We start from the raw sequence: 65,607 nt of genomic DNA, 5'->3' as shown, positions 1-65,607 counted from the left end.
CGACCAACACCGGGGCAGCAGGATCAACGGAGGGAACCATAGGCGCCACGTATCTCCGCAATAACGACCTATGGAACACATTATGGATGGCAAAAGAAGCTGGAAGGGCCAAACGAAATGACACAGGATTGAGAACTTCAGAAATCTTATACGGACCAATGAAACGAGGCTTAAACTTAGGAGAGGAAACCTTCATAGGAACATAACGAGACGACAACCAAACCAAATCCCCAACACGAAGTCGGGGACCAACACAGCGCCGGCGGTTGGCAAAACGTTGAGCCTTCTCCTGGGACAATGTCAAATTGTCCACCACATGAGTCCAAATCTGCTGCAACCTGTCCACCACAGAATCCACACCAGGACAGTCCGAAGGCTCAACCTGCCCTGAAGAGAAACGAGGATGGAAACCAGAATTACAGAAAAAAGGCGAAACCAAAGTAGCCGAGCTGGCCCGATTATTAAGGGCGAACTCAGCCAAAGGCAAGAAGGACACCCAATCATCCTGATCAGCAGAAACAAAGCATCTCAGATATGTTTCCAAAGTCTGATTAGTTCGTTCGGTTTGGCCATTTGTCTGAGGATGGAAAGCCGAAGAAAAAGACAAATCAATGCCCATCTTAGCACAAAAGGACCGCCAAAACCTCGAAACAAACTGGGAACCTCTGTCCGAGACGATGTTCTCCGGAATGCCATGCAAACGAACCACATGCTGGAAAAACAATGGCACCAAATCAGAGGAGGAAGGCAATTTAGACAAGGGTACCAAATGGACCATCTTAGAGAAGCGATCACAAACCACCCAAATGACCGACATCCTTTGAGAGACAGGGAGATCTGAAATAAAATCCATGGAAATATGCGTCCAGGGCCTCTTCGGGACCGGCAAGGGCAAAAGCAACCCACTGGCACGAGAACAGCAGGGCTTAGCCCGAGCACAAATCCCACAGGACTGCACAAAAGAACGCACATCCCGTGACAAAGAAGGCCACCAAAAGGATCTAGCCACCAAATCTCTGGTACCAAAGATTCCAGGATGACCAGCCAACACCGAACAATGAACCTCAGAGATAACTCTACTAGTCCATCTAGCAGGGACAAACAGTTTCTCCGCTGGACAACGGTCAGGTCTATCAGCCTGAAACTTCTGCAGCACCCGCCGCAAATCAGGGGAGATGGCAGACAAAATTACCTCCTCTTTGAGAATTCCCGCCGGCTCAGGAACACCCGGAGAGTCAGGCACAAAACTCCTTGAAAGGGCATCAGCCTTCACATTCTTAAAGCCCGGAAGGTACGAAACCACAAAATCAAAACGGGAGAAAAATAGCGACCATCAAGCCTGTCTAGGATTCAACCGTTTGGCAGACTCGAGATAAGTCAAATTCTTGTGATCCGTCAAGACCACCACGCGATGCTTGGCTCCTTCAAGCCAATGTCGCCACTCCTCGAACGCCCACTTCATGGCCAACAACTCTCGATTGCCAACATCATAATTGCGCTCAGCAGGCGAGAACTTTCTAGAAAAGAAGGCACATGGTTTCATCACCGAGCCATCAGAACTTCTTTGAGACAAAACAGCCCCTGCTCCAATCTCAGAAGCATCAACCTCGACCTGAAACGGGAGCAAAACATCTGGCTGGCACAACACAGGGGCAGAAGAAAAACGACGCTTCAACTCCTGAAAAGCCTCTATGGCCACAGAGGACCAATTGACCACATCAGCACCTTTCTTGGTCAAATCAGTCAACGGTTTAGCAACACTAGAAAAATTAGGGATGAAGCGACGGTAAAAATTAGCAAAGCCCAGGAACTTCTGCAGGCTCTTCACTGATGTCGGCTGAGTCCAATCATAAATGGCCTGAACTTTAACAGGGTCCATCTCGATAGTAGAAGGGGAAAAAATGAAACCCAAAAATGAAACCTTCTGAACTCCAAAGAGACATTTTGACCCCTTCACGAACAAGGAATTCGCACGAAGGACCTGGAAAACCATTCTGACCTGCTTCACATGAGACTCCCAATCATCCGAAAAGACCAAAATATCATCCAAATATACAATCATGAATCTATCCAGGTACCTTCGGAAGATGTCATGCATAAAGGACTGAAACACAGATGGAGCATTAGAAAGCCCGAATGACATCACCAGGTACTCAAAATGGCCCTCGGGCGTATTAAATGCTGTTTTCCATTCATCGCCCTGTTTAATACGCACAAGATTATACGCCCCTCGAAGATCTATCTTGGTGAACCAACTAGCCCCCTTAATCCGAGCAAACAAATCAGACAGCAGCCGCAAAGGGTACTGAAATTTGACCGTGATCTTATTAAGAAGGCGGTAATTAATACAAGGTCTCAAAGAACCATCCTTCTTGGCCACAAAAAAGAACCCTGCTCCCAACGGTGATGACGACGGGCGAATATGCCCTTTCTCCAAGGATTCCTTTATATAACTCCGTATAGCGGCGTGCTCTGGCACAGATAAATTGAACAGTCGGCCCTTAGAAAACTTACTACCAGGAATCAAATTAATAGCACAATCGCAATCCCTATGAGGAGGTAGGGCACTGGATTTGGGCTCATCAAATACATCCTGGTAATCCGACAAAAACTCAGGGACTTCAGAAGGAGTGGAAGACGAAATTGACAGCAATGGAACATCACCATGTACCCCTTGACAACCCCAGCTGGACACAGACATTGATTTCCAATTTTATGGACCTGTAGCCATGGCAACCCCAAAACGACCACATCATGCAGATTATGCAACACCAAAAAGCGAATATCCTCCTGATGTGCAGGAGCCATGCACATGGTCAATTGAGTCCAGTACTGAGGCTTATTTTTGGCCAAAGGCGTAGCATCAATTCCTCTCAATGGAATAGGATACTGCAAGGGCTCCAAGAAAAAACCACAGCGCCTGGCAAACTCCAAGTCCATCAAATTCAGGGCAGCACCTGAATCCACAAATGCCATAACAGAATAGGACGACAAAGAGCAAATCAGAGTAACGGACAAAAGAAATTTAGACTATACCGTACCAATGGTGGCAGACCTAGCGAACCGCTTAGTGCGCTTAGGACAATCGGAGATAGCATGAGTGGAATCACCACAGTAAAAACACAGCCCATTCCGACGTCTGTGTTCTTGCCGTTCAGCTCTAGTCAAAGTCCTATCACATTGCATAGGCTCAGGCCTATGCTCAGAGAATACCGCCAAATGGTGCACAGCTTTGCGCTCACGCAAGCGCCGATCGATCTGAATGGCCAAGGACATAGACTCATTCAGTCCAGCAGGCGTGGGAAATCCCACCATGACATCCTTAAGGGCTTCAGAAAGACCCTTTCTGAAAATTGCCGCCCGGGCACACTCATTCCACTGAGTAAGCACAGACCACTTTCTAAACTTCTGACAATATACCTCCGCTTCATCCTGACCCTGACACAAAGCCAGCAAGATTTTCTCTGCCTGATCCACTGAATTTGGTTCATCATAAAGCAATCCAAGCGCCAGAAAAAACGCATCTACATCACGCAATGCAGGATCTCCTGGCGCAAGGGAAAATGCCCAGTCTTGAGGGTCACCACGCAACAAAGAAATAATGATCTTTACTTGTTGAACGGGGTCACCAGAGGAGCGGGGCTTCAAAGCAAGAAACAGTCTACAATTATTTCTGAAATTCAGGAACCTAGATCTATCCCCGAAAAACAAATCAGGTATTGGAATTCTAGGCTCTAACATCGGATTCGGAACCACAAAATCTTGAATGTTTTGTACCCTTGCAGTGAGATGATCCACACAAGAGGACAGACCTTGAATGTCCATCTCTACACCTGTGTCCTGAACCACCCAGAGGTTAAGGGGAAAAGAAAGACAAAACACAGTGCAGAGAAAAAAAAATGGTCTCAGAACTTCTCTTATCCCTCTGTTGAGATGCATTAACACTTTGGGCGAGCTGTACTGTTATGGACCTGGTGGTTAGGAGCACCCGGAATGACCTGATGGTTAAACTATCACAGGACAAGCTCTGGGAAGTGGGAGCTCTGCTGACCGCAACCCCTAATCCTATCACACACACTAGAAATAGCCGTGGAGCGTACCTAACTCTGCCTAGACGCCTCTTCACAGCCTAAGAGCTAACTAGCCCTAGAGATAGAAAATAAAGCCTACCTTGCCTCAGAGAAATTCCCCAAAGGAAAAGGCAGCCCCCCACATATATTGACTGTGAGTTAAGATGAAAGTCACAAACACAGAAATGAAACAGGTTTCAGCAAAGGAGGCCAGACTTACTAAACAGACTGAGGATAGGAAAGGTATCTTTGCAGTCAGCACAAAAGCTACAAAAAGACCACGCAGAGTGTGCAAAAAGACCCCCGCACCGACTCACGGTGCGGAGGTGCCACTCTGCATCCCAGAGCTTCCAGCTAGCAAGGCAAAATCATGACAGCAAGCTGGACAAGAAAACAATGAACAAATAATTAACTAGCAGGGACTTAGCTTCTGCTGGAGTAGACAGGTCACCAGAAAGATCCAAGAACGAACTGAACCAGTAGAAGAACATTGACAGCTGGCATGGAGTAACGATCTGAGTGGAGTTAAATAGAGCAGCCAGCCAAAGAATAAACTATGTCACCTGTGGAAGGAACCTCAGAACCAGCAGCTCCACTCACAGCCACCAGAGGGAGTCCATGGACAGAACTCGCCGAAGTACCATTCATGACCACAGGAGGGAGTTTGATAACAGAATTCACAACAGCTCTCCAAACGCGACATGGCGTCCCATCTCAATTCCTGTCAATTTTGCATTGAAAAGTCAACCGGCGCTCCTTCCCTTCTGAGCTCTGCCATGCGCCCAAACAGTGGTTTACCCCCACATATGGGGTATCAGCGTACTCAGGACAAATTGCACAACACATTTGGGGTCCAATTTCTTCTGTTACCCTTGGGAAAATAAAAAATTGGGGGCGAAAAGTTCATTTTTGTGAAAAAATATGATTTTTTATTTTTACAGCTCTGCATTATAAACTTCTGTGAAGCACTTGGTAGGCCAAAGTGCTCATCACACATGTAGATAAGTTCCTTAGGGGGTCTACTTTCCAAAATGGTGTCACTTGTGAGGGGTTTCAATGTTTAGGCACATCAGGGTCTCTCAAAATGCGACATGGCATCCGATCTCAATTCCAGTCAATTTTGCATTGAAAAGTCAAACGGCGCTCCATCCCTTCCGAGCTCTGCCATGCGCCCAAACAGTGGTTAACCCCCACATATGGGGTATCGACATACTCAGGACAAATTGTACAACAACGTTTGAGGTCAAATTTCTCCTGTTACCATTGGTAAAATAAAACAAATTGGAGCTGAATTAAATTTTTTGTGAAATAAGTTAAATGTTCTTTTTTTAAAAAACATTCCAAAAACTCCTGTGAAACACCTGAAGGGTTAATAAACTTCTTGAATTTGGTTTTGAACACCTTGAGGGGTTCAGTTTTTACAATGATGTCACAGTTGGTTATTTTCTATCATTTAGACCCCTCAAAGTGACTTCAAATGTGATGTAGTCCCTCAAAAAATGGTGTTGTTGAGAAATTGCTGGTCAACTTTTAACCCTTATAACTCCCTAACAAAAAAAAATTTTGGTTCCAAAATTGTGCTGATGTAAAGTAGACATGTGGGAAATGTTACTTATTAAGTATTTTGTGTGACATATCTCTGTGATTGAGGAGCATAAAAATTCAAAGTTGGAACATTGCGAAATTTTCAAAATTTTGCCAAATTTCCATTTTTTTCACAAATAAACGTAGGTAGTATCAAAGAAATGTTACCACTGTACAATATGTCATGAGAAAACAGTGTCAGAATCATCAGGATCCATTGAAGCGTTACAGAGTTATAACCTCATAAAGGGACAGTGGTCAGAATTGTAAAAATTGGCCCGGTCATTAACGTCCAAACCACCCTTAGAGGTTAAGGGGTTAAACATTTACCAGTTGTATTTTTTAATAATGTTTTAGATTGGACTGTTACGAACATGGCAAAACCAAATATGTGTATATTTTTATTTCTTAATTTTTAAAGTGGCAAAAAGGGGTGATTTGAACTTTCATATTTTTTTTTTTCAAAACTTTTTTTTTACTTTTCACTGCATTTATTAGTCCCCTTAGGGGACTTGAACCTGCGATTGTCTGACTGCTTCTACTATTTACATCGATAGTCAGGCATATGGCCTATGATATACCCCGTATATCATATGTCTTTCAGGGGTTCATGCTTACCTTACACATTAGAGGATTATCAACTGATTTCAGAAGGATCGGAGCATCTAAAATGTATGGGGATACCCGATTCTTTCTCGGTATGAGGTGAAGGAAGGGACGGACATGTTGGATTTCATACCCTATCCTTTGTACTCACCAGAGTTAAGCTGCCACTAGAGGTTTCTAGCAGACTATTACTCCAATTTCCCTATTAAGAGTATATGGGCTGTCGACTGAGCCATAACTTTTGGATGGACGAACTTTTAGCCAACTGCTATCTAAGCTCTTTGGCCATATTTACACTATATTCATGTTAATTAGGGTAATGTCACAGTGAAAATGTCACATTTCAAGTGTTTGCAGTGCAGAAAATATTGTGAATAGTCTCTCAAGCTGCTATCAGGAAAAATGAGCCAACACCTACATACTTTCACCATTCTTCACATCCAGTCCAGTGACTACCTGCATTGACAGCTAAGCACATAGTATTCACCTTGTTATTTCACAGTAGTCAGGAACAAGAACTTAGATTGTTTTTAAGTAGGAAGGTGGAAAGAATCCAAAACGCAAAGCGTGACGGGTTATTTCGAAACTGTAAAAACACTTCATTCTTGTTCATACTTCACATAAATTTCGATCTTCTCGGTGTCACGTCTTAAACAATGCACCGTTTTCTGGAGGACTCACTGCTGTCAGCGTGCTCCAACCTTGGGAAGAATATAATACAGCAATGTCTTCAGCAAGATGCTTTACCTCTGGATGGTACGAAACATGTTTTACATGGGGCCTGTGAAGCGCTAGCTGAAGATATTTTGAACACTGTGCAACTTAAAATCTGGAAATATGGAAGTGTTTCCCAAAAGGAGGTCCTGTCCGAAGCCTGCAGAGGATTGGCAATGCTCATTAAAACGCAATGCCCTCGAGGAGGAGGCGAGATGGTTGATATGCAAGGGGATCTGGAATATGCACTGTCGGAGGAAGCACTGGCTACCAAGCTGGCGGAGGTCATCAATACCAGGGAGCTGGTGGAGTGTGTGTGCAGTCGGCATGAAGATGGACTAAGGACTGTGCTTCTGGCGGCGTGTCAATGGCTGGTCAATGACATCAAGGCTCTTTTTTTGTTTGAGGAGCTTTGGAGCAACTTTTTTGCTGACGAATGCATGGTACGTACTGAACTCTACGGTCAGTTGAGATCTCTTCTAAGCAACATGGTATTCCAAATTAAAACTGGAGCATATGTAGAAGATAAGCCTTACTCTAGACCAAGTGTCAGAGGAGATCCATTAGCGACTCAACATCAGTTTAAAGGCATGTTGAATGTTCTTAACAAGAAGCAATATGATGCAAAGAACAGAAGCCTGACAGAAACCAAGGCACACAGTAAAGCAAAATATGGCGTCAATCCTAAAAATTCCTGCACCCTCCATCATTTAACCTCAAATCAATTTTGTCAGGAACCAAGCTCTGACCGATATTTTCACCATAGTCTGAATTCTACCATTATCGTCAATAACAGAGAAGCACCAATCAGCTATATCATCGAACTCATGAACACGAGGGTTAAACAAAGGTGCTATGCCACCATCTTGAAGTTATGGAGACTTCTTACGAACAGTAACGTACTTTCTTCTACTGAGCTCTTCTACGAGAAACTGTGCTATCTTATTACGATAAGCAGGTATTCTCTTGACCCAATGCGGTTGTTGCCTTCAAGAGATGTTGGAGATAATTCCTTTATAGCAGATGTAAAATTACAACAGGTAGGGAATACAGTTTGGCCTAAGGACACATCGGTGGTCAGAAGATGGTTTCCCGATTCAGTAGAAGAGACCCAGGACCTTGGAAATCAATGTCTGCAGATATGGCGAATTGGTTCCAAAAAGCTGGAGAGAAGGCGTCCGAAAACAATATACAGCCAAGTCACTGAAAGTGATGGTAGTAGTGTAAGAAGTTATCCTGAGTCGCAAGTTACAAAGCCAAAAAGCACCGTTGGATGCTTTATGTTCTCCAAAAAGAAAAGAAATATGGAGATTAACTTGTAATTTTGCTGCTAGTATTTTATTTAAATCTACAAAAATGGTGAGGCTGTAGCCTGTACTTTATGTGTCTAATTACACAGTGCAAAGAATATATCCACTTCATTATTTGGGCTAACAACCCCAATATCTTATTTGAGAGCAGAATGGGCATAGAGGAAAGGGGGAACCATAACAAAAATGAAAAAGTGTCTCCCATTTGATACTCGTTGATACCACCCCCCTTTGAGATAAGAAGAGTCTGTTTTTGTTTGACTTTTTGAACTTTTACTTATTTTTTTTGTAATGTTTTGGGACCTATAGAAAAGGGCACAGGTTCTTATCAACTTGGGCATAGCAGAATGTAGGGGGAATCCAGCTGTTTTTGGACAATAAATGTGCAAAAACTTTATAGTATTTTCAGGTACCGTGAGTAAGGACTATGGTTTAGTCCGAAAGGCGCAGGAAGAAGCTCTTACATTTTTTGGGGGGTTGTGGGAAACTCCTGTTTTATCTGAAATTGCTGTATAGTTATTAGACATTTTTTACCTTTGAGGGACACCGTAGAAATAAAAACAAATAAATAATTAATTTATAAAATGATGTGTCTTAAAAAAAAATTTGAACACTTCATATAATAATAAAAGTAACACTATATCCTTAAGACTTGAATTCCAATGTTGTAACGATGCCTTAAGTTGTTCCTTTTTGCTTAATAATCACAAACTTTCTTGCCTCTGGAGATAACTAATCCTAACCAGTTGATCAAGTTTCTGTTGTAATGAATGAATTTCCCTTTTCTTCTTCCTTTTGGCTGTTTATGGTGTCTATTATTTTCTTTGCGCTGTTTCCATCATTCATTGCTCGCGTCCTTTTTTTATTGGGAGGATAGTTGTTTCGTTGTAATATTTTTTTAAACGACTTTTCAAATGACCAAAAAAGTGATAATACAGGTATATAAAAGGGGAAAATGGGAAAAAAGCATGACCCAATAAAAAAAACAAACATCAGAACTGGGATTATGAACATTTAGAAAAAATTGATGTTTTCTCTTTTTCCTATTTGAATAGTGTTAAATGTCAACTCTAGACCAACACGAAAAAATACAATACTGGGGTGTTCCGTTAAACTTGCCCCCAAACTTTGTGTAAAACGCTATGGGGGAAATTTATCAATGCTTTTGCTGCAGTTTTCTGGCATCAAGGAGTCAGTCAAACTTTGAGCACACCCCTATCCGCATCCCAAGCTATCCCCATTTTCCATTTCTTTCTACCCTGGCAAGAAATATCAGAGGGGACAGTGATTATTGCTGCATTTTTATGCCTTTACCCCCTTATTTATTGTGTTTTTTGTACAGATGAGAAGCAGCATTTTTAATGTGTTTTTTTTTTTTATTGTAAAAGAAACTTGCTTAGACAGTTACTACACAATAGAATTTCGGTGCAAAAAAAAAAACAAAAACGCAGCATTTATGCTACATGTGAACATGCCCTAAATATCCAAGTGGATGTGCTTTTATGAAAACTCCCCTAAACATGCTGTCGTGCTGTGCGGTTTTGGTGCATTTTTTCTTTGTAAGCTTGTAAAAAAATGCTATTGCATTTATAAGTTCAGAATCAAAGCTCTTCTGTATTATTCTGCACCATCTGCATCAAATAAGGGGAAAAGCACATACAAGAAATGCAGCAAACACGCAAAAATCAGAGAAGATTGTTATTGCATTGTGGGGTGCAAACACCTGCAGGGAAAAAAAACTGCAGCATTTACGCTATATGTGAATACAGCCTCAGCATTACACTTTTATTTTTTATGGGTTTAATGGAGAAAAAAAAATCAATCACGCATTTTTTTTACTCTATTTATCGATCACTATAATTAATCTGATCACTGCATTGTGCGGGTTGTTACAATTGCAGGGACACAAAATATTATTATTATTTATTATTAGTATTATACATTTTGATAGCGCCATTTATTCCATGGTGCTTTACATGTGAACGAGGCAAATATAGACAAGTACAATAAACATGAGTAAAACAAGGCACACACAAGTACAGGAGGAGGGAGGACCCTGCTGCGAGGGCTCACAGTCTACAGGATATGTCTGTTATTTGCTGATTTTGTTATTTTTATTTTTTTTTTTACAAAAAAGCACATTAAAAATGACATTGTTGCAATTGTTTTTCATTATTTTTTAAGAAAAAAATCTTAGTTACTTACCGGTAACGGGATTTTACAGAGCCCATGACAGCACCCCCTAAGCGATGGTATCCGCCCATCAAGGACAGGAAACCTACTGAATAAAAAGGCGGTACCTCTCCTCTGCATCAGTTGGCTTTCAGAGCATGAGAGGACCTCCAGACAATTAGTAAACATAACCATCACCAATAAACATTTTCCTTTTTTTCACCCTTAAAGTAAACACCAACTAGTGATGAAAGGGAGGGAATATAAGTGTGCTGTCATGGGCTCTGTAAAATCTCGTTACCGGTAAGTAACTAAGATTTCTCCCCTTCTCCAATGACAGCACCACCTGAAAGATTTATATGGACTGAACACACCTTAGGGAGGGATCACTGCTTGCAACACCGTTCTCCCAAAGGACAGATCATCTGTGGAAGACAGATTAAGTCGGCAATGTTTACAGAGTGTAGATGGAGAAGACCATGTCGCTGCCTTACATATCTTGTCAATCAACACCTCCGCCTTCTCAGCCCAGGAAATTACCATGGCCTTGGTGGAATGAGCCCTCAAGTTCTCTGGAACTGGTTAATTACCGGCGGAGTAGGCTAAAATAATGGTGGCCCTCATCCCATTGTACCTCTTGCTACTTTCAGGCCCTTTCTAACCCCCTGAAATAACACAAATAAGGACTCACTCTTCTTCCATATTTTGTATACTGCCAAATACTGAACCAGAACCCGTTTACCGTCTAGTTTATGCAGTCTGTGCTCTTCCGCATTTTTTAGGATTGCTACAAAAAAGGAGCGAGAACAATCTCTTGGTTCCTATGACATTTAGATAAAAACTTTGGAAGATATGCAGGGTCTGTTCTCATTTTAACCCTATCTTCAAAGGTAGGTTTTGTTACTGCCTCCAAGAATAAATTTAGAGCCTAAGAGGTATTCTCGGGGCCGGAATCGGTCTTGACCTATCACATGCCTTAATAAATCTAATTATCTACCTATCTGCAGCTAGGTTATAATTATATAAGGCTCCTAAAGCCGACACTTGCACCTTAAGAGTGCTAGTGGCTAGGCCCATTTCCAGTCCTTTCTGAAGAAACTCTAGTATGGATGTAATTGGGACATCTCCCTCCTAGTACTGTCCCAAACTAGTCACAAATGTTGCCCAAGTCCTACCAGAAATTTTAGTCATCACTGGCTTTATGCTCTGAAGCAGATTAGAGACTAAGGCTGGGGAGAAACCTTTCTAGATTAACAATGGCCTCTCAAAATCCATGCTGTTAAAACGAACCTGTCACCAAGTCTGGCCGATACGAGTTATGGCCACCCCCTTTCAATGCTTATCTACAGCATTCTATAATGCTGTAGATAAGCCCCCAATCCGACCTGCAAGAGAAGAAAAATAACTTTTATTATACTCACCTGCTGGGCGGTCCGGTCCGATGGGTGTCGCAGGTCCTGATCCGGCGCCTCCCATTTTCTTGCGATGCCGCCCTCCTGCTTGCTTCATAGCTCCCCGGCATCGCGCTCCTGCGTAGGCGTACTTATCTGCCTTGTTGAGGGCAGAGCAAAGTACTGCAGTGCGCAGGCGCCGGGAAAGGTCAGTGAAATCCAGCGCCTGCGCACTGAGGTTCTTTGTGCTCTCCACAGGGCAGATAAGTACACCTGCACAGGAGCACGATGTCGGGGAGCCATGAAGCAAGCAGGAGGGCGGCATCACAAGAAGATGGGAGGCGCCGGATTAGGACCTGCGACACTTATCGGACCAGACAGCCCTGCAGGTGAGTATAATAAAACTTATTTTTCTTCTCTTGCAGGTCGGATCATGAACTTATCTACAGCATTATAGAGTGTTGTAGATAAGCCCTGAAAGGCGGTGGCTGTAACTCATATTGGCCAAAGCTAGTTACAGGTTCCCTTTAAATGCAGGCCGACCTTTGAGGGTGATAGACTGGGCCCTGCCTGAGGAGATCCGGAATATCTGGAATGACCCAGGGATCTGACACAGACATCTTTCTCATTCATGTGAACCATGGCCTCTTGGGCCAAAAGCTAACAACTCACTCTTCCCGTATTTTCCTCAGCAACGTGGGAATCAACACTAGCGGGGGGAAGGAGTAAGATAGGTTGAAGTTCCAGGGAATGTGTAGTGAGTCTACTGCATAGGGACTGTCAGGACTCAGCTGTTGGGTGACTCGGGACCACGGGCTCCTTCCCTGTCCCTAAAACTAGGAGGCACCATAGCTCACCCTATTCCCTGGGATACTTCTGAATGTGAAGATGCTGGGGCCACCACCCTTGCCTTATCTCCTGAGGTAGCCCTCTGTCTGTTCTCTTCCCTCACCAGGGAAGAGGGGAGCTACTGTGCACCACAGTACACCAATGCAACAAGCAACGCTACACAAACAAGGGTAAACTGAAAACACCAGGCATACAAATATTCACTCACATACAACAGAGGAATGCACCAGGGAGTGGAGGATGGGGGAAAAAAGCCGAAGTAAGAGGAAAGAGGAGAGAAGAGAATTACCAGAATTACAAACCACCCAACAGTCACAGATAACTCCTCCAAAATTCCTTCTCATATGAACACCTCTTCCTCCTGAAGCCATGCAGCAAATGCTAGCTCTGACATGGATTTGAATCAGGACCCAGATTATAAAGGGGATGGGAGTGACTACCTGAGCTCAACTGAGAGCTCAGAGTTTCCAACATGGCATAACCTTTGTTCAGTCAAAAGAAATAAACACCAATAAAACGAAGAAGTCGTTCTCAGCGCAGGAGTAGGATCAATCAGATGCTGCGGTTTTCTGGCTCCTCTCTAACCGCCGTGACATAACCCCTTCTACGAGGGACCTTCGGTACCTCAGGACCGAGTTTATAGGGGTGTGCCACGTGAAAAGACCAGATCAGTCTGGCCGCATAAATGTCAGATGCTGGCACCCACATCCTCTTCTCAGGACCGTACCCCCTCGAATGTACCAGATACGAAGAAGTGCTTCTCAGCGCAGGAGTAGGAGCAATCAGACACTGCGGTCTTATGGCTCCTCTCTGTTGCGGTAACCCTGTGAAAAGGACTTTCCCTTGGATCTAGAGAGAATTTTTCTGTATTTTTTTGTTTCACTTGTTGGTGAACAAATCTATCTCTGACTGTCCCCATCGAACCACTATTTTCTGGAACATTCTTGGATTCAGCTCTCATTCCCCCTGTTCAAGTGTATTTCGAATGAAGAAATCTGCTCTGTCGTTTTCTTTCCCTCTTATGTGCAGTGCTGTTAGTGCTAACTGATGATACTCTGCGAACTGCAGGATCCCAACATCAAGGAGCAGGAACTTCTGCCCCCTTGATACTTGATGTAAGCAACCATTGTCAGATTGTCCAACATAATCTGAACATGACATCACTTCAGCTGGGGAAGGAGCCTTATCACTGCATTCTTTACTGCTATCTTCTTTACTGCTATCAGTTCTTTCATGTTGGAGGAATAATGTCTTTCTGCCATTGACCAGACTCTCTGGACTATGCAATCACGGAGAAATGCTCCCCAACCTTCTGACCTTCCAAGCTTGTGTAGCGCCCCCAGGGGGCAGTGGGGTACTCGGTACAGGGTACTGCGGTTCACAGGGGGATGTCATGGTGGCTGACCCGGTCTGTGGCCCTGGGACGTCCGTATAAAAAGGAAAGGTCTTTAAAGGGATAGAGTTTATGTTCGTGACGCCACCTGTGGTATTTGGTCAGGGTGACCGATGCTACTTTAAGGGGTCCGCTGGGGTGATGTTATGGCGGCTAGATGGTATACCTTCCCACAGGTGAAGTTTATCCCCAGGGCTTCCCGGTGTGTAAATGGTGGTTTGGTGAAAGGCGCAGAGAAGAATGAGGACACAAGGTTGCAGTCTCTTTACCTTTTACTGAAGGCTTCAGCATCCACAGTCCAGAGCACCAGACCACAGGACAGGCAGGATCCGGCTGGTTTGGAGGCAAGTACAGAGGAAATCAGTAGCCTTCCCTTGTGCTGCAGTGGTGTAGTCCCTTACTGCCTATGGCTTCACATAAGGGTCTCACAGATGCGATGTTTCGCTCTCTCTGTCCCCCGTATAGGATAGGACAAAACCCATATGACTGGTGACTTGAGCCTGTTTATAGGGTCTCTTAGATAACCTGGCTCAGTGGGTGTCACCATGCCTCCTGTAGGTGCGGACAGGTAACCTGCAATTAGCTGTCCTGCTGGTCTCTGAAATAAGGCGTAGAGGTCCTTACTCCCTCGGTGTTCCGGCTACCGGGGTTCTGCGCCTCAGAAGGAGGCAGCCTGTTCGGGGCTGGTCCCCTTCTGGTATCCTCTCCTTTGCTTCGACTTCCTTCACGCTCGCTGCAATACAATTCTGCCTTTCAATGTCTCTTTCTGGGAGCTGCAGCTCTGAGGGCATGCACAGCTCATTGGACCCTCTGTCCTCCTCAGACTACTGTCTGGAACTTTCTCCTAACTTTCCCTACAGACTACCAGTTATATATGTGGGGAGTGACCTAATAGTAGCAAAAGCTCCCCCTGGTGGCCTGGAGTGTGAATGTGTTGCATGTTTGTGATACCTGGATGCAGCTATCCTTTCTTGCCTCCAAACGTAGCATCACTCTCCCCTGGAGGAAAGCAATACCACTGCGACGACCAGGACCCTGGGGTGCCGCACTTGCATCTGTTGTACTTATGTCCATGATTTGATAGGACCAAGAAGTGCCCTGTGACAGATTCTCCGAATTCAGCCACCAGGCCATGGAGCAGATAGTCACTCGGGAAAGTGTGATCTTCGCGACTAACTGGCCGTTGAGCTTTTTGTCGCCTTTAAATACATCCTGCTGCAGGTATGTGGAATCTAACTGGGCCCAATGAACTGCCGGAATACAGGATGTCATTGTCCCCAGCAGAGACATTGCCTTCCTTAGGCTACTTTAACACATCAGGTTTTATCACCGGCCCATTACGGCTCTTTTTAGAAAAACCAGAACTGGAAAAAAAGAAACGGATCCGGTTTTCCCCCATTGACTTGTATAAGTACCGGATTGTGCTGCATTGCCCACCGTTCCTTCCGTTTTTTCCGGATCCGGCGAAAATTTCCATTCCGGCGTCTGGAAAAAAGTCTACAGTAACGTTTTTTGTCTGCGGCGAAAAAGCCGGAAAGGCCGGATCTGGTGCTTCCAGCTTTTTGCTACAATGCATGTCTATGGATGCCGGAATGCGCCGGATTGGGAAAAAGCCGGATCCTGTGACCTGATCCGGTTTTTTAATCTGAGCATGCTCAGAACCAATTGGCCTGCCCCCAGGACATATATATAAACAATGCCAGTGAGGCCCTCACTCATACCAGCCATAAAGAGAGCCTGCCTGACAGCAAGAGAGCCTGCCTGCCAGCAAGGAGAGCCTGCCTGCCAGCAAGAGAGCCTGCCTGCCAGCAAGAGAGCCTGCCTTCCTGACAGCAAGGAGAGCCTGCCTGCCATCAAGAGAGCCTGCCTCCTGACAGCAAGGAGAGCCTGCCTGCCTGCCATAAAGAGAGCCTGCCTTCCTGACAGCAAGGAGAGCCTGCCTGCCAGCAAGAGAGCCTCAGCCATGTCTTCTTGTTGGAGCCCTCCTCCGCGTCGGCAGCGCTCTGAGGTAAATGTTTTGTTTTCATTGAATTTTTTTTTTGCCGTATATCAGTCCCATATCTATCCATCTGTCCCATATCTATCTATCTATCTATCTATCTATCTATCTATCTATCTATCTATCTATCTATCTATCTATCTATCAGTTCCATATCTGTCTATTTATATAGATATTTTCTTAATTAATGCATTTATCAATCTATCATTTTTGTATAACAGGAAGCTGCAGCAGGAGAGGTGCTTCCAGAAGAAGACCGAAGGTGTGTAGAGAGACCTGGAGTGGGATCGCAATTGGTAAGTTTCTAGCATGCGTTCCAAAAACACAATCTCACACTACACACAACACATAAAAACAAAAGATCATTACCGAAAGAACACTGCACACAACACATACAAACTGATCATTACAGACATCACACAACATACAACACATACAAAATCACCATTATAGACATCACACTGCACACAACACATAAAAAGGCAACATACAAGTACATAATTTTTTAGTCTTCTGATTCTGGTGCTCAATCCAGAGGTCCTCAGAGCGGCTCCCAGGGTCGTCAGTGTGAGAGTGCGGGCGGCCGTCTTCGTGTAAGCATCTCCTTATTTTTTTTTAATCTGTACTTAATGTTGTTTTGAATGTAATGTTTTTTTTCTTCTTTTTTAACAGGCTTCACAGCGTGCTCCTGAGTCGGACGGTGAGGAGGCCGGGCTAAATATCGACCTCCTCATCGATCTGATCCGAGAGAGGGAGCCACTGTGGAATATGGGTGACCGCCGCCACGCTGATGTCATTGTGACCCGTTGGCTCTGGGAGCAAGTCTGCGAACAGCTTGTAGACAACTGGGAGGACCTCGATGTTCGGGCCCAGAATCAAGAACGTAAGTATACACAGTTAAGTTATGTTGCTGGATTTAAAGTGTTGTATCCTAACCAATTTGTGCTTTCACTTTTTTTCAGGTGAGAGGATTGTCAAGCGGTGGCGGTCGATCAGGCATCGCTTCAAGAAGGAGTTCAACAAAGATGCGGGCCCCGAGTGGATCTGGAGGACGCAGGAGTAGATATAAATATGCCCAAGCCCTGTCGTTTCTCAGGACAACGATGGTGACTCGAAGGTAAATATTACCCACCACATTTAATAACCAATGTTTTATATGTCAATATATTAATTATATATTTTTATCGCTTTTTTCCGCCGCACTGTCGGCAGCACTCGGGAGCCTGCAACAGAGTTGAACCCTTCTGGCGCGATCCTTCAGGAGTCCGCCACCGAGGGACACTTTGACAGTCCCGGCCCCTCTGCACCTTCCCAGCCTTCCCTCACATCTGATCCCTTGGTCCCATCCACCAGCGCTGGAGCATCCTGGCCGGCTGCATTGCATGAATCTGCTGGTGAGGATATAGCTTTTCCTTTACCCCACCCCTCTGATGCTGCCACCTCTAGTACACCTGTGGCTTCCGGGTGGCCGCAGCAGAGGGGTCAGGTACAGAGCCATGTGCCCGAGTTCTTGAACCTGCATGCATCCTTCCACAACTGACTGAAACTTTTGTTGGAGCAAATGTCCGCAGGTTTCAATTTGATAAATAAAAGCCTTCTGGAGTTGCATACACTTCTGCTACCGATGCATTCAGATTCAAGTCAATCACCGAACCTCACTTTTTTCCGATAGGTACTCGAGCACATGGATAAGCTATCTCCTGATCAGCAGATGCAAGTAATGCAATTGTGCCAGTCTACTCTAGCGCTTGTTACCTCCCAAACCACAACATTTGCTCCCCTCCAGCCACTGTCCCTCCCTCCAGCCCCATACCAGCATCCTGCCCGTGCCCCGTACCAGCATCCTGCCCGTGCCCCGTCCCAGCATCCTGACCTGTACCAGCATCCTGCTCATGCCCCGTCCCAGCATGCTGAGCCATACCAGCATCCTGCCCGTGCCCCGTCCCAGCATCCTGACCTGTACCAGCATCCTGCTCATGCCCCGTCCCAGCATGCTGAGCCATACCAACATCCTGCCCGTGCCCCGTCCCAGCATCCTGACCCGTACCAGCATCCTGTTCATGCCCCATCCCAGCATGCTGAGCCATACCAACATCCCACCCCATACCAGTTCCCACCATCTTCTGCACCTCCTCTCCCTGCCCACTACCACCAGTCTCCTTCACCCATCATGTCTCTATCCCAACCCTCTTCTCCACCCATCACCTTTTCTGCCTCCCAATCCATCAACTACACCCCTTCAACCTTACAAATTCCAAATACAATGCCCAGTTTCATGTCCACCCGTTCTCTTTCTTTCTCCCCCCCTTCACCGCTACCTACTGATCCTTCACCACCACATTCCTCTCTCCACACTCCCACTGTCGAAGTGTCCCAATCTGTCAGCCCCTCCAGCAATATCTCCACCCCGAACTTTTTTAACTTATAAAGTTATATTTGTTACCAAATGTAGTTTAATAAAACTGTTTGTTACAAAATTTGTCTTTTATTTATAAGGTATAAGGTTAAATACGTTGGGTAAAACAAGGTTTAATAATATGGTTATAGATTAAATACTTTGGGTACAACCCAAACAGGTACATATCTTGGGTAAAAGAAGGTTAAATACTTTGGGTACAACCCAAACAGGTACATAACTTGGGTAAAAGAAGGTTTAATACTTTGGGTACAACCCAAACAGGTACATATCTTGGGTAAAAGAAGGTTAAATACTTAGGGTACAACCCAAACAGGTACATAAGTTGGGTAAAATAAGATTAAAGGTTAAATACTTTTGGGGCAACACAAACAGGTACATAACTTGGGTACAATAAGGTAAAATACTAAGGGTTACAAGGTCCAAGACAAATTGTTCAAACTCTCTCATCCTGCCAGTCTACTCTTCCTTCAGGTGAAATAAAGTATTCTGCGAATACTTCGGGAAACTGACACAGAACTTCTATTCGTAATGTTGTGCTAATCAGCCAAGGTGGTTTCTTCAGAGTGGTCTTCAATGGAAATCTGTTCCTTGCATATCACATAATTGTGCAGGACAACACACGCTTTCACCACCTCGTCAACAGTGTCAACCTTCAAGTTTATAGCTGTCAATAGAACTCGTCATTTGGCGGTCAAAATCCCAAAAGCGCACTCCACCATTCTCCGTGCTCGTGTGAGGCGGTAGTTAAAAGTTATTTTAGTTTGCGTTAATCCACTATTGGAGTAAGGTTTCAGTAGGTGTTCCGATATATCAGAAAAAAGCACTAGGCCTAGGTATATGGCACTTCCAATATCAATATAACCAAAGAAGAACATATAAGGAAGTTACACGCCCAATATAAAAATCCAAATTTTATTAATATATTATAACATTAACATACATGTAAATAAAATTATAAAAAGGAACACAAAGACACTGCCAACACGGGCATGTACCAAGAATAAGCACCATACAATATAAACAGATGTTCAGTATACGCAGAAAAAAGCCACTATCATAAATAAATTCACCATTGATATATCCAATAGAGGTGACATAGATCAACGTGCATAAATAAATGCTACTAGATTATACCAACATATTTAAATAAAAATATACGAGCAACGAATGCTTCATAGAATTTTGTTAAAGCGCGTATACACAATACAAGATTTATCCTAGCTACGTCTACAAAAAGTGCTAGGTGTTCAAAGTGCTTAGTGCCTCTATCAACATTATCTGCTAACCGCTGCACGACCAGCTCTGCCCTCACCTACTGTATCCTCACCCATCCCTTGTAGATTGTGAGCCCTCGCGGGCAGGGTCCTCTCTCCTCCTGTACCAGTGGTGACGACTTGTATTGTTTAAGATTATTGTACTTGTTTTATTATGTATACCCCTCCTCACATGTAAAGCGCCATGGAATAAATGGCGCTATAATAATAAATAATAATAATAATAATAACCTCAAAAAATATCTAATGCATGTGTGTCAGTAGCTCCATAGCGGTAATAAAGTGCTTCAGTGCATTACATAGAAGGGAGCCCGTATAAACGTAATGACAAGCACTGACCTACAAAGTGTCTAGTGCATATGTGCTAATAGCCTCATAACGGTATACCAGTGCTACAATGCAACACATACTAGGAAGCAGATGTAAGCATAAGTGGCACAGAGATGTGGGTTGAATAAACGTCACATTTTTTTCACCTTCAAAAGGACTTGGAGTGCTGCCTCCTCTTGCTTACTTTTGTATATATAAATATATATATATATATCTATAACGCTGGGAGCGTCACTCTGTCCGAAGCCTTAATGGACTGCGCAGGCGCGACGCTCCTAGCGTTACATTATAGAAAAAATGCTGCCGAGAGCAGGGGGTCGGGAGCACGGAGACGCCGTCTACATATTTGCGCCCTGATTATGCAAATAATCCGCCACCATAGTAAGTTTTTACTTACGCTATTCCTTTCGGGCGCCATTGTCTTGCTCCTCCTGGTGCCGGAATCGGCGCCTGCGCAGTCCGCGCTTTCCGGCGCCATTTTCTTGAAGACACACAGCAGTGTGTCTTCAAGAAAATGGCGCCGTAAAGCACGGACTGCGCAGGCGCCGATTCCGGTACCAGGAGGAGCAAGACAATGGCGCCGGAAAAGAATCAGGTAGCGTAAGTAACAAATTGCTGTGCTATGAGGCTGTGGCACTTCATGCCACAGCTATTTGTTGCTTACGCCACCTGATGGGGGCCATAAACCTTTATGAAGCAGCGTATGGGGCATATGGATGGGAGCAGCACAGGACAGAACGGGGGCGCAGGATGGGAGCAGCACATGACAAAATAGGGTAGCACATGACAGAACGGGGGTGCAGGATGGCAGCAGCACATGACAGAACGGGGGCGCAGGATGGGAGCAGCACATGACAGAACGGGGGCGCAGGATGGGAGCAGCACATGACAGAATAGGGCAGCACATGACAGAACGGGGGTGCAGGATGGCAGCAGCACATGACAGAACGGGGGCGCAGGATGGGAGCAGCACATGACAGAATAGGGCAGCACATGACAGAACGGGGGTGCAGGATGGAAGCAGCACATGACAGAACGGGGGCGCAGGATGGGAGCAGCACATGACAGAACGGGGGCGCAGGTTGGCAGCAGCACATGACAGAACGGGGGCGCAGGATGGGAGCAGCACATGACAGAACGGGGGCGCAGGATGGGAGCAGCACATGACAGAACGGGGGTGCAGGATGGAAGCAGCATATGATAGAACGGGGGTGCAGGATGGAAGCAGCACATGACAGAACGGGGGCGCAGGATGGGAGCAGCACATGACAGAACGGGGGCGCAGAATGGCAGTAGCACATGACAGAACGGGGGTGCAGGATAGAAGCAGCACATGACAGAATGGGGGCGCAGGATGGGAGCAGCACATGACAGAACGGGGGTGCAGGATGGAAGCAGCACATGACAGAACGGGGGCGCAGGATGGGAGCAGCACATGACAGAACGGGGGTGCAGGATGGAAGCAGCATATGATAGAACGGGGATGCAGGATGGAGGCAGCACATGACAGAACGGGGGCGCAGGATGGAAGCAGCACATGACAGAACGGGGGCGCAGGATGGGAGCAGCACATGACAGAACGGGGGCGCAGAATGGCAGTAGCACATGACAGAACGGGGGCGCAGGATGGGAGCAGCACATGACAGAACGGGGGTGCAGGATGGAAGCAGCACATGACAGAACGTGGGTGCAGGATGGAAGCAGCACATGACAGAACGGGCGCAGGATGGGAGCAGCACATGACAGAACGGGGGCGCAGAATGGCAGTAGCACATGACAGAACGGAGGCGCAGGATGGGAGCAGCACATGACAGAACGGGGATGCAGGATGGAAGCAGCACATGACAGAACGTGGGTGCAGGATGGAAGCAGCACATGACAGAACGGGGGTGCAGGATGGGTGCAGCAAATGTCAGAATGGGGGCACAGGATGGGAGCAGCACATGTCAGAATGGGGGCGCAGGATGGGAGCAGCACATGACAGAATGGGGGCGCAGGATGGGTGCAGCTCATGACAGGATGGGGACGCAGGATGGAGCAGCACATGACAGAATGGGGGCGCAGGATGGAGCAGCACATGACAGGATGGGGACGCAGGATGGAGCAACACATGACAGGATGGGGACGCAGGATGGGTGCAGCACATGACAGGATGGGGACGCAGGATGAAGCAGCACATGACAGGATGGGGATGCAGGATGGAGCAGCTCATGACAGTATGGGGACGCAGGATGGAGCAGCACATGACAGGATGGGGACGCAGGATGGGAGCAGCACATGACAGGACGGGGACGCAGGATGGGAGCAGCACATGACAGGATGGGGGCGCAGGATGGAGCAGCACATGACAGGACGGGGACGCAGGATGGAGCAGCACATGACAGGACGGGGACGCAGGATGGAGCAGCACATGACAGGATGGGGGCGCAGGATGGAGCAGCACATGACAGGATGGGGACGCAGGATGGAGCAGCGCATGACAGGATGGGGACGCAGGTTGGAGCAGCACATGACAGGATGGGGACGCAGGATGGAGCAGCACATGACAGGATGGGGACGCAGGATGGAGCAGCACATGACAGGATGGGGACGCAGGATGGAGCAGCACATGACAGGATGGGGACGCAGGATGGAGCAGCACATGACAGGATGGGGACGCAGGATGGAGCAGCACATGACAGGATCGGGATGCAGGATGGAGCAGCACATGACAGGATGGGGGCGCAGGATGGAGCAGCACATGACAGTATGGGGACGCAGGATGGAGCAGTACATGACAGGATCGGGATGCAGGATGGAGCAGCACATGACAGGATGGGGACGCAGGATGGAGCAGCACATGACAGGACGGGGACGCAGGATGGAGCAGCACATACCAGGATGGAGACCATATACCAATATAAATGCTCGCCACCCGGGCGTAGAACGGGTTCAATAGCTAGTATATATATATACACATTTCTGATTTTTTTAAAGCCGCTAAAATAGTAAGCCCATATAGATTTGTTCTCGCCATGGAGAATTGTGCTGTCAGCTCATCTGTACCGTACAATGGACGCAGTAAAAACAAAATCCGCAGAATAATGGTGGAATTGAAAGCTACAACTCGACCCTCAAAAACAAGTCCTGAAAAAGTCACAGCTCATGGAAGAATGGAAGGGAAGGGAAAAAACGGGATAATTGCAGGACTGTTGCGCGACGTCCTCTGTCAGCAAAAACTAAATATGGGTGGAGTCATGTTTTAATTAACAGCTCCGCCCCCACAGGCCGCACCATATTACTCTCCCCGCCCATTCAATTGTCAATCATTATATGTATACGCCCATAAACACGCCTTCCCATTGTGACGTCGTCGTATCCGGCGTCGCTAATTGGTTGATAACAAATCTCCCCTCGGCTAGCAATTTTCTCTTATGACAAGACTTGGCGGCACTCACATTGATCGCAGTCTTGATTTTGATTGGCTGCTTTATCTGTCAATCACATGGCTTCTTTATTGTGATTGGACACTTTTTTAATTCTTGCTTCCGTTTCCGATCGCTAGTCTTTTTTGCAATAACAATACAGTGTAGCCGCGGCGGGGGCCGTGCTCCTCCTCCTCCTCAGTCCTGGAGACGGGAGCAACAATGGAGGCTGCGTCCCGGCATGTCCCTGCAGGGGGCGAGCTGTGACGGCGCGCTGTCTGCTGGGAAGTGCGGAGCCTGTAGGGGAGACACGTATGGAGCGTGAGCAGTGATGGCAGCAGGGTGCAGCCCCCGCAGGGAGACGTAGAGGGTGGTCTATAGAGGAGTGTCTGCAGCCCCCAGGTGAGACCAAGGGGCAGGGGCAACTGTTCGGAAAATGGATCTGTCAAATACTTGTAGGGCATGCTGTAACTTGTAGTCCCACAGGGGTCATCAATCTGTTGCTTTTCAGCTGAACTACAAGAACCAGCATGCCTTTCTAGTAGGGGATTTATTTTAAACCTTTGGCTTGTTAGCTGTTGTAGAACTACAACTCCCAGCATGCTTTTGTTTTTTTTAGTGGGGATTTAATTAAAAAAAAATGCTGTTTTTAATTTGCGTTGTATGCTGGGAGTTGTAGTTTTGCAATGCCTGGATCGCTTACATGTTGGAGCCCAGTCTCCAGGGCAAGTGGATCGCGCCCGCATTTAAAGGGATGAGGATTTGATGCATTTATATTGGGGGATTGCTATTTTTGCAGTTGCTGACTCCCATCATCCCTTTTTTTGTAGATTTTGGGCTGCTCCGCAACACACTCTGCGCAGTCACAGATCATAATGGAAATGAATGGGACGACATTTCGACCTGCGAAGTACAAGTACTAAAAAATGGAGCGAAAAAAAATTCCACCCGGTTCTGACTTCTTACAACATATTGCGTTACCGTGCGGGTCATAATGTCGCCCCGTTCACTTACATTATGCTGCGAGACATACGAGGGAATCGGGGCCGATCATACAAATCCTCTCCCAGTGTCAGTGCGCTGTGCTCCGATCCTCCGGTGTGATAACATGGGAGCACGTGCGCGGAGGAGACGGAGAAAGTAACTTCTCCACTTTCTTCATTCGCTTTCTGTAGTAACTGCACTCGGATGGCATCAGAGTGCAATCTGGTGTTTTAGTCACACTCGTAGACCTTGGATGGGTGCGCGTCATTGAATATCAGAGCCACTCGCCGCCACTGTCATTACGAATCGGCATGAGAAAATAATTGCAGATCTGCACTGGGCCGAGTGCTATGCGATAAAACATCACACAGCACTCCGCCATGTTATACGCTTCTGAAGGCGCGACTTCGTTTTTAATCAAATTGAAGCTATCCTGCCGGCAAAATTAGCTTCAAGGGGTCTTTCATGTTTGGTGACTTTTTTTTTAATGTTAATGCATATACTGTAATTTGGGCGAAAAATATCTTTTGTAACCATGTTTCATTCTAAATGTTGCACTGTTTGCCTTCTATAGCATCTCTGCTGCGTTAACTATTGCTGGCTGCAGAATGAGTAAACTGAGAATCCATCAGGGAGCTCATTCAGATTGAGTCATGGGTGCGATTGTAACTGTTTTTTCTTTTTCTCCGAGTTCCTCTCAACATATGACGACATCAAGGTTGAATGTGCATGGAAACAAAAACCTGTAAAAGGCAGGTAAATGCACGTCTGCCATTTTCAGACACTCGGCCACATTCCAACTAGACTTGCTTAACTCCTAGTGAGCAAAGCTTCGCACGTCTAGTCTGAATGTTGCCGGGAGTGTGCATGTTGTTTGTGCAGCGGAGAATCCTGACAGCGCGCGGATCTAATGCTTTGAGCATTCAGAGGTCTGCAGTCGCATAGACTTTTGTCACAAATCTGGACAACCCCTTTAAGGTTCCAGTCTTTTTGCTATATGTGTAAATGGGCGATCATCACAAGCTGGATTTATCTGACCCCTACAATAGCTTGTAGGCTTTTCCTAGCAGCAAGGAGGTGACTAAATAATCTGCCAAGACTCCGATTAAAGGGGAAGGCCCAGGGATTAGTCCGCAGGTTGCGGCAGGCATTCCTTTATCCTCGGGCAATCTGTCATGGGTCTTTGTGCAGAATATCTGAAGGTTCGTCAGGACAGATTACCGGCATTAATTGTCAGTGTATGAGTCACTATAGGAATCCAGTAAGCGTAGGAGACATGGACGGGGGGCTCGCCGTGCTGGCAGATGGAGCGAGGTGCGGCCGTGGTGGGGTGGCTCTGATCTCCGCAGGAGATTATCACAGTAGGTGGCGTACAATGGGGGTCTGCAGCTGTCATAATACACGGGGAGCGCTTCATTGTTCGCCTCTCGTGAAATAGTCGCCATTTTCAGCTTAGCATCGGGGTCCGTTTCGTGGGTCTGGATCGGGGGGTGTGCCCGCAGACCTTTCATATTTTAGTACTTGATCACATGTATCCAAGCAGTGGTGGGAAGATCAACTTCTGGAATCCCGGTTGCCCTCATGGATCTCGAAAATGGGGCTCTTCATTGTCTATGGCACTGCTGTAAAAGCTGTACTCTGCAGTCCAATAGACAGTGGATGGACGGGCACTGTGCGTGCTCAACCATTAGTCTAGAGTTGGTTGGATCCCGGCTGTCAGCAGGTTAGCACCTGCTCTGAGGAAGGGTAATAGCTTGCATTTTTAGTACAATTCTTTTAAAGGAATCTGTCAGCACAGGATGACTGTTCAAACTAAGCACGTGCGCTCGGGGCACCCTTGGTGTGGCTGAGCAGTCCAGTGCACATTCCTATCTTTTCCTCCTCTTTAATAATAACTCGCTCCGGCGTTACAGGAGCCAAATTGGGGGGGGGGGGGGAGAAAGATTTGTGCCAAGGTGCACTGAACTGCTGCACTGAACTGCTCGGCCACACCAAGGGTGCACCTGACGCTTGTGCTTGGTTTGAACGGTCATTTTTCTGCTGACAGATTCCATTTAAAGAGTCATTTCCAAAACTGAAATTTATGCTCTGTCTATAGGATTCCGTTACCAGTCACATGGTTCTGCGGAGCCCCATCTTGTATGGAGCGGATACTTGACCTATTCAACTCTCATTGTGTATGAGACTGCTGGATAAAATGGAGTGCTGTGATCCGCTGGTTCCTGCAGTCCAAAAGCCAAGCATGTGCACTTCCATTCTGCTCAAGATGGGGATTTGCGGTGTCCCATTTTCAAAGTCCAAAGGTCCACTTTCCTGATTTGGGGGTCCTTTTTTTAATGGATAGTGTCTGTCTAATTTTTTTTGAAACGCCCCTTTAAAATTTGCAGTATTGGTTGACGAGGTTACTGGTTCTGTAATATGAACAGTACAACCTTCCTACTAAATGAAATAAAGCAGCAGAGCTCTGTGCATCGAAGCTGAAGATGGGGAGGGATGCTGCTGTCCGCAGAGCAAGTGACAGGAAGAGCAGATTCCTGCAAAATGTAGTTTTGAGACGGAATGGGAATCTGTCAGCAGGTTTTTGCTATGTAATCTAAGATTATTATTATTATTATTATTTATTATTATAGCGCCATTTATTCCATGGCGCTTTACATGTGAGGAGGGGTATACATAATAAAACAAGTACAATAATCTAAATAATCTAAAGATCAGCATGATGTAGGGACTGAGACCCTGATTCCAGCGATGTGCCAGGTACAGGGCTGTATTTTGTGGTTTTAATAAAATCAGTGTTTTATTAGCAGGACGTTATTACTAGAAGGCTAGGTGTCTTGTCACAGAAAGCTGCCCAATCAGTGGTGTGGGTGAGGTTATACACAGCTCAGCATATTCAGAGCTCTGCTAGATCTGCAGCAGAGAAAACCGTGATTGTTTCTGCTGCACACAGAAAACTGTGACACATCACTGGAATCAGGGTCTCTGCCTCTACCTCTTTCTGCAGTCAGATTACATAGCAAAAACCTGCAGACGCATTTTCTTTAAGAGCAGGACAAAAGTATCGGGGCAGGTAAAAAAAAAATAAAAGCCGGGAGATCGGAATATTCACAGTAGTCAGTAATGAAGGGTCTGTGGTGTATTATTGCACCGTGTGTGATGTGGAAATAGGATCTCGGATCGCCCCTTTAGGCTGTGTGCACACATTGCGGATTAGGCTTAGGAATTTCTGGTCCGGATTCTGCCTCTCCTGGCAGAAAACGCACCTATGGATTTGTCTCATTTGTCGCTACTTCTTTTAAACCGCAGCGGGTTTTCCGCAAAGTGTGCACAGCTCTTTTTTTTTTTTTTTCTCATTGATTTACATTGCACTGTAAATCAATTGCTGATCTGCAGCGTTTCTGCACTTCAAAAAACGCTCCGAATCCGCAACGTCTGCACATAGCCTTAGGGTATGTGCACACATTGCGGATTCTCTGCGGATCCGCAGCGTTTTTTTGAGGTGCAGAAACGCTGCAGATCAGCAATTGATTTACAGTACAATGTAAATCAATGAGAAAAAAAAAATCTTCAGCGTTTTTGTACCCATTCCATTATAGAAAACCGCAGGGGTAAAAGACGCAGCAAATCCGCAAGAAAACCGCAGCAAAAACGCACAAAAAACGCTGCGGAACTGCACAAAATACGCGACAAATCCGCAGGTGTGTTTTCTGCCAGGAGAGGCAGAGTCCGCACCAGAAATTCCTAAACCTAATCCGCAACGTGTGCACATAGCCTAAGGCCATGTTCACACAGTGCGTTTTTTACCGCGGAACCGCGGCGGTTTTGCGGCTGCGGTTCCGCAGCTGTTTTCCATGCAGGGTACAGTACACTGTACCCTATGGAAAACAGGACACACTGTGCACATGGTCCGGAAATTGTAAAAAAAAAGACGCGCTGAATAGCTCCCGGAAAAAAGGAGCATGTCAATTCTTCTTCCTGAACCGCAGCGGTTCTGCACCCATAGACCTCCATTGTGAGGTCAAAATCGCAGTAAAACCCGCAGATCAAAAATATATCTGCGGGTTTTACTGCGATTTGATGTGCAGAACCGCTGCAGCAGGAAGTGCGGGGGAGCGGGCGGAAGTGCGTGGGCGGAGTGTGGCTGCCCCCCCGTGCTCCGATGCCCCCCCCCCCCGTGCTCCGATGCCCCCCCCCCAGTGCTCCGATGCCCCCCCCCGTGCCCTAATCTCCCCCCCTTATACTTACCCGGCGTCCCGGTGTCCGTCCGGCCGTCTTCTCCCTGGGCGCCGCCATCTTGCAAAATGGCGGGCGCATGCGCAGTGCGCCCGCCGAATCTGCCGGCCGGCAGATTCGCTCCAAAGTGCATTTTGATCACTGAGATAGGTTATATCTCAGTGATCAAAATAAAAAAATAGTAAATGACACCCCCCCACTTTGTCACCCCCATTGGTAGGGACAATAAAAAAAAATTAAGAATTTTTTTTTTTTTTTTTCACTAAGGTTAGAATAGGGTTAGGGTTAGGGGTAGGGGTAGGGGTAGGGTTAGGGGTAGGGTTAGGTATTTTCAGCCATTTTAGCCCTAAAAAGCTTCCTAGGAAACACACAGTAAAAAAAGGATAAAAAAAACGCATCAAAAAACGCATCAAAAAACGCATCAAAAACGCATCAAAAAAGGACAAAAAAAGGACCTGCGTTTTCTGCCAAGAGCTGCAGTTTTTTAAAAAAAACTGTCCTGAAAAAAAAAGGATGGAAATCCTGAACGTGTGAACATACCCTAAATCTTCCAGTCGCATTCAGTGAGTATCTCGGCGCTTCCTGTGTGAAATGATGGCCGGTCATGAGATCTCCCTCCACGTCTGACTCCTCTTTCCCTGGAGTCCTGTGATGTGTCCAGTGTCTGTCTGCAGCATGAGACCCGGTGTCAGGAGGTCGGCACCAAACATGCAGATACATTGCCTCTGGACACGTCACCGCTAATTCTCCGAGCTGCTTATTCCTGGACCCATAACGGGGGAGAAGGATCCGGACACCTAATGCGTCTGGAATGTGGGACCTGGCGCACACAGCTGGCGGAGGCCGCTGCTCCAATTACAAGGCCATTTTGTTATATTTGGCATCTTCTGTGGACCAGATCAGTTTATTTATTTTTCTGTTTATTCCCCTTTTTTATTTTAGCTCATTTGTCGAGATAAACAGAGATTATCGCTTGCTCGCCCTCTAGCTCACTCTGTCGCTTGTCCTCTAGCTCGTTCTGTGGCTCGCGCTCTCTCTCGCTCGTTCTGTGGCTCGCGCTCTCTCTCGCTCGTTCTGTGGCTCGCGCTCTCTCGCTCGTTCTGTGGCTCGCGCTCTCTCTCGCTCGTTCTGTGGCTCGCGCTCTCTCTCGCTCGTTCTGTGGCTCGCGCTCTCTCTCGCTCGTTCTGTGGCTCGCGCTCTCTCTCGCTCGTTCTGTGGCTCGCGCTCTCTCTCGCTCGTTCTGTGGCTCGCGCTCTCTCTCGCTCGTTCTGTGGCTCGCGCTCTCTCTCGCTCGTTCTGTGGCTCGCGCTCTCTCTCGCTCGTTCTGTGGCTCGCGCTCTCTCTCGCTCGTTCTGTGGCTCGCGCTCTCTCTCGCTCGTTCTGTGGCTCGCGCTCTCTCTCGCTCGTTCTGTGGCTCGCGCTCTCTCTCGCTCGTTCTGTGGCTCGCGCTCTCTCTCGCTCGTTCTGTGGCTCGCGCTCTCTCTCGCTCGTTCTGTGGCTCGCGCTCTCTCTCGCTCGTTCTGTGGCTCGCGCTCTCTCTCGCTCGTTCTGTGGCTCGCGCTCTCTCTCGCTCGTTCTGTGGCTCGCGCTCTCTCTCGCTCGTTCTGTGGCTCGCGCTCTCTCTCGCTCGTTCTGTGGCTCGCGCTCTCTCTCGCTCGTTCTGTGGCTCGCGCTCTCTCTCGCTCGTTCTGTGGCTCGCGCGCTCTCTCGCTCGTTCTGTGGCTCGCGCGCTCTCTCTCGCTCGTTCTGTGGCTCGCGCGCTCTCTCTCTCTCGCTCGTTCTGTGGCTCGCGCGCTCTCTCTCTCTCGCTCGTTCTGTGGCTCGCGCGCTCTCTCTCTCTCGCTCGTTCTGTGGCTCGCGCGCTCTCTCTCTCTCGCTCGTTCTGTGGCTCGCGCGCTCTCTCTCTCTCGCTTGTTCTGTGGCTCGCGCGCTCTCTCTCTCTCGCTTGTTCTGTGGCTCGCGCGCTCTCTCTCTCTCGCTTGTTCTGTGGCTCGCGCGCTCTCTCTCTCTCGCTTGTTCTGTGGCTCGCGCGCTCTCTCTCTCTCGCTTGTTCTGTGGCTCGCGCGCTCTCTCTCTCTCGCTTGTTCTGTGGCTCGCGCGCTCTCTCTCTCTCTCGCTTGTTCTGTGGCTCGCGCGCTCTCTCTCTCTCGCTTGTTCTGTGGCTCGCGCGCTCTCTCTCTCTCGCTTGTTCTGTGGCTCGCGTGCTCTCTCTCTCTCGCTTGTTCTGTGGCTCGCGCGCTCTCTCTCTCTCGCTCGTTCTGTGGCTCGCGCGCTCTCTCTCTCTCGCTTGTTCTGTGGCTCGCGCGCTCTCTCTCTCTCGCTTGTTCTGTGGCTCGCGTGCTCTCTCTCTCTCGCTTGTTCTGTGGCTCGCGCGCTCTCTCTCTCTCGCTTGTTCTGTGGCTCGCGCGCTGACTCACAGGGTTCCCAAAGACAAACAAACCCTGTGTAGTTGCATCATAAAGGGTTGACATTTAGTAATAATAATAATAATTTTATTTATATAGCGCCAACATATTCCGCAGCGCTTTACAAATTATAGAGGGGACTTGTACAGACAATAGACATTACAGCATAACAGAAATACAGTTCAAAACAGATACCAGGAGGAATGAGGGCCCTGCTCGCAAGCTACAAACTATGAGGAAAAGGGGAGACACGAGAGGTGGATGGTAACAATTGCTTTAGTTATTCGGACCAGCTATAGTGTAAGGCTCAGGTGTTCATGTAAAGCTGCATGCACCAGTTAACTACCTAAGTATGTAGCAGTACAGACACAGAGGGCTAATACTGCATAAAGTGTATGAGAACATGATGCGAGGAACCTGATTATGTTTTTTTTTTTTTTTTTTTTGTGATAGGCCACACAGGGATCGTTAGGTTAATGCGTTGAGGCGGTAGGCCAGTCTGAACAAATGAGTTTTTAGGGCACGCTTAAAACTGTGGGGATTGGGGATTAATCGTATTAACCTAGGTAGTGCATTCCAAAGAATCGGCGCAGCACGTGTAAAGTCTTGGAGACGGGAGTGGGCGGTTCTGATTATTGAGGATGCTAACCTGAGGTCATTAGCGGAGCGGAGGGCACGGGTAGGGTGGTAGACTGATACCAGGGAGGAGATGTAGGGTGGTGCTGAGCCATGGAGTGCTTTGTGGATGAGGGTAGTAGTTTTGTACTGGATTCTGGAGTGGATGGGTAACCAGTGTAATGACTGGCACAGGGTAGAGGCATCGGTGTAACGGTTGGTGAGGAATATGATCCTGGCAGCAGCATTCAGGACAGATTGGAGCGGGGAGAGTTTGGTAAGAGGGAGGCCGATTAGTAGAGAGTTGCAATAGTCCAGACGAGAATGAATAAGTGAAACAGTAAGAGTTTTTGCAGAGTCGAAAGTAAGAGAAGGGCGAATTCTAGAAATGTTTTTGAGATGCAGGTAAGAAGAGCGAGCCAGTGATCGGATGTGGGGGGTGAATGAAAGCTCGGAATCAAGTATGGCCCCAAGGCAGCGGACATGTTGCTTTGGAGTAATGGTGGAACCGCACACGGAGATGGCAATGTCAGGCAAAGGTAGGTTAATAGAGGGAGAAAACACTAGGAGTTCAGTTTTCGACAGGTTCTGTTTCAGATAGAGGGAGGACATGATGTTAGAGACAGCGGTAAGACAATCACTGGTGTTTTCTAAAAAGGTCGGTGTGATATCAGGAGAAGAAGTGTATAATTGGGTGTCGTCAGCATAGAGATGGTACTGGAAACCAAATCTACTGATTGTTTGTCCAATAGGGGCAGTATACAACGAGAAGAGGAGGGGGCCTAGGACTGATCCTTGAGGAACCCCAACAGTAAGGGGAAGGTGAGAGGAGGAGGAACCAGCAAAACATACAGTGAAGGATCGGTCAGAGAGATAGGAGGAGAACCAGGAGAGAACGGTGTCCTTGAGGCCGAAGGAGCGGAGCATAGTGAGGAGGAGCTGATGATCCACAGTGTCAAATGCTGCAGAGAGATCCAAGAGAATTAGCATGGAGTAGTGACCATTAGATTTAGCTGTTAGTAGGTCATTAGAGACTTTAATGAGGGCAGTTTCAGTAGAGTGTAAAGAGCGGAAACCAGATTGAAGAGGGTCGAGAAGAGAGTTATCTGAGAGATAGCGGGTAAGACGGGAGTGGACCAGACGTTCGAGGAGTTTAGAGATGAAGGGAAGATTAGAGACAGGTCTATAATTAGCGGCACAGTTTTGATCGAGGGATGGTTTTTTAAGTAATGGATGTATGATGGCATGCTTAAATGAGGAGGGAAAAATACCGGAAGTGAGGGAAAGGTTGAATATTTTTGTTAGGTGAGAGGTGACAGCCGGGGAAAGGGACTGGAGGAGATGTGACGGAATGGGGTCACTGGTGCAAGTGGTCGGGCGAGAAGATGCAAGGAGCCTGCTTACTTCTTCTTCTGTAACTGCTTCAAAGTCAGAGAGTGAACTAGATGCAGTGGGGGAGGGAGGACAGTGCATGGTATGAAGAGATTGGGAGATGATTTCCTGTCGAATGTGGTCAATTTTTTCTTTGAAGTAATTGGCCAGATCGTCAGCACGGAGATCCGTGGTTGGGGCCTGCTCTCTTGGGTTGAGTAGGGACTGGAACGTGTCAGAGACGTTTAGGGTTATTGGACAGGGAGGTGATGAGGGTGTTGAAATAGGTTTGTTTGGAGAGGTGAAGGGCAGAATTGTATGTCTTTAGCATGAACTTATAATGGATGAAATCTTTGGGTAGATTAGATTTTCTCCACAGACGTTCGGCGCACCTGGAGCACCGCTGCAGTATAAAACACAGTTGTTGTTAGATATCTTACCACTCTCTATATCGGCGATCATGGCGATGTTTTACCTGACTGCGGGATCAGAATACACTCATTTGTAGTCTGTAGCTATGATGATGAATAAGTCTGTGTTTGAGCTGTACACTCCTATTGATACTTCAAGACTGGAGAGTTGCTGCATTTTGTTATAGAAAATATATTGGGTCAATGAAAAAAAGACTTATAAAGGGAATCTCAGCAGTTTTTTTTTTTTTTATGAAATCCAAGATCAGCCTCGTGTAGGGACGGAGACCCTGATTCCAGCGATGTCACTTACTAGGCTGTGTGTTGCTGTATCAATACAATCAGTGTATCGGTGGGAAATTATCACTAGAAGACTAGGTGCATCGTGCCTCCTGGTCCAACCACGCCCCACCGCTGACTGACACATTTCTGTGTACACTGTATATTGACAGTGGTGTGGGCAGGGTTATACACCGCTCAGAATTTAGTGCTCTGCTAGATCTGCAGCAGAGCTCTGAATTTGTATCACAACTCCTGCACCCAGTAACCTAAGTGACACATCACTGCAATCAGGATCTATTTCACTACATCATTGTCAGATTACATAGCTGCTGAGAGATTCCCTTTTAAAGAGGTATTCCCATCCCACGCTTGTCATCCTGCCTGGAATAACCAAAGTGCTCATTCGTTAACTGATCGCATAGTTTATGCCAGCATGCAAATCATTATTAGCAGCATAACTGGGTGTGCTGCCGCGACATAATCCATGTACGGGACCAAATTGATCCAAATTTGTCTTTTTACCTTCATCGCTGTGTTGTCTTCCTAGGTGGAAATGCCGCACTGTTTTGCCTACGGCTGCACCAACCATAGTGGGAAGCTGCCCTCGGCGGTCTCCATGCACTCTTTTCCCAAGGAGCTGCCTCTTGCAGAAACCTGGATACATCACAGCCGCACCGATGTAGGCAACGTGCAGGAGTTTGTACGGGACACATTGCTGAAGAACCCGGGACACTTTGTTCTTTGCTCCGAGCATTTTGAGGAAGACATGTTTGAGATGGCCGGCGATTCGCCTCTGATTCCATCTGAACCGAACCACAAACGAACGAGACGGAAATTAAAAGCGAGTGCGGTTCCAACTCTCTTCCTGACCGGAGCTTCGAAGCTACGTAGACAGGCGGCTCAACACCTGAAGATTCATGAACGGAAGCAGGTAATGATTGTGTCTTGTGTGTAGATCACCTTGGTCAACATCCAGATTTGAGTCCCAACATCTCTACTTACGGTAAGCGTTGGTCTCTGCACAGGAGAAAAACATTTTCCCGATCTCTGTGACGGAGGAGGTTGGCTGACTGGCTCATTTCAGTAGCACACTTGTCATGTGTTTATTTTACCGTTACATTTTTTTTCAGCTTTTGGACAATCTTCTTGAGCAGCAGAAGCGACCTAGACTAATAGAAGAGACAACCAGTCCGTCCACATCCCAGGATTCTGCGGCACTAACGGTACTTGAGAACAATTGATATGACTTCTTCTAGCCCAAAATATAACGCCTAAGGCCGAATTCAGACTTCGGTCTATGAGCCATGATGTAGCGACCGCCTGCGGTTCTCCTGACCCAAACTCAACAGCCTTATTTATGCCTATGAGGTTGTCACGTTCCTGTCAAGAGACCCACAGCCAGTTGTACTCGGAACATGATGTATAGACGTCTGGATGACTCCAAAACTGGGACATCTCCTCCAGGCAATACACCAATAAGGCGTATGAGTCGCGTTAATCACTTAGGTCACATTGATGCCCGTGTTCATCAGCGCCGTGGTCACAGTGCGTGGAGAGGTCTCAGAAGCTCTTACGTAGCTGGCATCTGTCCCTACCGGCAGCCACAGCTGAACTCCGGTCGCTGCTATTAACTATTTAGATGCTGATGGATCTCTGATAGCAGCATATAAATAGTAGATAGCAGTACAGGCATGCACTGGATTCCCATGACATAATTGCGGTGCTCCAGTTGGTTACCATGGCTGAAAAATCCTCTGTCTTATAATACAGGAGGAGGACCCAGGACACGAACGTCCACGAAAACTCCAGCTCTGGAGAAGAAAACTCCTTCCTCTGAAGTCCCAGTTTCTGAAGGACAGATTCAGCCCTGTTCCCAGAGCATTGCAGAGAAAGGTAAGTCCGCCTGATGTGCTTCTAATAGTAAGAATGCGCTGTCTCCTGTATTCTCCGACCGTAAGTAGTCATGGCCCATCATACAGTCCTAAAGTGGGTGAGCAAGTGTGTTGTTCTCTCATGAAAGTGAATCTGTCACTAGATTTCACTATACAAACTGCATACATTATCAAAATATCTTACACCTGATGAGGCAGTTGTAATTACTTTGAGAAACCATGGTACGTTTGCTGTATAATCCTAATATTAGAATGATTTTGAGTCCATCTGTAGAGTGAAAGCGCTCATGAGTCCGATTTATTTAGTCTCCTCCCACCTAGTCTGACAGCTGCAGCTTGTACTGAGCAGTGTGACGTCTCAGCAGGGAGGAGGGGCACTGAGGATCTGTTATGACCTGGTGGTTTAGGAGCAACATGGGACGAGCTCTGAAGGAGGTGGTACCTGTACTGACCGCAGTCCCTAAGCTCAACACAACACTAGAAGTAGCCGTGGGATGCTCCTGTCACTCCCTAGGCATCCCGTCACAGCCTGAGAACTAACTACCCCTAAAGATAGAAACAGGAAAACTATCTTGCCTCAGAGAAAATCCCCAAAGGATAGATAGCCCCCCACAAGTAATGACTGTGAGTGGAGAGGGAATAGACATACACAGAATGAAACCAGGATGTAGCACGGGAGGCCAGTCTAGCTAGATAGGACAGGATAAAATACTGTGCGGTCAGTATTAAAAACTACAAAAATCCACACAGAGTTTACAAAAATCTCCACACCTGACTAAAGGTGTGGAGGGTAAATCTGCTTCCCAGAGCTTCCAGCTTAACTGAATTAATTCATACTGACAAGCTGGACAAAACATAGAATGCACAGAACGAATAAGTCCACAACATGTGGACAGAAAAGAGCAAAGCAAGGACTTATCTTTGCTGAACTGGTCAGGATATCAGGGAAATCCAAGAGAGATGTGAATCCAACCAGGAACCATTGACAAGTGGCACTGGCTGAAGGGAAGAGCTAGGCATAAATAGCCGAGCAGAAAGACAATCAGTGGAAGCAGCTGTAGACTGCTAAATCCAAGGAGCAGCCATTCCACTTAAAACCACCGGAGGGAGCCCAAGAGCAGAACTCACAAAAGTGCCACTTACAACCACCGGAGGGAGCCCAAGAGCGGAATTCACAACAGAGCTGTCAGTTAGGCAATGTGGGTGGAGATAGTCTAAAGGATTACACTGCTGTCCTAATATAGATTTTAACAGCAAGTACACCAGTCTCATGAGGTCTAAGATCGATTTCATTGCCTGCGTACTTTGTATTATAAAATTTGGTGATGGACCCGCTAATGGATTTTCCCTGAGGCCAAGCATGCACGTGTTCTCAATGAGCAAGGGGAATAAGGTGCTGTCAGACCCCTGTGAAGGAAACTTTTCCCCTGTGAAAACAAAGTATTGGGCATCCTGAAATCCAACATGCCTGATCCTTTTTTCCCTGATCTCTCCTGTCGAGGGGTTGAGAGTGTTATCAGTGGAGAAATCCCATTATATTGCGGTATATAGAGCAAGGGCTTTGGCAAAGAATGCCGGATTGCATTCGAAACTCGTTAACTTTGTACTTCCGGTCTCCCTACGTCATATTTTCTAGGAATAGGTTTTTAAAGATCAAATTTGTAATATTATTTAATATTTATATATTTTATTAATATTATTATATTTTATATTTTTTAACAGAAGCTGGAACGTTTTCCTTTTCTATAGCACTAGACCGCAGGTTTAAGTTCCCTTAGGGGAAAAAAAAAAATCAAATCCTCCCTATTTTACCCTTTCTTACTCAACCATTGCTCCAGTCTTTGTTTTTTGACTGCATTGGTGACCTAATTTAGACAGAGAACATCAACACTGCAGCCAATCACTGAGCTCAGCGACCTGTGCCGTTTAGCTCAGTGTTTGGCTGCAGTGGTTATGCTTACTGTAGTTGTAGCGTCACCGCTGCAGCTAAACACATTGACCGATGCTGGAGCAGGGGAGCATGAGTACTGTCTGTCTCTGTTATTTTACGTTACAGGAAGCGTCTGGGTTCCACTTTTCTAAAACCCCTTTAAACTGAAGATTGTCAGCGTGAAATGCACCAGTTATGCCTTTAAAATTGGTAAATCTCCGCCTACTGTGATCAGATTTTCGCTCCTCTTTAATTTCTGTACCGTCGTTGACCGCACACCCTCCTGCTTTCCCACCTGGTTTTCTCCCTATTTTTAGGGGTTCTTATAGGGGCTCACCAGTCTTGTCGTTGGGTGCGCACTTTAATTCTGGCTGTATTGTATGACTGGTGCACCAATGGCGCCCGCTGTGGTAGGGACCCATAGGGGTGGTATAACCATGGGATGGACGTATCGCAGTGCGGACCTTCATAAATGTCTGTTTCAGACCCCGGCCACTCTGAATCGGATCGCGGTTTATTTCTCGGACGAGGAGTGGGAAATGCTGGAGGAATGGCAAAGAGATCTCTACAAGAACATGATGAAGGAGAACTACGAAGCTTTAATATCACTTGGTAAGAACAACAGTGTAATAGCCGCAATAAAAGTAAAGGGGCATTCCAGCATCAAATGTTTTTGTTTTTTTGCATGTCTAAAGCTTGGTCCCATCAATATTCTGGCTGTGGAATTTTATATCATATTTTCACCATAATTGTATAAGCAAAACCCAAAAATAATTACGGAATTGTGCTTTTTTTTTTTTTTCAATTTTTTTTTTTCCTTCTCCCTCATTTTATTTTTTTATTTTTTTTTAAACCTTAAATGGTAAAATTCATTTCCATTTAAAACTACAATAGAACAAGCCCTCAAGTCATGGCTTACTCTTGGAAGAAGTGTAGGAGAAAAGCAAAATTTAAAAAATGGAGGAGCGCCAACATGATGGGGGTTAAGTCACTAGACCTAGAGGGAGGTTATCTGGATTCATTGCGATATCACTTGTCTTTATTTCCTAGTATTAGGGCTCACTCCCATCACCGTATTATTGTGATCCATCCACCAACACAACATCGGATCACACTCGGACCAATGTTATTCTATGGGGCCGTGCATGTCCAAGTTGTTAATATTCGGACCGCACTGGGCCATGCAAGTCAATGAGTCATTGGAAACCATCGCGCACTGATAGAGTGAAGACGATGGATCATTTTTTGTTTTTCCATCTTCTCCTCATCCAAGAGAATTGGATCACACTTTGCAGAGTGTCATTTGAGCAATCGGCCCGATTCTCTCACACGAAAGAATTTACGGTCATCTGCACCCACCCTAAGGGTGGACATTTGCCTTAGATAGTTGTCAGCCGATGGGAATAAAGGATGGGGTAGAGTGAAACCCAACGTGCCCGCTCCTCCTTTCCCCTTATAGTTGAGAGCCGTAACACCTACGTACATATTAGACAGTTGTCCGGTCGTGCCACAATAGTCAAATTTGCTGACTATATCTAATTTGTATGAGGGCCTCTTGATGGCCTTTTCTTATCTTTTTGGAGAAAGGCTCTAAAATGTAGATGTTGATGGTGACGGGGTTACAGCGAAACATAAAAACCACATATGGGGCGAGACGGCTGCCGGAGATTCATTGTCTTCTCAAGATATCACCGAGGTCTCCAACAATGAAGCATTTCTCTCTCGTCACGTTCAGCTGATGTATATGTGCTTTTCGTTAGGTTATCCCACCGTCAATCCCAACATATTAATGAAGATCAAACAGGAGGAAATCATGCGCTACACGGATCAGTGTTCCTCTGATGACTTGGAGGAGTTGGGTGGCACCAAAACAGGTGACTTTATCCTAATTTTCCTCGACCACTTGTGTTTTTTTTTTTTTTTAAATATTGATGCTTAGGAAACCAAAATCCCCAATGTAATTATTAATCCCTGCCTTGCTTTAGCGACAACGATGCATCTACATCGACCATATCTAAGGATCATCCAGAGCTAAACGTCTTACCAATGTTTTTTTCTAAAGAGAAAATTAGTTTTGTCTGACTGTTCACACGAGTTTGACACCAGTTCTGGAAAATGTTCTGAAATTTAGATTCTGGTTCCAGGGGTCAATTAGATGATTACATGATTATAGATAATGACTACTGGATTTTAATAAATAGGTGTGAAGAAATTTCCTTTATTTTTTTTTCTTTGGACTATAAAACGCACTTTTTAGCAAGAAAAACCTCTTGCTTAAAAGTGTGCCTGTTTTATACTTTGGAGGCAGCTTCCTGTGATGGAGGAGAACGATAACACAGCGTCCATTTTGACCACTGAGAGAATTGTTCTCTCCTCCTGCTGCACGCTGATGTATGTGATCAGTGTAGAGCAGAGGAGAGGAAGTCAGCGGGTCCTGCATGGAGGCTCCACGACGTTCTGAGCAGCTGAAGAACCTTCCACCTGACTGGGTCCAGGACTTTTCATGTCATGTGATCAGTTAGATGCCTGGAAGGAACTGCAAGATGTGGTAATTTATAGCGTGTACTTGTGTATGTATCAGAGCTATGTGTGTGTAAATGTTCATGTAGCAGAGCTGTGTGTGTGTAAATGTACATGTAGCAGTGCTGTGTGTGTGTAAATGTACATGTAGCAGAGCTGTGTGTCTGTGTAAATGTACATGTAGCAGAGCTGTGTGTCTGTGTAAATGTACATGTAGCAGAGCTATGTGTGTGTAAATGTACATGTAGCAGAGCTATGTGTGTGTAAATGTACATGTAGCAGAGCTATGTGTGTGTAAATGTACATGTAGCAGAGCTGTGTGTGTGTAAATGTACATGTAGCAGAGCTGTGTGTGTGTAAATGTACATGTAGCAGAGCTGTGTGTCTGTGTAAATGTACATGTAGCAGAGCTGTGTGTGTGTAAATGTACATGTAGCAGAACTGTGTGTGTGTGTAATGCACATGTAGCAGAGCTGTGTGTGTAATGCACATGTAGCAGAGCTGTGTGTGTCTGTGTAAATGCACATGTAGCAGAACTGTGTGTGTGTGTGTAATGCACATGTAGCAGAGCTGTGTGTGTAATGCACATGTAGCAGAGCTGTGTGTGTCTGTGTAAATGCACATGTAGCAGAGCTGTGTGTGTCTGTGTAAATGCACATGTAGCAGAGCTGTGTGTGTCTGTGTAAATGTACATGTAGCAGAGCTGTGTGTCTGTGTAAATGTACATGTAGCAGAGCTGTGTGTGTGAATGTACATGTAGCAGAGCTGTGTGTCTGTGTAAATGTACATGTAGCAGAGCTGTGTGTGTCTGTGTAAATGTACATGTAGCAGAGCTGTGTGTGTGTAATTGTGCAGTTAGCAGACTTTCTGCTGTCTAATCCTGGAATGCATCTTATAGTGAGGTGCATCCTAGAATATTGAGAAATACGGTGATTTACTGTCCAAAAAGGATATTGGAAAGCCAGAGTCCGTTCAAAGCCAATCACCCGATTACATGCAACTGGCTGTGTGGCTTACACATAATTTAGCGATGGAGAAGTTAGAATTTATTGAGAAAAGGTTGACTGAACTTGTTGGATCGCTGCCTTTTTTCCCCACAACCCTAAGGCTAGGTTACACATTGCGTTAGGCAATCCGTTAAGCGCATAGCGCTAGTGGATTGCGCTAACGCAATGTTTATTTTGGGGCCGCGTTCGCCGTCCCCGCTAGCGCAGATCCCCGATCTGCGCTAGTGAGGGTCGGACCTCGGACGCTCCTAGGACGCTGCAAGCAGCGTCCGAGGTCCGTCACAAAGCACGGCACATCGCTAGCGCGTGCCGAAAATGGCATGCGCTAGCGATGCGCTACAGGCAAACATCACATTGCTGTCAATGGGTGCGCTAACGGACCCGTTGCACGGCGTTAATTGCGACATTTTCGCCGTGCAACGCCGTCCGTTAGCGTTATCCCATTAACGCAATGTGAACCTAGCTTTATAAGTAAAGTGATGACTAAATTCCAAGTATTTTTTGAGTGACCCAGAACCAGCAATTACTCTGAAAAAAATTATCTCTGTGCTTTTTTTTTTTTTCTTTCAAGTCTCTGCCAACGAGGAGGATGGGCTCCGATCAAAATGTAAATTTGATGCCGATCACTATTTAAAGGCTGATCTGCAATCGCATGGAGACATGAAGGGTTTCAGAGACTCATGTGAGTAAGAAATAACCTGGTCAGAGGTACCAATTAAATTTGCATTGGGGTCTTTTAAATTAAGAATTTCCCTCCCCACCCCCTTTTATTAAAGGCTTAGACTGGTTTAAAAAAATAAACACATGACCGCTGCAGCCAATCACTGTCCCCACCCCTGGCCTTGTGTTGTGTACTATTCGTGACTGTATTATTACCATGCGTACATGTAAGACTTGCTCCTTTCTACCTCCCTATAGCGTCCATGTTTTATGTTTCAGCAGATAACCATCCTATAGTAACGAGCCTTGAAGACGACAGTATGGACCTACTGGATGGACAGCAGGAACCTCTCTCCATGACGTACGCTCTTTCACAGTGTTTCAGCGATGGATTAAATGGTGAATTTTATCCGACGTCCAAATGGAAAGCAAGAAATATGGCATCTAATGGTTTTGCTACTTTCAGTCCTGATGAAAGAACTTTAGGTCCCATCACGGCGGTCCAGCAGATGGAGAGTCCATATGGCTGGTTCTTTTGTGAAAAGAATCTTTCCCGTACCGGCTTGGTATCAAAACATGGCAAATGTATGGAGCCAAGACCGTATAAGTGTTCAGAGTGCGATAAAAGCTTTACGGTTAAATCCAACTTGATTAAGCATCACCGTATTCACACCGGGGAGAGACCCTACAAGTGCACGCTCTGCTCCAAGAGCTTCAGCCGCAATTCACACCTGATCACCCACCAGCGAACACACACGGGGGAGAGGCCTTACAAGTGCAACGAGTGCGACAAGAGCTTCATCCAAAACTCTGTGCTGATCCAACACCAAAGGATCCACACGGGGGAGAGACCCTTCAAATGTGACGAATGCAGCAAAAGCTTCAGCCAGAAGTCGTGTCTCATACGTCACCAAAGAACTCACACTAGATAATGGTTGTCCAAGAACGGCCGACCACATGCAGGGTCTTTTTTTGGAATTTTAGAACCTAGCAAAGACCTAAACCAAACTGGAAATAATGGGGGGTGAAATGCGCAATAAAAAGGTCTGACGGGTGTAAGGAGATCTAGTATACGGTACCGCCATTGACCAGCGAGCGTACCGCCACTGTATCTTTGAACACTAATAGACTTTTGTATGAGTTTCGGGAAAGAGGTCTATTTTTTTTTTTTTTTGTACAAGGGCTCTTTCAGACATCCGTTTTTCTTCCACGTATGAGAAAAACTGATCGACTGTTCTGATCAGAGTTTACTCGGCGCATGGTCCGAGTCTCGTCCGATTTTCTCGCACGTGGAGACGTGAAAAAAGAAACACAAATTTCTCTACCTTCTCCATTTTGTCAGTCCGTGAAGATCGAACCACACTCAGATGTCATCTAATTGCGGTCTGATATACTTTTTATTTTCTATGGATCCATTGACTTGCATTGCCGATTTTAATCAGACCCTCGGATCAAAATAAGACCTGTCTTTGCGATTTTGCGCAGAGAAGAAAAAAATAAGACATATGCCCACAACTCCAATAGACTATCACTTGGCAGTATGAATGCTATCCTTTAAAAATGGCAGATAGAACTCATACGCAAAAATCAGACATCTGAACGAGCCTAAGTGCCACCCTTCTCCATTTTCTGTGTCTGGTATCACAGCATAGACACCTTCATTTATATAGAGCAGAAGTGCAATACTGCACATGGCCAGTGGGAATTCGTGAGGATCTCAGGCTCGGCCGGTCGGTTCACGTTGCGGGAATTTTTATAGGATACATATTTGGTATCGCTGGGTTCAGAATCGCCCAATCTGTCTTTCGCGCTGTTATAAAATGGCCCATATACTTGCATTGCCGATTTTAATCAGACCCTCAGATCAAAATAAGACATGTCTTTGCGATTTTGTGCAGAGAAGAAAAAAACGGTAATTAGTTCTTACCTGTAATTGTATTTCCAGGAATCCACCTGACAGCACCATTGGAGGACGTCCTTCTTACCCTCGGTGGAACAGGAACCACAAGCAGTTAAAAGGACCCTCCCCACTCCACCCACCAGTGATTTTCTAAGTACCACATCTGGATGGATGCAAAAGGAGAGTTTATTTACAATTGCACACCAATGTTACATCACATTAGTCAGTAGTATAAGCTTGCAGTGGGAGGGAACTAGTAGTGCTGTCAGGTGGATTCCTGGAAATACAATTACCGGTAAGAACTAATTACCGTTTTCCAGTCCACCACCTGACAGCACCATTGGAGAATACCAAAGGATTTTTAACTAGGGTGGGACTACTGCATGTAACACTTTTCTACCAAAAGCTAACTGGTCTGATACGACATCTAATTTATAGTGTCTAGCAAAGGTAGAAAGACTAGTCCAAGTCGCCGCCCTACAGATTTGCTCAGCTGAGGCACCCCCCTTCTCTGCCCATGATGTAGAAATAGCTCGTGTTGAGTGGGCCCTAAGAGTATCCAGGGGATCTTTCCCTTGGTCTGTATATGCTAGGCTAATTATGTTTTTAATCCACCTAGCAATGGTTGATTTTGCTGCTTTACAACCCCTATTTGGACCACCGTATTGTATAAATAGGTTGGTGTCCTGTCTCCAGCTTTGTCGTCCCCAAGTATTTTAGAACAGTCTCCCTAACGTCAAGGTTATGGTAGACCCCCTCTTTTGCGTTTTTAGGGTGTTGGCAGAAAGAAGGAAGGATTATCTCCTGATTTATATTGGTAGAGGATACTACTTTGGGGAGGAAAGCTGGGTTAGGTTTGAAGACTATTCTGTCGTCAAAGATTTGAAGATATGGATTCTGGAAAGAAAGAGCCTGCATCTCCCCCAGCCTTTTAGCCGATGTTATGGCAATTAGTAAAGCAGTCTTAAAGGAGAGATTGGCTATGTCCATATCTTCCGACAGTAAGTAACGGGTTTTACACAAAGTGTTAAGGACCAGGTTTAGGTCCCAAGGAGGAGTTGATTTCCTCACAAGTGGTCTCATTCTCTGCGTGGCCCTGGAAAATCTCGCTATCCAGGGATGGGAGGCTAGTGATGTATCAAAAAAGACACTAAGTGCTGCAATCTGTACTTTTAGAGTACTAAGCCGAAGGCCCTTGTCAAATCCGAGTTGCAGGAAATCGAGGATTCTGGGGATATCCGGTTTCGAAGTATCCACAGGACCTTCTCCCAGAAAGGAACAATACCGCTTCCAGATCTTGTTGTAAATCGCCGAAGTCACCGGCTTTCTGCTTGCCTGGAGTGTGGTAATGATATCTTCTGACAGGCCTCTGGATCTTAAGGTTTCCCGTTCAGGATCCAAGCAGATAGGTGAAGAGAATCTGGATTCTTGTGGAACACCGGACCTTGAAGTAGAAGGTCCTGCCTGTTCGGTAGTAAGACTGGTTCCTCTGTTGACATCCTGGATAGTGGAGAAAACCAGCTTCTTTTCGGCCAAAAAGGAACCACCAGGATTACGGTTGCTTTCTCGTCTCGTATCTTCCTGAGTGTCTTCGGTATCAGAGGAAGAGGCAGAAATGCGTACAGGAGACCTTCTCCCCAATACTGAGACAAGGCGTCTACTCCTGTGGCTCCATCTAGAGGATTCAGAGAGAAAAATGCTCTCATCTTTGTGTTCGACCTGGTGGCAAAGAGGTCCACCTGAGGTGTTCCCCATTTCTGGCATAGACTGCTGAATACTTCCGGGTTCAGTTCCCATTCTCCGGGATGTACCGACTTTCGGCTCAAGAAATCTGCTACCTGATTCTTGGCACCTTCCAGGTGAACTGCCGAGATGGATTTGACAGATCTTTCTGCCCACCTGAAAATCTGGTCTGCTAAGTGTTGCAGTGGTGGATGTCTCGGACCTCCCTGGTGTCTCAGAAATGCCACTGCTGTGACATTGTCGGACAGTATTCTCACGTGTCTGCCTCGGACCAATGACTGGGCCTGGCGCAACACTTTCCAGATCGCATATAGCTCCCTGAAATTTGACGATTTTGCAGCAATCTGAGGAGTCCATTCCCCCTGGTAGTATGTTCTTCCTATATGACCGCCCCATCCGTATTGACTGTCCTCTGTGGTCACCGTAACACAGGGATCGAGTATCCATGGAACTCCCTCTTTCAGGTTTCCCGGTGTGGTCCACCAGGTTAGGGATCTCTTTACCGACGGAGACACAACCATCTTCCTGTCTAGGGAACGGTTTCCTGTTCCAGGATCCTAGAACTTCTCTTTGCAACTCCCGCGAGTGGAATTGGCTCCATTTCACACAGGGTATGCATGCTGTCATGAAGCCGAGTATCCTCATTGCCTCTCTTATGGAGGGGGTACTTTTTCTGAACTGATGAATGTGCCTGATCAAGGCCTCTTGCCTGTCTTCTGGTAAAAAAGATGTTCTTAGATTGGAATCCAACATCACTCCCAAAAATTTTATTCTGGAATTTGGGACCAGGCAGGACTTCTTCCAGTTCACAATCCACCCCAGCTCCTGTAGGATGTAAAGAGTGAAAGTGCAGTCTATTTTGAGGAGTTTCTGTGATTTTGCCATTATCCGGAAGTCGTCCAGGTATGGGACAATGGTCACATTCTGGTTCCTTAGATAGGCCACAACTTCCGACATCAGCTTGGTAAAAATCCTGGGCGCTGAAGCATGCCCGAAGGGGAGACATCTGAACTGGAAGCGATGTACTATCCCCTTGTTCATTATGGCAAATCTCAGGAATCTTTGGTAGGAGATGTGTATCGGGACATGATAGTATGCGTTGCTTAGGTCTAGGGTACACATTACCATGTCTTTGTCTATTAGAGGCGTCGTGGACTTTATAGATTCCATCCGGAATCTTTTGTACCGGACCCATTTGTTTAGTAGTTTTAAATTTTTATAATCGTCCGGGAGTCCCTGGATGGTTTCTTTATTGAAAACAAATGGGAATAATGGCCTTTGCCTCTTTCTGAGATGGGAACTGGCACAATCGCCTCTAAATCCAACAGCTCCTGGATGTTTGTCCACATGGAGGAGTCGGAGAGCGGGCAGGGTCGGGTTACTACAAATCTTTCTGGGGGACTGCTGGAGAACTCTAATTTGTATCCCTGCGCAATCACCTGTAGAATCCAAGGATTCTGGGACACCTTCTGCCAACCCCCTAGAAATTTTTGTAATCGACCTCCCACCTTTGTCATTTATTTGACTTTGGTGTACCTGCACTTGGGAAGATGGAGTCTCTACCTTTTCCACCCTTGGGATAAGACCACCTCCCAGTCTTCCCTTTCCCCCTGTAGTCTGTCCTCTGACTAGGTCGGGACCTACGAAAGGGCTGATACCTTTTGGTATTCTCCTCAGGGAATCCCTTCTTTTTGTCTGAGGCTTTTTCTAGGATATCGTCTAGAATAGGCCCAAATACTTTATTCCCTGAGAATGGGATTCCACACAATTTATTTTTTGACTGGAGATCCCCCGACCAGGTTTTTAGCCATATGGCTCTTCTGGCCGCGTTAGACAAAGATTCGCTTCTAGCCGCAAAACGTACAGATTCGGCCGAAGCGTCCGCCATAAAGCCTATTGCGAGTTTGAGCAACGGCAGGGATTTAAGGATAACCTCTCTGGAAGTTTTGGCTTTGAGATGATCCTCTAAATTGTCAATCCATAAATGCATTGACCGGGCTTCGGATGTTGCCGCTATATTGGCCCGTATTATTGCCGCGGAGGACTCCCAAGTTCTCCTTAGCAAACCGTCCACTTTACGATCCATAGGATCTTTTAATGCGGAAGAGTCCTCAAATGGGATTGAGGTTTTCTTCGCCACTTTTGCTAGTGGCACATCGATCTTGGGAACTTCATCCCACACTTTAATGTCCTCTGGATTGTAGGGCAGTCGAAGTCTAAAATCCCTGGGAATCACCAGTTTTTTCTCCGCTTCCTGCCACTCTTCCAGGATCATGGAACGGATGTGGTTGTTGACGGGGAAGACTTTTGTCACCTGGGCATGTAATCCGCCAAACATCTCGTCCTGGATCGAGGTCTCCTCTGGCGTATCCTGTAGCTGCATGGTGTTGCGCACAGCATAAAGAAGCTCGTCTGTGTCTGCTGCAGAGAAGAGATATCTCTTCCCTTTGCCTAAAGATCCGTCTCTTTCTTCCTGGTCAGAATCCTCTGAAACCTCACCCTCGGAAGAGGGGCTAGACTCCCTTGGCCTCTTCCGTGAAGTCTGCGGTTCTGACTGAGTTGCCTGGGAAAGATTCAAGCTTGAGATAGAAGCCTGAACCTCCTGTCGAATCATGGTCCTCATACTGGATAGTAGCGTCGTCTGCTCATCACCCACAATCTTGGATGTGCACGATTTGCACAATGGATTCCACCAATTTTCCGGAAACTTAGTGGCACATATCGGACATTTATTTTTCCCCGATTTTTTTTTTTTTTTTTTTTTTTTTTTTTCCTTTCGGCTGTGGGGATGTGAGGGTCATTGCTGGAATTGCAGATTCTTTATAGGATCTGGAGGAGTCGTCAGGATCTCAGGCTCGGCCGGTCGGTTCAGGTTGCGGGAATTTTTATAGGATCTGTCTTTCACGCTGTTATAAAATGGCCCAAATACTTTAGATTTTTCCATAATCTGGTCATTGCTGGAATTGCAGATTTTTATAGGATCTGGAGGAGTCGTCAGGATCTCAGGCTCGGCCGGTCGGTTCAGGTTGCGGGAATTTTTATAGGATCTGTCTTTCGCACTGTTATAAAATGGCCCAAATACTTTCGATTTTTCCATAATCTGCTCATTGCTGGAATTGCGGATTTTTATAGGATCTGGAGGAGTCGTCAGGATCTCAGGCTCGGCCGGTCTGTTCAGGTTGCGGGAATTTTTATAGGATCTGTCTTTCGCACTGTTATAAAATGGCCCAAATACTTTCGATTTTTCCATAATCTGGTCATTGCTGGAATTGCAGATTCTTTATAGGATCTGGAGGAGTCGTCAGGATCTCAGGCTCGGCCGGTCGGTTCAGGTTGGGTCAGCCTAGGATAAATAGAGATATGTGTGGGGTACGTAAGTAGGGAAGCAGGGGGAGGGGTGAACTTTGTGGTATGGCTTTAACATATCCCACTCACGTGCCCCTGAAGCTTGTCAGTCCCCTCAGGTCTGGCAGTCTCCTCCATAGCAGATAACAATCTGGACGTATAGCCGAGTGCTCCTTTTGTCAGGATGGCCGGCGGCATACAGACCCCCTAGTGAGTTTATATAGGTTTTACCTGGTTGATCCTGCCCTCCTTACCGCCGCTGCGGTGACTGCGCTGTGCCCCTCACCGAGGCCGGCGCTGCTGCCGGCACCATCCTCCACGCTGGTCGCGACCGGAAGTGACGCGTCCGTCGCGACCGGAAGTGACGCGGCTGCTGGACCCGGAAGCTGCGGTCGGATGCTGGAGCCGGCCGCTGCTGTAAGCGGCCGCCGCACTCACCCCCCGGCAGACAGGCACCCGGACCGAGAGACCCCACGAGGAGGAAGCGGACCCGACCCCCAGGAGCAGCGCTACACTGGGGAGGCTGAGGGACCCCCCATAGCAGGTATCAGCCGCAGATATCTTGCGGTGGGGAAGGGAAAGGCTGGGCCCCCCGATCCCCACCATCTGCACAGCACCGTCGGAGGACATGCTTGCCGTTCCTATCCACAGTGGGACAGGAAAAACACTGGTGGGTGGAGTGGGGAGGGTCCTTTTAACTGCTTGTGGTTCCTTTCCCACTGAGGGTAAGAAGGACGTCCTCCAATGGTGCTGTCAGGTGGTGGACTGGAAATAAGACATATGACCACAACTCCAATAGACTATCACTTGGTAGTATGAATGCTATCCTTTAAAAATGGCAGATAGAACTCATACGCAAAAATCAGACATCTGAACGAGCCTAAGTGCCACCCTTCTCCATTTTCTGTGTCTGGTATCACAGCATAGACACCTTCATTTATATAGAGCAGAAGTGCAATACTGCACATGGCCAGTGGACAAAAGTGGCGCTATTTACCATGCGGGAGGAAATGCTGACCCTTTTTTTTTCAAAATCTGAAAAAACCCTTCAAGCACGTTTTTTATTTTTCTCAAAGGGTAATACTTGAAAATTACTAAATGTTCTCAAAACGAAGAAGAAAGACTTTTCCATCTCAAACTTGTCAGTCGTGACAAAAGTATTCAGCATATTCATTTTTTATTATTATTATTTATTGGATTTATATAACGCAACAATTTTGAGGAAACACTAACCACTATGCAATTACCTTCCTGTGATTGCATATGGAAATATGTAATGGACCACTAAAGTAGAGGAGAAAACCTTCTATGGGTCAAGACCAAATGTTGGACAACCAGCGTCTGTGTTTTTATTTTATTTTTTGCGTCCTCTGATGGATATGCAATGGATATTCCTTGACAGACCATCCTTTTGGTGTCCTTTTTCATGATAAGATGCTGAAACTTTTGAGTTCCAGGATAAAAAAAAAAAAAAAGTTGGGAATCATCACTTTCAACCAAAAAAAAAAAACAAACTTATTTAAAAGTTGATTTTTTTATTATTTTTTTTTTTTTTTTTTAACGAAGCTCTTTTATGTAATTTAAGGAGTCAAAATTTTTGGAAAAAAAAAATGCTGCCGTCTCTTTTGAAAGTGTTTTTTGATTCTTTAATTACTTCCAGTGTTCTCGCTTTTTATAAAGGTGACGTTTTTCAGTGTTTCTTTTTTTTTTTTTTTTTAAATATATGGCAGCTCCTTAAAGGTGGCACTTTTATAAGTATTCTTCGACAAATGCAAAAGTAGTTCTACTTGCAGGATTGCCCTACCGTATTATGCCAGCCGCTATAGGCTTATGAAAAAAAAAACAGAAGTTATGTAATGTTAGGGATTCATGGCCCTCCATCATGGAAACCGTTGCTTTAAGTTTTACATTCAAGGTATAATGTATAAACTTTTTTTTTTTTTTTTTTTCTTTTATAAACTTTTTTTTATAAATTATTCTTTTACTGTTTTTATCAAAACGGTACTCTGCCGGATGGTTGTAGAGTACGTCTGAAGCCACGGTGTCCTCTCATGCATCAAGGTGAAGGAGACAGTTGTTGGTTTATCCAGCGTCCATTGGAGCATATTGTAGGGTCTACAGATATACAGTATAGGTGCACATAATAATTTTTTGTCGGGCAGTTCAAGGGTTAAGGGCACTATTTTATTTATTTTTTTTCCTTTACCCAATTGTATTTCTTGAATATAAGACCCAACTTCCACCTACTTCCAACGTAGCCCAGTGCTCCCATAATGGAGGAGTAGATCGTTGAGGAGGAGATGGTGGAGCATACTCCTGCCGAGTTTTTTTTCCGGGGAGAGCAGCCACGCCATAAACATTTGTCTTCCCCAGAGGACCAAGTATCAGGTACTATAGGATCATGTTTTCCCCCCCGGACCACCACTTGGACATCACTAGCATATACTGTTTGCTTTTCCTTGGCTGACTTTTGTTTCTGGCTTCTTTTCCTTGTCTTGTCTTTGTGTAGGTGAAGCGTCCACATTCCTATCTGTATTTTTATTTTTAGGTTTTGACCCCTAATATTTCTGTATGGTTTTTCCAGTTCTTGTAAGAAGTCTTTAAATCACGCACTCGAATTTAACACAGTTGTTCCGCACTTTCATGACATCGTCGTCGCGGTTTAATTTGCTTAACGCCGCAGCAATCCCTTTTTTTTTTTTTTTTTTTATGTTTTCTTGAATTAAGACTGGAACGTCAAATTGTATTGCAAGAAACTTCCTTTGCATTGTGTGATATTTTATTTGCTTGTCTGTAACTTAGAGAAGCCTATGGTACTTTATCATCAGTAGTGTAAGAGAAAATAAGAAAGTTGGTAATATTTCATATGTCTTTCTCCCAGTCTCTCTTCTGCCAGCAATAGTCATTTACAATCAAAAATTGCGGAAATCTGTCTCTGGGAAGGGATCAAATGACAACTGCTGCCTATAGAAGTCTATGGAGAGAGGAGGAGTGGGAAAGAGGAGCCGCTGAGGCTTCTATTCGAGTGGGGAAAGTGTAGGGTGCAAGTTACAAACTAGCCACAAATAGTGTTATTCCTCATGTACTCGCACAGGACTGCTTATTCTGAAATAAAGGGGTAGTCTATAATACCAACTTCAAATCCCCTACAGGGATATTTTGGGTTCATAGTGAAATCTCCTTATCCACAAGTAGGACAGTCTATGCTTTCTATTGAGATAATAAGAAAATGTTTGCACTTAAAGGAAATGCCGTTACTTTGGGGCATAGTATTAGGACATTTGGTAAAGGGTATATTTAGGCCCAAGCCTAATCTAAATCCTTTAGTGACTTTAGACTGGAATTGGGCTGACTTTGACTTGAGGTATTGCACTTAAATTTTTTTTTTAAGAAATTTGTTTTCCATTCCAATTTTGCAAGTTAATTTTGCAAATTTAAATTTTCTGCGCATCTAAATTTTTGATAAAGCGATCTTCCATGTTGGAAGCAAAACTGTTTTGGAGAAACGTGCAGACGAGGTACTAACCAGGAATGCAATTAAAAATTGTGAATTATGAGTTACAAATTTGCGTGGAGAACTGTATCACCTTTCATCATGTTGTGTTATCCAGCCTTGTAGTATCAGGATGAGCCAACATAGACAATTGTGTTTTTGTTTGTTCTTAAGGCTTTAATTTTACATAGTTTACATGGAATGATTTTGATCTCCTTTAAAGAAGCACTCGTCCTCCCTTTCTCCCTCTCTCCCTCTTCACAATTGCTCGTTTTTCCTTTTATACCCAGCTAATTCTTCTCTTTTCCATTAGGACTATGATATCACATGATTGAAAACTGATTAGCTGGATGCTTTTACGTTCTAAGGCCGGTGTCACAGTAGCATTGCGTAGGGCTGCGGACTTCTTCCGTGAAGCCCCGCCCTCGGCCGCACCTCCGCCGCTAGCTCCGCCTACTTCTGCATGCGGCTGGCATGCGGCCAGCGTACCCATCTTTAACATTAGGTACGCAGGTCATGCCGCTGTATGCGGATGCTTCCGCATGCGTCGTTTTGACAATGCGGCGACCAGCGTAGAACGCAGCTTGTAGCAATTTTTTTTCTCCCGCATCGTCAAAACGACGCATGCGGAAGCATCCGCATTCAGCGGCACGACCTGCGTACCTAATGTTAAAGATCATGCAGAAATAGGCGGAGCTAGCGGCCGAGGGCGGGGCTTTACGGAGGAAGTCCACAGCTCCTCCAAACGCTAGTGTGAAACTGGCCTAAGTAGAAACAAGAAGTCCCTTATTCCCTGCATGAGTCATCCTCTTTTTCAGCTCCTCTCCTTTGCCAGGGACTTTTGCCGTGACTGATGACTCATGCTAGGAACATTGACCTCCTGTCTCTACATAGCTTAGAAGGATTCAGCTAGTCGGTTTCTAATCACGTGATGTCATAGACCTAATGGAGAAAAATTATCTGGGTAGAAAGGCAAAATGAGCAATTGTAAATACACAGTTCTATATACTATGACTGCAATATCTTAAGAGCATAAAAACTTTGCTAGGAGGAGGAATGCTTCTTTATTTACAATCATAGGAGCGGAAATCATGGCGTATGTGAACCGTTTATCTTTAAAAAAAAAAAAAATTGCATTCTGTGCAGTACAATCTTGACTGAAAACTACAGTAACCTGGCCAATTTGTATCGTCCTGTTGGCTTTTTTAGGGTTACTGCATATTTGCACCTTGCTAGTAAATACTTTGGGTATCCTGAAAATGCATCCATATGAAAATTGAGAAATATGGAAAAGTAATGCCCTGCAGTACTGTATGGGTGCCATATTATGGCGCGGCACAGCTCGGAGGTTGTACACCGCCATAATATGCTCGTGTCCATGAGCACTCGGACTCAGCGGCTTGTCCCGTTCACCAAGGATCATTACAAGTCAGTAATGAGAATGATGTATGTAATTTATTTTGCGGTTATGTAATCTACTTTGTGGCAATACTACCATTTTTTTTTGTAGGGTATGTTTACAGATGTATGTAGCCCCATAGGCTGATCGAATACTAGGTGCTTTTTGTTTGTATGCATTTTTTTTATATATATATACATATATATATTTTACCAAATGCAATGTTCTGGTATATCGGTAAAAATAAAATGTAAGAGGATGACAAATTGTTATTGCGAGATATTTCCATCTTGTACTCTTTTATACTCCTTTTTATGTTTTATATGTATCCGCTATAGACAATGCAAACGGAAAGAACTTAATACTTGTAACAAATATAAAGAGAATTACACCATTTCTTGGAATTGGCATTGTTGAATTTTAATTTATTCATGTTGGTTCTTTTGGAGCGACATCGACAAAATGTAATTGTGTTCTTTCATTTAAAATGCTGCATAAATATGAAAAATACGAATGATGAAACAAAATAACCCCCTTTAAAAATATCATCCTAAAAGAGTGAAATTGCAAAGTGCTTGGAATAGGAAGCAACTTTGCGATTCACCCTTTATGAAAAATCCTCTTCATTTTTGAACACCCACTGGACCAATATTCCCAGAAACAGCAGAGGATTAAATGACGAAAACTCGGGTTATACTGAATCTTTCTCACATAACTATATATCAATCTGCTCGGCTCTCCCTGCTCTATAACGTGAGGCCTGCAGATTGGACGGCATTTTTGTGATGACATGTTCCCTTTAATTTAGGGGATAGTATAAAGACCAGCAAATTTGCATTAAAAGCCGGAATTGGAAATGTCTCCACTGCCTCCATGTTGGATCTCCAATAATATGGGATGAAGAGGTTCCACACAGCGCAAAAGAAGGAACATGCTCAATGTGATTTATTTGGTGTCTTCAAAGGTAACAGGCAACGATTGAGCTAAAAACGCCACAATACATCTTATAGTGGTTAAAATAAATGGGTATCCTAAAACTGAAGAAAAAAAAGATGGTGGACTCTTCGTGGCATTGAAGTCCTTTTTAATAAACTATGAAAGGGGGGTATACCAACACATCTGATGTTTTCTCCTACCCATGGTACATTAAAGGTGTACACTATTTCTTGTCATACCCCTCATAAAATAATAAAGCCTATACTCTCCTCCCGTGCTGGCGCCGTTCCCGCGGTGTTAGCGCTCTGTCTTCTGGGCTTTATGTGCTGTTGTGATGCCGGCGCCCAATTAGCTCTGGCGTCACTATGCCCGCCACCTGTTGAATTGAGCAGGAAGAGGAAGTGAGAGATCAGCTGCAGCCCGGACATCCTCTTCATGTTCTTTGTCCAAAGGCGGGGACAGTGACGCCATCCCTGATTAGGCGCCGGGGTCACGTGTCTCCACAACCCAGATGTAGTAGACTGTGTACACCATTTTGCATATTGGGGGTATTCGAGTTCGAATTTTGTCAGATTTGATCATCTTTACTGCATGTAACACAAACCCCAAAACACCTTGTGGATTACATGAGATCACTTGATGAGTTCTAAGCCGTATAATCTCATGGCCACACGGAAACGCAGTAAAGGGGTTGTCCACTACTTTTTGGAAGTGCATTTGAACAGCAAGGTGGATTGCTGTTAAGGGGAACTAGGGAAAAAAAAAATCTATAAATCTTCAGCATAGCGAGTGTGAGCGAGCTGAGTGTGTCCTGAGTGTAAGTGTGAATGGCGGTAAGTGTGACTTGTGATTCAGTGACTTTGGATTCAGGGAGTTTCCAAGGGAGGAATTACTGAATTGCTGTCTGTTTTTTATTAATACTTTGTATTTATTTTTTTATTATTTAACTTTTCTGTCTGGTGCAATCCCCATTAGGAAATGTGCTCCACTCTTGTTAATGCCATCCAGTGCCCATCTTGCCACATGTATGCAGTCCTTGAGCAGCCGATCGAGGGTGCATACTGCTGTGCGAGATGTGAGCACGTTGTGCATTTGGAAACCCAGATTCTGAATCTAAATGTGCAGCTGGCAACACTGAGATCCATAGACAATATGGAGAGGAGTCTTCTGCTCACGGAGCAGACGCTCAATGGGATAGATGAGGGGGGGGGATGGTAGGATGGAGCTGCAGGATGGTGAAGTAGCAAGCTGGGTGACAGTAAGGAAGCGGGGTAGAGGGAAGAGTGCCAGGGAGGCTAGTCCTGATCTGGAACACCCCAATAAGTTTGCTAAGTTGGCCGATGAGGGGGATGCCAGTACAGGGCTAGCACTGCTGCAGCCAGGCATGTCCTCTGCAAGCCGGGGGAGTGACTGCTCCAGTAAGGAGGGAAATAGGGGAGCAGGGCAGGCCAGACAGGTGCTGGTAGTGGGGGACTCAATTATTAGGGGAACAGATAGGGCAATCTGTCACAAAGACAGGGATCGTCGAACGGTGTGCTGCCTACCTGGCGCTCGAGTCTGATACATCGCTGATCGGGTGGACAGATTACTGGGAGGGGCTGGTGAGGACCCGGCGGTCATGGTGCACATTGGCACAAATGACAAAGTTAGAGGTAGGTGGAAGGTCCTTAAAAATGATTTCAGGGAATTAGGCTGCAAGCTGAAAGCAAGGACCTCCAACGTGGTATTTTCCGAAATACTGCCTGTACCATGTGCCACGCCAGAGAGGCAACGGGAGATTAGGGAGGTTAATAAGTGGCTCAAGAATTGGTGCAGGAAGGAGGGGTTTGGGTTCCTGCAGAACTGGGCCGACTTCTCAGTTGGCTACAGGCTCTACGCTAGGGACAGGCTGCACCTCAATGGGGAAGGTGCAGCTGTGCTGGGGGAGAAAATGGCTAGAAGGTTGGAGGAGTGTTTAAACTAGGAATTGGTGGGGAGGGTATTCAATTTATAGGAGGAGAAGATAGTGCAGATAGAGACCTGGGCACAAATAAGGAAGTTGGGGGTGGTGGTGGCATGGGGGGTGGGGTTAGAACAGTTAATAATTTAAGAAATAGAGGTACAGAAAGGAACATCAAGTGCATGTATACTAATGCCAGAAGCCTCGCCAACAAAATGGACGAATTAGAACTAATGTTGTTGGAGCATAATTATGACAGGGTGGGGATATCTGAAATGTGGCTGGATGAGAGCCATGACTGGGCTGTTAACTTGCAGGGCTATAGTCTGTTCAGAAATGACCGTACAGATAAGCGAGGGGGAGGGGTGTGTCTGTATGTAAAATCGTCCTTAAAACCAGTCCTGCGTGATAATATAGGTGAATTTAATGAAAATGTAGAATCCCTGTGGGTGGAGATAAGGGGAGGGGGAAAAAATAATAAATTACTGATAGGGGTTTGTTATAAATCTCCAAAAATAATGGAAGCAATGGAGAATATTCTCGTACAGCAAGTAGATGAAGCTGCGACTCAAAGAGAAGTCATTATTATGGGGGACTTCAACTACCCTGAAATAGATTGCTGGAACTGCAGGTTTCTGTTTCCCAAAGGTAATCGGTTTTTGATAACTATGAGAGACAATTACCTTTCACAACTGGTTCAGGACCCAACAAGAAGGGGGGCACTGCTAGGCCTAATATTAACCAACAGGCCAGACCGCATGGCAAATATAAGGGTTGGGGGTCACTTGGGAAATAGCAATCACAAAATAATAAGTTTTCATGTATCCTTTAAAAAGATGTGTAATAGAGGGGTTACAAGGACACTAAACTTCAGGAGGGCAAATTTCCAATGGATGAGAGAGGATCTTGGTGCAATTAACTGGGACGATATCCTGAGACACAAAAATACACAAAGAAAATGGGAGACATTTATTAGCATCCTGGATAGGACCTGTGCACAATATATACCGTATGGGAATAAACATACTAGAAATGGGAGGAAACCAATATGGCTAAATAGAGCTGTAAGGGGCGCAATAAGTGACAAAAAGAAAGCATTTAGAGAATTAAAGGAAGTAGGTAGTGAGGATGCATTAAATAAAGTCTGTAAAAAGCAAATCAAGGCAGCAAAGATTGAGACAGAGACTCATTGCTAGAGAGAGTAAAAATACACCCAAAATATTCTTTAACTACATAAACAGTAAGAAACTAAAAAATGATATTGTTGGCCCCCTTAAAAATAGTCTGGGTGAAATGGTGGATGAGGAAAAAGCCAATATGCTAAATGACTTTTTTTCATCAGTATTTACACAAGAAAATCTCATGGCAGACAAAATGACTAGTGATAAAAATTCCCCATTAAGTGTCACCTGCTTATCACTAAAATTGACAAATCTCCGGGCCCGGATGGGATACACCCTCGAGTACTGCAGGAATTAAGTACAGTCATTGATAGACCATTATTTTTAATCTTTAAAGACTCCATAATAACAGGGTCTGTGCCACAGGACTGGCGTATAGCAAATGTGGTGCCAATATTCAAAAAGGGGACAAAAACTGAACTCGGAAACTATAGGCCAGTAAGCTTAACCTCTACTGTGGGTAAAATCCTGGAGGGCATTCTAAGGGACGCTATACTGGAGTATCTGAAGAGGAATAACCTCATGACCCAGTATCAGCATGGGTTTACTAGGGACCGTTCATGTCAGACTAATCTGATCAGCTTCTATGAAGAGGTAAGTTCCGGACTGGACCAAGGGAACCCAGTGGATGTAGTGTATATGGACTTTTCAAAAGCTTTTGATACGGTGCCATACAAAAGGTTGATACATAAAATGAGAATAATGGGGATAGGGGAAAATATGTGTAAGTGGGTTGAGAGCTGGCTCAGGGATAGGAAACAAAGGGTGGTTATTAATGAAGCACACTCGGACTGGGTCGCGGTTAACAGTGGGGTACCACAGGGGTCAGTATTGGGCCCTCTTTTTAACATATTTATTAATGACCTTGTAGGGGGCATTCAGAGCAGAATTTCAATATTTGCAGATGACACTAAACTCTGCAGGGTAATCAATACAGAGGAGGACAATTTTATATTACAGGATGATTTATGTAAACTATAAGCTTGGGCTGATAAATGGCAAATGAGCTTTAATGGGGATAAATGTAAGGTCATGCACTTGGGTAGAAGTAATAAGATGTATAATTATGTGCTTAATTCTAAAACTCTGGGCAAAACCGTCAATGAAAAAGACCTGGGTGTATGGGTGGATGACAAACTCATATTCAGTGGCCAGTGTCAGGCAGCTGCTACAAAGGCAAATAAAATAATGGGATGCATTAAAAGAGGCATAGATGCTCATGAGGAGAACATAATTTTACCTCTATACAAGTCACTAGTTCGACCACACTTAGAATACTGTGCACAGTTCTGGTCTCCGGTGTATAAGAAAGACATAGCTGAACTGGAGCGGGTGCAGAGAAGAGTGACCAAGGTTATTAGAGGACTGGGGGGTCTGCAATACCATGATAGGTTATTACACTTGGGGCTATTTAGTTTGGAGAAACGAAGACTAAGGGGTGATCTTATGTTAATGTATAAATATATGAGGGGACAGTACAAAGACCTTTCTGATGATCTTTTTAATCATAGACCTGAGACAGGGACAAGGGGGCATCCTCTACGTCTGGAGGAAAAAAGGTTTAGGCATAATAACAGACGCGGATTCTTTACTGTAAGAGCAGTGAGACTATGGAACTCTCTGCCGTATGATGTTGTAATGAGTGATTCATTACTTAACTTTAAGAGGGGACTGGATACATTTCTGGAAAAGTATAATGTTACAAGGTAGATACACTAGATTCCTTGAGAGGGCGTTGATCCAGGGAACTAGTCTGATTGCCGTATGTGGAGTCGGGAAGGAATTTTTTTTTCCCCAAGGTGGAGCTTACTCTTTGCCACATGGTTTTTTTTTTGCCTTCCTCTGGATCAACATGTTAGGGCATGTTAGGTTAGGCTATGGGTTGAACTAGATGAACTTATGGTCTTCCTTCAACTTTAATAACTATGTAACAACCTTGTACCAATCCGCATGTGTCCACCAGTAAAATAACCCCTATATTCACCTCCAGTGCCGTTCCAGTCGTGTCGGACCTCGCTCTCTCAGAGCTCGCATCACAATGCTATGTTAGGTGAGCCCAGTGCCCAATCAGCGCGGGATCCACTCTCCTCTCCTATGGATGAATCTGACATCAAGAGGAAGCCAGAACTGCACCGGCACATCCAAGAGTGACGTCAGTAATTATTGGGCATTGGGTTCGCGTGACATAACGATGTGTTATGAGAAATCAAACGTAGAAGCCATATGCAACTAGGCCTCGAAGTGCACTGGGGCGTTGGTGCAGTTGGAATGAGCAGTTGACACACCCCAAATGCACTTCCTGCTTGATTTGCATGTGACTTCTACACTAACCTCCAGGTTCAAAGCTTTATCAATGATCTGCACCATACTGGCAGGTGGCAATGGTTTGCAATTACTGACATTGCAAAGTATCTATATGCAATATACAGTATTTACCTGTATAATGTTAAAAATAATGATTTTAAAGCAAAAGATTAATAATCTTCCCTAAAACCGTGATCTATATTTATGAGCAACAGGTTATGTCCTGTGGGATGTCAGCCACCATGGAAATGTAATGATAGTGATTATCCAGGCTCTTCTGTTCCTGACCAAACATAATAATTATCTTCCTGATTTTCATCCACATTGTAAAAATACACATTCACTCCAGTCTTACATATTCCTCTCCGGAGGGAATGGAATTCAATTAATGCTTGTTAATTCAGAAGTGATTAAAATATTAGTAATGAGTACTCGTGTAAACAGCTCACCTTAACCGTATTGTGCCACATGGAATACAAACATGGCAGACCACATATTGTTTTTCGATGTTTCCAACGAAAAAGTGTGCTATGGTGCAAGGGTTTAATTAATATGGCGATCAGCCTCCAGGACGCTGTTGTGTGTATATCAATATTATTTTCATCTTGATGTACCGTATGGAGGAAAAATTTCTGTATGCCAAATATGATAATTAGAGTAAATCTTTGATCAATTAGAAGTGATGAGTAGAGATAAGTGAACTTGTTTGGAAAATGTTCGCCAATCTCAAATTCGGCACAAACGTAGCTCATTCGGATTCTCGAGCATTTTCCCCCAAAGTCTGCAAATTTCGGGCACGGTTTGGTAAATAATCATTATTTTCACTAATACTTTTGTTAGGACTTCAGCTAGGATAGTGGTGATACATCCTACAACAGAACTCGGAGCATAGAATTCCAAGACCATAATAAAATGTAGACAAGGTACATACAGAGCAGTTATACGGGGGACAGAAACCACTAAAATCGCAACATTGGTTCAGTTTGACAAAGCATTAAGGACATGCCATGCTGAATACATATATAATAAGTTGTTTCAAAAAAGTGCATAGTGCCTAATAAAATGCAGCAGTACATGTGCCTAGTTTGGCCGCAACGTTAACTTGTTATATATCCTATAGTAGAATCTTAGATAGGAAAAAAAAAAGTAATAAGGCCATGTTAATCTCACCCATAAGGTCTGTGCCAGTGTCTGTCCAGCAGCCCCGACGCGCGTTTTGCATTGGGCTTCCTCCTTTGTGAAATGCGCTTCGGGGCTGCTGGTATAAGAGATGCCGTAAAGGGGCTACCAGGTACACATAAAATTGGCCATTTTTATGCACTAAACGCTCTCATTTTTCATATTTCTAGTGCAGTAATGCAGTTCAATTTTCGTGTTTCATATTTGCATGTTTCAGCGCTACAGTGTGCTGCCTTATTTACTTAACTATATACGAGTTGGCGACTCTAGGTTCAGCACCTGTTCACACTGAGTCTATGTTTGGATGTGCCGGTCAGGTTTTTGAAATGTATTCTTTAGCCTTCTGATCGTGCACTCCACCTCCTAGCCACAGGTGTTTTAATTACAGCAGGTCCAATACTCCTCCACAGAGAGAGAGAGAATTTTAGTCTAGGAAGAGGTTTCACATGCACCCATTCAGATGGAGACGTTTATTCTCAGCGAGGTAAGGCAAGTGTAGGACCTGGTATAAGAGAGATGCCATAAAGGGGCTACCAGGTACTCATAAAATTGGCCATTTTTATGCGCTAAACGCTCATTTTTCATATTTCTAGTGCAGTAATGCAGTTCAATTTTCGTGTTTCATATTTGCATGTTTCAGCGCTACAGTGTGCTGCCTTATTTACTTAAGGGGCTGCTGGACAGACACTGGCACAGACCTTATGGGTGAGATTAACATGGCCTTATCACTTTCGCAATTTTCAAATTTTGAATTTTTATTCTGTTAAACGAGAGTTATGTGACACAAAATAGTTAATAAATAACATTACCCACATGTCTACTTTACATCAGCACAATTTTGGAAAAAAAAATTTTTTTTTTTGCTAGGAAGTTATAAGGGTTAAAATTTGACCAGCGATTTCTCATTTTTACAGCAAAATTTACAAAACCATTTTTTTTAGGGACCACCTCACATTTGAAGTCAGGTTGAGGGGTCTATATGGCTGAAAATACCCAAAAGTGACACCATTCCAAAAACTGCACCCCTCAAGGTGCTCAAAACCACATTCAAGAAGTTTATTAACCCTTCAGGTGCTTCACAGCAGCAGAAGCAACATGGAAGGAAAAAATGAACGTTTAACTTTTTAGTCACAAAAATGATCTTTAAGCAACAATTTTTATTTATTTTCCCAATGGTAAAAAGAGAAACTGGACCCCAAAAGTTATTGTACAATTTGTCCTGAGTATGCCAATAACCCATATGTGGGGGTGAACCACTGTTTGGGCGCACGACAGGGCTCGGAAGGGAAGTAGCGCTATTTGACTTTTTGAATGAAAAATTGGCTCCAATCTTTAGCGGACACCATGTCGCATTTGGAGAGCCCCTGTGTGCCTAAACATTGGAACTCCCCCACAAGTGACCCCATTTTGGAAACTAGACCCCCCAAGGAACTTATCTAAATGCATAGTGAGCACTTTGAACCCCAGGTGCTTCACAAATTGTTCCGTAAAAATGAAAAAGTCCTTTTTTTTTCCACAAAATTCTTTTCGCCTCAATTTGTTCATTTCCACATGGGCAACAGGATAAAATGGATCCTAAAATGTGTTGGGCAATTTCTCCTAAGTACACCGATACCTCATATGTGGTCACATGTGTTTGTGCACACGGCAAGGCTAGGAAGGGAAGGAGCACCATTTGACTTATGAATGAAAAATTAGCTCCAATCGTTAGCGGACACCATGTCGCATTTGGAGAGCCCCTGTGTGCCTAAACATTGGAGCTCCCACACATGTGACCCCATTTTGGAAACTAGACCTCCCATGGAACTAATCTAAATGTGCGGTGACCACTTTAAACCCCCAAGTGCTTCACAGAAGTTTGTAACGCAGAGCTGTGAAAATAAAAAATCATTTTTCTTTCCTCAAAAATGATGTTTTAGCAAGCAATTTTTTATTTTCACAAGGGTAACAGGAGAAATTAGACCCCAATAGTTGTTGCCCAGTTTGTCCTGAGTATGCTGGTACCCCATGTGTGGAGTGAACCACTGTTTGGGTGCACTTCCGGACTCGGAAGGGAGGGAGCACCATTTGACTTTTTGAACGCAAGATTTGCTGGAATCAATGGTGGCGCCATGTTGCATTTGGAGACCCCTGATGTGCCTAAACAGTGGAAACCCCTCAATTCTACCTCCAACACTAACCCCAACACACCCCTAACCATAATCCCAACTCTAGCCATAACCCTAATCACAACCCTAACCACAACCCTAATCCCAACCCTAACCCCAACCTAACCATAACCCTAACCACAACCCTAACCCCAACCTAACCATAACCCTACCCACAAGCCTAATCCTAACCCTAGTTACAACCCTAGCCCTAATTCCAGCCCTAACCCTAAGGCTATGTGCCCACGTTGTGGATTCGTGTGAGATTTTTCTGCATCATTTTTTAAAAATCCGCCAGTAAAATGCACTGCGTTTTACCTGCGGATTTACCGCGGATTTCCAGTGTTTTTTGTGCGGATTTCACCTGCGGATTCCTATTGAGGAACAGGTGTAAAACGCTGCGGAATCCGCACAAAAAATTGACATGCTGCGGAAAATACAACGCAGCGTTTCCGCGCGGTATTTTCTGCACCATGGGCACAGCGGATTTGGTTTTCCATAGGTTTACATGGAACTGTAAACCTGATGGAAAACTGCTACGAAGTCGCAGCGGCCAATCCGCTGTGGATCCGCAGCCAAATCCGCACAGTGTGCACATAGCCTAATTCTATGGGTAAGTGCAGATGCTGCGGATCCGCAGCGTTTCCACAGCTGCGGGTCCGCAGCAGTTTCCCATGAGTTTACAGTTCAATGTAAACCTATGGGAAACAAAAAACGCTGTACACATGCTGCTGAAAAAAACTGTGCGGAAACGCAGGGGTTTACATTCCGCAGCATGTCACTTCTTTCTGCGGATTCCACAGCGGTTTTACAACTGCTCCAATAGAAAACCGCAGTTGTAAAACCACAGTGAAATCCGCAGAAAAACCGTGGTAAATCCGCAGCGGTTTTGCACTGCGGATTGATCAAATCCGCTGATGAAAAATCCGCAGAGGACCAGAATACGTGTGCACATTCCTAACCCTAGTTCTAACCCCAGTTCTAACCCCAACCTTAGTGGAAAAAAAAAATATTTTCTTTATTTTATTATTGTCCTTACCTATGGGGGTGATAAAGGGGGGTTGGGGGTTCGTTTACTATTTTTTTTTTTTTTTGATCACTGTGATAGGTTTTATCACAGTGATCAAAATGTACCTGGAACGAATGTGCCGGCCGGCAGATTCGGCGGGCGCACTGCGCATGCGCCCACCATTTTAGAAGATGGTGGCGCCCATGGAGAAGACGGACAGACATCGGGAGGCTCGGTAAGTATGAGGGGGTGGTGGGGGGAGCACGGGGGGTGGATCGGAGCACGGGGGTGTGTGGATCAGAGCATGGGGGTGTGGATCAGAGCACGGTGGGTGTGGATCGGAGCACGGGGGTGGATCAGAGCACGTGGGTGTGGATCGGAGCACGGGGTGGATCAGAGCACGGGGGTGTGGATTGGAGCACGGGGTGTGTGGATCGGAGCACGGGGTGTGTGGATGGGAGCACGGGATGTGTGGATCGGAGCACGGGGGGTTGGATCAGAGCACGGAGGGTGGATCGGAGCACAGGGGGGGTGGATCAAAGCACGGGGGAGCGGACCATAGAACGGAGGACTGGGGGGAGAACGGTGGCGGTTGGGGGGCAGATAAGTGTTTCCAGCCATGGCCGATGATATTGCAGCATCGGCCATGGCTGGATTGTAATATTTCACCACTTTTCATAGGTGAAATACTGCAAATTGCTCTGATTGGCTGTTGCACTTTCAACAGCCAATCAGAGCGATCGTAGCCACGGGGGGGTGAAGTCACCCCCCTGGGCTAAAATACCACTCCCCCTGTCCCTGCAGATCGGGTGAAATTGGAGTAAACCCTTTCACCCAATCTGCAGGGACACGATCATTCTGTGACACAGCATATGCGTCACAGGTCGGATTGGCACCGACTTTCATGACGCAAACGCTGTGTCACAGGTCGGGAAGGGGTTAAATTGAACCCATGTTGCGATTTTAGTGGTTTCTGTCCCCCGTATACCTGCTCTGTCTGTACCTTGTCTATGAAGTCTGTATGTATATTTTGTTTACATTAATAAATTAAATCATTTCATTTTATTATGGTCTTGGAATTATATGCTCCGAGTTCTGTTGTAGGATATACAGTTAGGGCCAGAAATATTTGGACAGTGACACAATTTTCGCGAGTTGGGCTCTGCATGCCACCACATTGGATTTGAAATGAAACCTCTACAACAGAA

At 45.4% G+C, this 65,607-nt stretch overlaps 2 protein-coding genes across 2 annotated transcripts; both read left to right on the top strand.

The window, feature by feature from the left end:
- Window positions 1-15,766: 15,766 nt before the first annotated feature.
- Window positions 15,767-18,521, top strand: LOC138667189 (uncharacterized). The gene is made up of 5 exons (XM_069755486.1): window positions 15,767-16,097; window positions 16,310-16,384; window positions 16,761-16,971; window positions 17,051-17,205; window positions 17,301-18,521. The coding sequence occupies exons 1-4, from the start codon at window positions 15,786-15,788 to the stop codon at window positions 17,149-17,151; spliced, it is 699 nt and encodes a 232-aa protein (XP_069611587.1). The 5' UTR covers window positions 15,767-15,785; the 3' UTR covers window positions 17,152-17,205; window positions 17,301-18,521.
- A 5,182-nt stretch (window positions 18,522-23,703) lies between these two features.
- LOC138661894 (zinc finger protein 793-like) lies at window positions 23,704-43,307 on the top strand. Its single transcript, XM_069746850.1, has 8 exons — window positions 23,704-23,917; window positions 34,363-34,746; window positions 34,946-35,038; window positions 35,586-35,708; window positions 38,123-38,249; window positions 39,398-39,511; window positions 41,736-41,846; window positions 42,107-43,307. Exons 2-8 carry the CDS (start codon window positions 34,369-34,371, stop codon window positions 42,754-42,756), a joined length of 1,596 nt encoding a protein of 531 aa, XP_069602951.1. The 5' UTR covers window positions 23,704-23,917; window positions 34,363-34,368; the 3' UTR covers window positions 42,757-43,307.
- The last annotated feature ends 22,300 nt before the right edge of the window (window positions 43,308-65,607 follow it).

The sequence above is a fragment of the Ranitomeya imitator genome, chromosome 2 (genome assembly GCF_032444005.1).
Source record: "Ranitomeya imitator isolate aRanImi1 chromosome 2, aRanImi1.pri, whole genome shotgun sequence".
NCBI classification, from domain to species: Eukaryota; Metazoa; Chordata; class Amphibia; order Anura; family Dendrobatidae; genus Ranitomeya; species Ranitomeya imitator.
This window is presented reverse-complemented; position numbering and strand designations above follow the sequence as displayed.

Excerpts from the sequence above, each read along its gene's own strand:
- LOC138661894 (XM_069746850.1), top strand. The coding sequence starts at position 34,369 with ATGCCGCACTGTTTTGCCTACGGCTGCACCAACCATAGTGGGAAGCTG. Across the intron at positions 35,039-35,585 it reads AGGATTCTGCGGCACTAACG|GAGGAGGACCCAGGACACGA; the intron begins GTACTTGAGAAC and ends CTTATAATACAG. Across the intron at positions 38,250-39,397 it reads CGAAGCTTTAATATCACTTG|GTTATCCCACCGTCAATCCC; the intron begins GTAAGAACAACA and ends GCTTTTCGTTAG.
- LOC138667189 (XM_069755486.1), top strand. The coding sequence starts at position 15,786 with ATGCCAGTGAGGCCCTCACTCATACCAGCCATAAAGAGAGCCTGCCTG. Across the intron at positions 16,385-16,760 it reads CTGGAGTGGGATCGCAATTG|GCTTCACAGCGTGCTCCTGA; the intron begins GTAAGTTTCTAG and ends CTTTTTTAACAG. Across the intron at positions 16,972-17,050 it reads TCGGGCCCAGAATCAAGAAC|GTGAGAGGATTGTCAAGCGG; the intron begins GTAAGTATACAC and ends ACTTTTTTTCAG.